We start from the raw sequence: 71,186 nt of genomic DNA on the forward strand, positions 1-71,186 counted from the left end.
GATGGGGGTAAGTTTCAGGGCCAGTCAGGAAGCTGGCCACATGGGGACAGCCCCCACTTCACCTCCTTGTCGACCCCCTATCCCATTACATCCCAACTCATAAGACTGCCTCTGTCCCTGGCCCTGCAGGGCTGGACGGGGGGTCTGTGGTCTGGGGGAGTGGCATCAGTTCTGCTGCGGGGGTGTCGCCGGTGGCTCTGGGATGGTGGTCGGCCTCTCTGTGCGGGACTGGGCTGGGTGGTTGCTTAGACCCTGCTGCTGTGTGGCGGTTGCCCTGCCAGGGGTTTGGGTAGCCCTGGGATGCGCCTGTGGAGGGTTTAGCTTCTGGGCTGGGGGCCTGCTCTCCCCGGTCTCCCTGGGGTTTCGCCCCTGGCTGGAGTGGGGGTGGGGGGGCGCTATCGCCCCCCACCGTCTTCCCCACAGGGTATACGGGTTGGCCCTGGGGCAGTGGGCTGGGTCGTCATGGTGGGCCGTGGCCTGCCCCGTTGGGGCCGAGGGTTGGGGGGGCTCTGGCCTCTCTGGTGCGTGGCGGGTTCCCCGCCAGGGGTCGGGGCAGGTCTCGGGTTGGTGGGGCCCTGTAGCTATGGGCTCAGATCGTGCAGAGGTTGGTGGCCTTGGGCTGGGCCGGGAGGCGCGTGGCTGTCTCTGGGGCATGTGGTGTTGGATCTGTCGTGTTCTGGGGGCTGTTGGGTGCTCTGGTGGCTTGGGTCTTGGCCTGCTTGCCCCTGGGAGTTTGGGGGGTGTTGTTACGGCCCCCCCGTCAACTACAAACCACATCCAATGACACACACACACACACACACAGCACACACACACATACAACAGTTACAAATATGAATGTTATCCATGTCAAGGTTATGTTGGGTAAGTATTGCAGTCTGTTTTTTTTGGGGGGGGTTTTTTGGTGGGGGGGGTTCTTTTGTTTGTTTGTTTATTTATTTATTTTATTTATTATTTACTTTATTCTATTTTATTTTAATTTTTTTCTCTCTCTAATTACTTACTTATTTATTTATTTTTTCTTTTCCTCTTTTTTTACTCATTTTCTGCCTGCTTCCACCATTAATACTGTTGTAAATACTTGCAGCTGTCATTATTGTAGTTAGCATTGTTGTCATCATTTTCATTGTCGTTGTTGTTATTGTTGCTGGTGTTTTTGTTGTCTCTTGTGTCTTCCCCTCCCCTCTGTGTCCCCCAAGCTCTCTCTTTTCTCCCTCCCTATCCACTCTAATGTTGTGCTGTCCGGTAGCCTTGCCAATAAATCTCAGTACGGACTGCAACAGGAAGAAGTATGTCAGACTCCTCCTTTGCAGAGCAAATCTGTTATGGCACCTCAAGGCATCCAGACCTCTCATACTGCATGCCTAAGCTGCCGAACAGGACAGGTTAAAAAGAAAAGAAAAAAAAAGTAAATTACAGTATAGCCCCACAGTCTTCTTTCTTCCATTCCTCCCTGGTTATTCCCTTTGCCAAATGTAGACCTCAGTATACATCAAGAACTGAAGATAAAATCAGAACAACTTCCTGAATGGCACATAGTGCAGAATTATTGTAACCAACATTTCTCAAATTCAGTGTTTATTTTTACAGATGGATCTAAAGACCCAGATATAGGGTGTGCAGGTGCAGCAATATATATCCCGGTGTGTGACGCGTATTAAGAAAAGAGTATCAGACCATCTGTCAGTATACACCACAGAGCTGTTGGCAGTAGTCTTGGCATTACAGTGGTTAGAGGAGAAGGTACTACAAAATACAGTTATTGTATCTGACAGTTTCTCTGCATTATTAAGCATAAGATCAGGCAGATCAGCATCCAGAATGGATATAATCAATAGAATATTCCTATTGATGTATAGGAGTCAGGGCCAGGGCATATTCACTTGACTCATCTGGATCTGGATCATGTGGGTGTGGAAGGAAATTAAGAGGTGGATATTCTAGCTAAGCAAACACTCCAAGTTACACAGATAGACATGCAAGTTCCACTAAGCAAATCTGAAGTTAAATCATCCATTAGGAAATATATACAATCTGCATGGCAGGAATATTGTCCTGTGTGAATATTGTGAATATTGACATCATTGAAACCAGAAGACACCTGTATGAAATACAAAGGCATGTGGGTGCCATCCATCCATCCATTTTCTTCCGCTTATCCGGTGTCGGGTCGCGGGGGCAGCAGCCTAAGCAGGGAAGCCCAGACTTCCCTCTCCCCAGCCACTTCGTCCAGCTCCGCCCCTCTCTTCACCCGTGTGTCCAAGACATATGGCCGCAAGCCCGAGGATACGACTACAAAGTCGATCACTGAACTGCGGCCTAGAGTGTCCTGATGCCAAGTGTGCATATGAACACCCTTATGCATGAAAACGATGTTTGTTATGGACAATCTGTGGCGAGCACAGAAGTCCAGTAACAAAACACCACTCGGGTTCAGATCTGGGGGGCCATTCCTCCCGATCACGCCCCTCCAGGTCTCACTGTCGTTGCCAACATCAGCGTTGCAGTCCCCCAGCAAAACGAGGGAGTCCCCAGAAGGAGCACTCTCCAGCACCCCCTCTAAGGACTCCAAAAAGGGTGGATACTCTGAACTGCTGTTTGGACCATAGGCACAAACAACAGTCAGGATCTGTCCCCCCACCCGAAGGCTGGTAATGGGAGGAAAATAGGCCTCAGACACAGAGAAGAAAATATTATAACATGCTTGAGAATAGGTCATACAGGTCTTAATCACACATTACACAAAATAGGCAAGCACCCAACTGGAAACTGCATACACTGTAACCAGCCAGAGAAAGAATCTTGTTCAGTTACTAAAGAAGGCCAAACACCACAACTTTACATTAACAGGGCTCTTGGGGAAATCAGTAGGTAAAACAAAGCATGACAGTATTAAGTTCCTGAGAGAAACTGAGTTAGATAAAAGAATCTATTTATTTATTTATTTATTTATTTATTTATTTTACTGCCTAATCGCTTGCGCCACACTCCAGTCCAATTGGTGGCGGTATGCACAGGAAAGTAGGTTTGCCAAGCGCCAATAAATCCCGAAGAAGAAGAATAAGGAAGAGGAGGAGGAGGAGGCTGTTTTTTTGTAAGACCTTTACGACATATTGTGTGTTTTCGTATGTAGCGTTTTTAATGGTTTAATAAACCAGTTATTGAGATTTTTGTCTCGTCCCCTACTTTCAAGTGAAACTGAATTAATTTTATTGCGAACGTTTGGGGCAGAAGTGTAGCAGTGGCGCCATCAGCCTGCTCGGCTGCTCGGTTTCAAAGCTGAGGAAAGGATACCGAAACTCACACCGAGCTGTATGCACTAACCGTGAGTATTTTCTGTGCTCATTGAGCCGGCGGTGTAAAGAGTGAACGGCGTGTGTGTGTGGTTGGTTGTCTCTGTGCATTGTGGGACACACGTGACACCATTATTCCAAATCCACAATCAAAGCGTACGAATGTGTTTAATAGTGCAGCCCATATGTGTGCTTCCGGTCAATCACGTGCTTATTCACGGCTGCTGTGATCAATAGTAGACACTGATTGGCTCCTTGTCAGCATTTTACTGCCTCCTAATACAAACCTGTATGTTTCCCCTGGAACAAGTGTTACTTCTTCGTGGCGTCTGTGAAGCATGTGCAAGTGCATCTGTTCACACTTCCACGAACGTAATTAAATGGATCTTTGTTCATATTCTGTTCCTTAACTATGTTCCCACCAGCCTTTTCTCTCAAACACTTTTCCATGCTTAGTGTTTCTGACACTGTCTTTGTCTGTGGTGTGATAACTAGCCATTTCACAGGAAAGTGAGAGTAACTTGTCTGTGTGTGCATGCTGCAGCCATGCTGACTTGTGACAACTGTGGTGAGGACATTATGTTGGAGGAGGACATGAAGTCACACCTCCTTCTCAGCCACCTGGAAAATGGCATGCACTGCCCTCTGTGTTCCCTGTCTGGAGTGTCCTTCGATGAACTCTGCTTCCACATCAGCTCTGCTCATGGAGAGAAACAGCACGGAGCGCAGGATCAGGCTCACCTTACAGTGCCTTCAGGCTGCTTCTCTGCAGCAGACTCAGATGGAACTAAGTGCAAAAAGCCCCAAACACCAGAGTCCTGCTCAGCAACTAGTGAAGCAACACCTACCTCTGCTTCTACTGTCACCACAGACTCAGAGAGACAGAAACAGAACCGTACAGTAGGAAGTGGGGGTCCATCAGCTGCAGAGTCTGCACCCATCACTTCCACTTTGACAGCACAGATCCCTGACACAAGACAGATATCTGTCGGGGACTGTAATGAGGACAGCAGTGAAACTAAACCTGAGCACAGTAAAGCCAAGCAGAAGCGACTGTCTTCACCAGGAAAAGGTAATTCAATTCTCAAGCTTTACTTTGAACTGTGAAGTCACAGTCGACTTTAATGGTGGTGTATTTGTTGCAGAGAGTCTGTTCTCCTGCCCCATGTGTGCACTGGTCTGCAGCAGCTGTTTCATTCTACAGGAGCATGTTGAGCTGCATCTGCAGGATCAGCACTCAGCTGAAGGTAATTTTTCTGCCTTTTAGATTTGCTTCTTTGCTGCCATGTACAAAACACCATGTTTAGTCACCTGTTGTCATCAGCACATAATTAATTTGTAGCATCGAGGCAGATTTCTCCATGGCATGAATACTAATTCAGTCAGCAGAGATTTGAAGATGAAATAGTTTATTGTGTCTTTAAATGAGACACCATAAGCCACAGATGTGTACATTATGTATCTTTGACTGTTTGTTCAGGGTCAGCACTGGAGGCGTGTTCACCAGCCAGGACATCACCATCAGCCAGAAGCCTCTCAGGTGTGTCTCTTGGTGTCCTCTGAAAGAACCTTTACAGTTCATGTGGCACAGTACTTGAGTCATGGCTGCTGGGTAGTAACTAGAACAAGAAGATGATCTGTCTTAGGGCTGGGTATCCTTTAAATCATGGCCAAACCAGCATCAATACCAGTGCCTTATAAGTGATACTGATACCAACAGAGTACTTCATTTAATACCCATCATGCGCTACATGAGCGCGAGGCGTCAGCCTCACCGAGCAGCAGCGTGTGCCATGCACATGGCGTTCACACATACACATCACCACCGCCTGCTGCTATAAGTGCTGTATTTATGTATTTAAAAGCACAAATTCCACTCATTTATTAAGTCATGCAAGGTCATGCACAGCTGACAACATGGTCCTGTGCATGTTTCAAAGTAAAATGCATTGTATCAGAAACTGATGGGATTCTGTCCACAGTGGCTGTCCAAGAGCTTTTTTTTTTTAAAGGGAAGCAGGGAAATTGGAGTAAAACAGCCGTCTTTGTATTTACTCATCTCTGTGACAGAGAAAGACTTTTAAAAAGTGGTATTGAGTCATTATAATCATCAAAACACCATATTCACTGTTGATTTGTGCTGACAAACGCACGTGTTGTGTAAAAAAATCAGCGAACCATCGTTTCTCTAGATGGGCTGCATCTGACACGCAGCTCAGACGGTCCTGACAGGCGCTACTCAGGCGGGCAGTGTGCATGCTCTTATTTGATAACATGGGCGCCGAAATAAAAAAACAACACGCTCAGTGCTGCTCACGCTCTCCTGACGCACGCTGTGTGAAACACGCCTATGGCCCAGTTAAGGCTGGACTATTTTGATGCAGAAAGAAAGTAATTGTTATAATTATTTCTTTTAGAGAAAGGTTATAGGGACACAACTGAAACATCTAGAAATCTACAAACTATATGGCCAAAAAATAATTATTTTTAGAGGTAAAACATTTTTAAATGGATTGCAACAAACGTACAAACTCCCCTGTGACTATCTTGAAAATGATTAGCAAATTTGGGTTTTTCACACTGGACTTACTGTTGTACCTGCTCAGGTATGAGCAAGAGGGCATGAGGCAAGAGGGCGAGAGGCCGTGAGGCGAGAGGACATGAGATGAGAGGCCGTGAGACAAGAGCTTCACGCTGCAGCCTTGTGCAGTGGTGTGGGTCGGTCTCTTGTATGGTCCACTTGTGGAGGAGTGGTGGATAGAGGCCAACTATCATGAGCTAGTCTTCAGTGAGAGTTTTTGTCTTTGGTAAGATTGTTTGTGTTGGCTTAAAAGATCTGTAGGATTCCTTCTGATTATCATGAATGTAGTTTTTACTGCCAAAAAAGACACATGCATGCACACACACAAAAGCAGGTGCTTTCCTTTTGTAGAAGCCCTCTCACACATGTACTGCAAACCTGAACTTATCTGGACATTACCTGGAGGAGCTGTATGTGAGAAATGTGCAACCCTGGTATGAATGTTATTCATACTATTATATAGGCGGTGCATATTTTTAGAACGCTTAACAGACAGTTTTATCTGAACTACTTGATAGGTGTCCATTATCTGATTTTAGGATTCACCCAGACTGTGGCAAAACAGAATTTAACTTGACTTGATTACTTGATTACTGGATAACCCAGACGGGAGCAGAGACCATTATCCTATCTGTCTCTGTCTTATGAAATAAGCCTGCAAACACGGAGTTTCCAATATGTTTTGTAGGAGAGAAAAGATTTGAGTGCCCCATGTGCCCTGTGGTCTGCAGTGACAGCTTCTCTCTGCAGGAACATGTGGAACTGCATTTAGATGACAGAGCAGCTGTGAACTCTGCAGGTGGGCATATACCTCCCTGCACATTCTGTTGCACTATTCAAAGTGATTTTTCCTTCTGTTTAATACCTATCTGTCTGATGTGATGCACTCTAAGCTTCTGCCTCTATAAGCTTTGGATTGACATGGGTCTTTGCAGGGAGCCCTGGGTCAGACCTGAAGCTGGCCAGATGGCTTCAGCAGGAGGAAGAGCAGAGGAGGAGGCAAGAGGAGGACCAGCAGGAGAGAGAGGAGTTCAAGAAGCTGCAGGTCTGGATTCCACACTACAGGGCAACTATTCTGCAGACCATAGTTCCCTTTTCCCACCAAAATTAGTGTGTATGCAGGTTTTATAAACATGTGAAACCTTGCTAATAATAGTCAATACTCTTTTCCCATTGCCAGTAGACCAAACTCGCTGTTTTTGAGCTTTACGTCCAGCCCATTCTTGTGAGCCTGATATTTTTAAAAACCACTTGAGGGAGTTTCTTCAAATTTAGTACAAACATTGACTTGTGCTCAATGGTAAACTGGTAAGATTTTGGTGCTCTTAGGTCAAAGGTCAAGGACACTGTGGCCTCATCTGTCTTATTCTTGTGAACGCAATATCTCAAGAAAACCCTGAGGGAATTTCTTCACGTTTGACACAAACATTCAAGCCGACTTAAGGATAAACTAAAGTGATTTTGGAGGTCAAAGGTCAACGTCATGGTGACCTCATACAACCTTTGTTTTGTTTTAACTCAAGAACCCTCAAGAACCACTTTGAAACTGCTGATTGTATAGACATTTTGTGTGTGAAGCATCCATGTTCTTACAGACATGAATGTAAAATGCAACTTGACTGGAGGCAAACAACCATGTGGCTCAACGATGAGCTGCTTAGAATTTGGTGTTTAAAGATGGAAAGTCAGGTGAAGTTTTATAGTCCACAAAACACTGCCGTAGGTTCACAGGAAAAGGGTGCTACACTCATCTCCCACACAATTGAAGCAAATGGGGACCAGCATTCAAATGTAAAAAATACAAAACAAACATAATTAAATCACCAAATGTCTCCTGATGTGCCAAGTTGTTTTGAAAAACATCACCGGCGTCATGTTTTTGGCCTTCTCCTTGACTCCCAGTGTGGGAGCTCTATTAACGTATGCACACTCGCGCAAGGCCAGTAAGAGCTTGTGGAAGCCTCCCCTACACAGAGAGAGACTTGTGGAGTTGGCAGCAAGCAGTAAGTCCCTTTGTCGGATTTAAAACTACTGTGTGTAGGGGAGGCCTCCGGGTAGCATGTAAACAGTGGTGTGCATATACAGCAGGCTGTTATTGTTCTCTTGCACACCTGCATACATAAGTGCAGCTCCCACCCAGGCAAAAATACAGGGTTTGTATTGAAACAAGCCCATTTATTAGGACATTTCAGTGTTCTTGTACGCATGCTCGTTGTGTCAAGTGTTCATAAAGTTGAAGCAGGTGTAAATGCAGATATTGGATTTGAGTCACAGATTTGAGTAGATGTTAAGCAGTTGGTTAAAAGAAATCAGATATAGGCAAAAAATCAGAATTGGGCATCAAGACCTGTAGTTTTTATTTATGACATCTATTGCACGTCTGTCCATCCTGGAAGAGGGATCCCTCATCATCCTCTGTTGCTCTTCTTGAGTTTCTTTCCTTTTTTCCCCTGTTACAGGGGTTCTTTTTCAGGAGTTTTTCCTTAGATTATGTGAGGGTCTAAGGGCAGAGGGATGTTGTATGTTGCAAAGCCCTCTGAGGCAAAGCATGTTTTGTGAAAATGGGCTTTAAAAATAAAATTGACTTGACTTTAGCTAGTGTCTGAGGTTGTGTTTTTTCTGTGTGCATGGAATGCAGTATAACGTTTGGGGATCTGAGCACTTTCAGTCTTGCACTTTGACAAGACTCCAGCCTGTCAGCCTGAGCTGTGTGGTCTGTTTCTGCAGAGGCAGTTTGGAATGGATGGCAGAGGGGGCTACAGCAGACAGATGGAGAGGACCATGGAGAGAACTGTGGACAGGGGCCTCATGAGCCCAGCGGAGTTTCACTGTGGGAGGGCCGAGATGATGGAATCCCTGGCATCAGGAATCGATGATGGTAGAACCAGAACTCAGGGTATGTTTGGATATGTTCTGCGACCATGACTCAGCAAAATCAACACAGACACACTGCTGGTTTAAATAAATACACAAAAGTTAACTCAGTCATCGATTACAGTCATCCATGTGTCCCTATCTCTCACTCTGACATTTCATGCACTACACAACACCAACACAGTGTTGAGTGAAACGTGACTAAGACCACTGCGGGATTCTTCAATGACTTTCTGAAATTTAACCCTTAGGGCATGCTTTAATATTACACCCACTTGTATTGCTCTGCACACAAAATGCACTTTTCAAAATCAAGCTTTAAACATTATATTATACATTAATATTATTTTCTACTTTCATTGAGTTGATTTTTTTTTTACCAACTTCAGTCCTAATCATGAATATCAGGTATTTATTAGATTTCAGGATTTTAACCCCTAAATGCTAGGTTTTTGTTAAAATATCAGTAAGTTTTTAAAAATAGTTGTATAGTAAAACAATGAATTATTTTCAATATATTTAACGCAAAGTAGATTTTTTTTTTTTTTTTGGTCACAGCCTGGAATATGTCATGATTAGCAGCGATATTGATTATGACAGTGCGCCTAGTGGAAATAGCATTAGTTTTTCTGTATGCCAAATATGGTAAAAAAAAAAAAAATACATCATCAGGGGGAAAATACTAAAAATGACAATTTCTCAGGTAAAAGCACAGAATGAAGCCCAAAGCATTTTCCTAAATCAGACTATAAAAAATTTTATGCATTAATATTATTTTCTACTTTCATTGAGGTAATTGTTTAACCAATATCAGTCCTAATCATAAAAAATAAAATTTTTGTTAATTTTTCAGAATTTTAACCCTTTAAATGTCAGGTTCATGCTTCCACAATGGTTTATTTTTTTAACCAACTTCAGTCCTAATCATGAATATCAAATATTTATTAGTTTTCAGAATTTTAACCCTTTAAATGCCATGTTTATGTCGTGGTGCCACTGTGTTTTTAGATTTAACAACAAAAATCTGACAAAAAATGATTTACTTTCAATATATTTAATGCAAAGTAGATTTTTTTTGAAGATGACCACTTGGGATATGTCAGTGATTAGCAGCAATGTTGGTGTGGAAATAGAATGTGTTAAGCTCTGTGTATTAAGCTCTGTGTGTTAAGCTCTCTGTGTTTAAGCTCTGTGTGTTAAATTATGTGTGTTAAGCTCTGTGTCAGTAACACTGTTGGGATATTCTGAACTGAACTTGTTTCCTCTTTGTATAGGTGTGGTAACAGCATTATCTGAATATTACCAGACTGATGGCAGAGACTGTGTCCATGTGTGGCTGAGTGCTGACACTGACCACTACTGCTCCTCAGCCGGGGATAAAGGCTGGGGCTGTGGATACAGAAACTTCCAGATGCTCCTCTCTGCTCTACACAGAATAGATGCATATGCTCCCTTCCTACAAGGTACACAATCACACTGCACACTATCTGACTTGAATCGGGTTCTTTTCTTGCCAAAACTCTAAATTTACAATTCAAGCCACAAAGGTTTAGAACCCTGTTGAGTTTGTGCTGTGCCAGTTTATTATTATTATTATTATTATTATCATTATTATTATTATTATTATTATTATTATTATTATTATTATCATTATTATTAAGTCTAAACCCTTCACTTCTGGCCTGGATGCCTCCCCACTGGAAGGGGGGCTAAGATAGACCTAGTCACCCATTGCAAGCCACCTCTCAATCGACAGTTTTCATAGTTGATTTTTTTTAAATTAACAATTGGTGAGGATGAACGGGCGTCAATGTCATAGTTTTTTGATCCGATTTACCAATGCATTGGTAAATTAATGGATTTAAATATTGTCTATTATATTTGAATAAATATAGTTTTAATATGCCCTGCATTTTGATTAAAGGTGTGTTTTTACATTTCCTCAGACAATCAGGGCTTCATCATTTGTCCATAGGAATGGTCTGAGTCAGTTTTAAATTTGTTTGGAGAGTACAACAAAAAATCATGTAAGAAAATATTGATGAATACCGGATATTTACTAAAATGTTCGTACACATGGTTTAAGCACAGATTTGTGTGTACACACTGTTTGTGAATGAGGCTCAATGACAGCAAACTCTATTTTCCATGGACGCCTTGATCAGGGGATGTAGACATGTTGCATATTTTGCTGGCTCATTTTTATTTTTTTCAATGGAGATGCCCAGCAGGCCACGCCAACGCCATCGCGATGCACACGTGTTCCACAGCGCCTGATTTTCAGAGTGCAACAGCTGCACCCTGAGATAAACACAGTTCATTTGTTGGAACACATAGCCGCACATCATGTGACTTTGAACAGCCAATCACAGCGGACAGATGTCTCTCCTTTCCTCTATAAATATCAGTCTGTGATATCTGTCTGAGCTATACTTCTCTCCAGGGACTATATTTCAGGCCCCATACACACTTAAAAAACAGCTGGACGAAGATCAGCTCTCCACTCAGAATTTCTGGTAAGAGGGCTATGATACGATGCTGTTCAGGGTTGCTTAGCAACCTCACCTCAGACGCAATCTGCCTCTGCGCTAGTTAAAGTTGGCACAGTGTGGACACAAGCGTAGCACCCAGTGCCCGATCCCATGTTTTCCAGACACGGCATGTGTGCAGCCCCTTACAGTATACATCAAACAATGGAAGCACACAAAAATTACAGTATACATCAACAAATTATAAACAATAGAAGTATGTATCAACAAATTATACAAGTAACCGGACAAGGACATCAGCATCAGCAACATTAATTCACAGAAAAGGTGCATTCGCACTGCTCTGAGTCAGTCAAAAGGGATTTAAATTGATTAAAGGTTTAAGCTTGTCTAATTTAACAAGCTTCTGCAGATTGTTCTACTTGTGTGGTGCATAGCATTTAAGAGTCATTTCTTTCTAACATGATGATCTAGAACCGAATAGTCTTGGGACATAGTACTGTGTTTAATTAGATCTGTAGGTGAAAAGACATGTTAGATACTCAGGTAGTTTGCCTCTAAGTGCTTTATTATAAAACAATATTCAGTGCTGTTCTCTTCCTAATGCCGATATTCTAAAGCCATCCCAGTTATACACCTGAGGGCGAACTGATTGACTGCATGGAAAGGTTTAAGAGTAGAGGCCGGAGAGTCAAGTCAAGTCAAGTCAATTTTATTTATAGAGCCCATTATCACAAAACATGGTTTGCCTCAGAGGGCTTTACAGTGTACGACATCCCTCTGAACTTAGACCCTCACATCGCCCAAGGAAAAAGTCCCGAAAAAGAACCCCTGAACAGGGAAAAAAAAGGAAGAAACCCCAGGAAGAGCGGCAGAGGATGATGAGGGATCCCTCTTCCAGGACAGACAGATGAGCAATAGATGTCGTAAATAACAAATGAAATACAATCATGGCAAAAAGGAAAGAGAAAGAGAGAGGGGGAGAGAGGCACAGCAATAATAGAAACAGATGCATGTCATGTTACAATAACGGTAGTTGTGAAATTATTAATTGCACTCTATGATGATGTTGAGGGTGATGACAACAGTCTCATGCATATGCTGATAGGGAGGTGTCCACAGGCAAGAACATTGGCGCAACCAGGACCAGACCACAATCAGGGCGAGCGGGGGGCACAGTATCAGTACAGCCACAGCACGAGCACAACCAAAGGCACGGTCACAGCACCAGTACAGCTATCACCACGGTCAGGCACAGTCAAGGTTACGGCCAGGATACAGGAAAACTAGGAAACAAGGGAGCAGAAATGCTCCAGAGAGGCAACAGGATTAGCGTAGTGCAAATCAACAGACCCAGGCTCTGTGATCGCGAGCCCCAGGTAGTGAGAGTACCACATGGCTATCACAGATGTAAGGCTAAGCTAAACTACTGAGGCTAAGCTAATCTTGCAAATGGCAATGCAGTTGACAGATATGCATGATTTTCAGATGGCGGCACTGAGAGAAGGAAAAGGAGCTCAGCGTATCAGATGAAGTCCCCCGGCAGGTTAAACATATGTTAGCCAAACTAAGGGCTGGTCCAGGCAGCCTGAGCCAGCCCTAATTATAAGCTTTATCAAAGAGGAAGGTCTTAAGTCTACCCTTAAAAGTTGAAATGGTGTCTGCTTCCTTAACCGAAACTGGAAGATGGTTCCATAGGAAAGGAGCGTGGTAGCTGAAGGCTCTGGTTCCTATCCTACTTTTGGAAACTTTGGGAACCACAAGTAATCCTGCGTTTTCAGAGCGCAGTGATCTTGAGGGTTGGTAAGGAACTATAAGCTGTGACAGATAGGATGGAGCCTGACCATACAGAGCTTTGTAAGTAAGGAGGAGGATTTTAAATTCAATCCTGGATTTCACAGGGAGCCAGTGCAAAGAAGCTAAAACAGGAGAAATATGATCCCTTTTCTTGCTTCCCATTAAAACACGAGCAGCAGCGTTCTGCACCAGTTGGAGAGACCTAAGAGATTTGTTGGGGCAACCAAATAATAGGGAGTTACAGTAATCCAGCCTAGAGGTGACAAATGCATGTACTAATTTTTCAGCATCTGTTTGGGACAGGATATGTCTAATTTTTGAGATGTTAGGCAAGTGAAAGAAAGCCGTCCTTGAAGTTTGTTTTATATGGGAGGCAAAAGATAAATCTTGATCAAATAAAACTCCGAGGTTCCTTACAGTTGTGCTAGAGGCCAAGGTAATGCCATCTAGAGAAATTACTTTGTTGGAAAAGGAGCTTCTGAGGTGTTTGGGGCCAAGAACAATAACTTCAGTTTTGTCTGAATTCAACATCAGGAAATTACAGCTCATCCAGGCTTTTACATCCTTAAGCCATGTTTGAAGTCTAGATAGCTGATCAGTTTCATCTGGTTTCATAGATAGATATAATTGCGTATCATCAGCATAACAATGGAAATTTATAGAGTGTTTTCTAATTATGTTGCCTAGAGGAAGCATATATAAAGTGAAAAGGATTGGTCCAAGCACCGAACCTTGTGGCACTCCAAAGCAGACCTTAGTATGTGTGGAGGGTTGATCATTGATGTGAACAAATTGGGAACAATCTGATAAGTATGACTTAAACCAGGCTAGTGACGTTCCTTTAAGGCCAATTAAGTTTTCAAGTCTGAGCAGTAAGATTTGATGGTCAATGGTGTCAAATGCGGCACTGAGATCTAATAGGATTAAAACAGAGACCAGACCCGTGTCAGAAGCGATAAATAAGTCATTATTAATTTTTGCAAGTGCCGTCTCAATAGTAGAGTGCATATAAATGCTATCACCATAGTCAATAATTCATAAAAAGGTTGAGGCAACTATTTGCTTTCTACAGTCCTGAGTCATACATGCCTTATTTCTACAGAAAAAATGCCACTTAAGGTCTTAAGAAAAGGATACTCTTTCAGTTGGTGAACAGAAGTAATATTCACCACAGTGGAACTGTGTTCAGTTTTGTTTCTCTTATCTAAATATAATAGGTGGTTTGGTAAAGTTGCTTTACAGCACACAACAAGTTGTTAGCTGCCTGCGCCACAGAGGATGCTGTTGCATATAAACTGATATCACCAAGTCATTTCAAAAGAATTTGAATATTAACAGAGAGAGGGCTTGTACCTGAGATTGACAGGTGTGGCTATATCTGTGGGCTCAGCCTTAGGGGCTATTGTTTTTGTATGATTTTTAAATTTTTTTCATCATTGATTGGAAGTTGTCTGCAAACATGGCCCAAGAAATATGACCCCAATTGGCCTGATGGTGACGCTCTGTTTTCGGCCCAAAAATTAAATTTCCAGCTCAATGTGCTACCCTACCCTTACCCTTTTTTTTTTTGAAAAACACATTTTTTTGATCTCCTAAACAGTACGTCTGATTTTTTGCCAAATTTTCTGTGGATTTGTAGTTTTACCAAGCTTATCAAAAGTTATCAGAAGCTTGTTGATATCTCATTAGGTTTTAAAGATAGTGACCAATTAACTTTATAAGGGGAGTAACTCAGCACATAAATAAACCTGTCTTCATAACAGCTGAGCCATCACAAAACTTGTCCACACAAGTACCTGAAACATCCCCTGAAAGTTTCATTCAGATTGACCATTCACAGAGCTCCAAATGGGGAAATGAGTATGGCATGAAACAAATCAGACTATAACTCACAAATTGTTTGTCCAATCATTATAAAACTAAGAGTATATTTTCATAATAATGTTGAACCACATGTGAAATTATTTTAAAGTTGCTTAAAATAATGTTCTAATGCTTTATATCAGAACTGATTCCAATCCACCTGATGTGGCATTATAATTAACAGACGAACAATAAAAGGCCACAGTGGGTGGCGCTACACAGTTCTATTAAATGAGCAACACTGGTCAAAAACATGACTGCAATCAATCAAAATGTCTTTCGCAAAGGGCGGGGCTCAACAGGAATTAGGCCATGTGTCAAGTTGTGTGAGAGCAATCCTGAATCAAGTTTCAGGATTGCTCTCACACAACTTGACACATGTATATGCATACATGCATCAAAGGGAGGGAGAGAGAGAGCCAGGGAAAATCTATTCTTAATTATCATGATTACATATTTAAAATTAGGTTTTAGAATTATATGATTTAATAAGCACTTTCTGCCAAGTCTTGTTTGCCTTGATTATTTTTCTTGAACTTTTCACTAATTTCTTGCTATTTTTTGGGTTATTTCTTCCTTTGTTGCTTATGCTCTTGAAAGATATCAAGCCAAATTGCTCAGGATCCAAAGGGTTAAACATCAAACAACTCTTACCAATGTTTCCTTTGGTAAGTTGCCATAATAAAAACAGGATAATACATTTCACATTCATGAAGCTTGGGGTGTGACTCCAATCATGCTGCTTACTCAGAGAACATCATGTCTTGTCCTTGTTCTGCATTCTGGTCTGGTGACACTATTGTTGATAAGTATCTCTCCCACAGTAGGATTGTTGTCAGCAGGTGCAAAAAGAAAGCAAGATGTTTGTCATGTTCAGATCAAACACCACATTAACTGTACTGGAACTATCTTGGTGTGACATCACATCATTGGCAGTGTGCTAATTAGCCATGTGTAATGATAGAAACTACAAATTTACCAACAGAAAAGAATGGTAATTAAGATCCAAGTGTCAAAATGTTTTAGGCTGACTTTCGCCGGACTGACCACATGATACTCCGAGAGGAATGTGAGCTACGATCGCAGATAACAAACTGAGAATAAGCAAAACAGTAACAACTTCCTGAATGGTTTCGTGTTTTTCAGTTGGTCCCATTTACGTTGACTTGACACTCTCGTCCTCCTCCAGAGAAAGCGGTGCCAAGTATCCCTCGGCTGCAGAGTCTGATTGAGGAGGCTTGGAAAGAAGGGCTGGATCCACAGGGAGCGTCCCACTTCAACCAGCGGCTGCAGGGAACACGAGCCTGGATTGGAGCCACAGAGATCTATGCCCTCCTCACCTCTCTGGGAATCAAGTGAGCACTGCACTCTGTATCATTAGTGTGTTAGAGCACACAGCCTCTGTTTGTCTCATACTGCTTTTTGTCATCCAGCAATCAAAGTTGAGCAAAGCACCTCAAACAAGATATTCTAAAGCCACTCTGTGTGGGTTGCATGTACCAACCATTTTTTATTGATAATTATACATTTAGCTGCACACTTTGTATATATCCTTGAGGTCTAACATGCTGATTGCATCAAGCTAGCAGTCCTCTCCTGCCAGCCCTTTGCTGGCACATTGCTGCTTATATTGCTGCCTTTCTCCTTAAATTATTTGAGCCTGAAACACATTTATTTAATTTACAACCTGAAGCTGCCATTATTTTTTTTAATTCAGCAGTTGTCTCAATTATATCATTGATGTCATTTCTTTAAACAAATATTTGATTATCAGTCCCTACAGGATTTTGCCATGTTGCAATCACAACAATTCTCGCGAATTTAGCCAAGCCCCGTAAATTCTGAACAGCCTTGCAATTATGTCCAATAACCACAACTTTACTGCCACTTTGACTCATTTCATCGTACAGTTGCACACAGCATATCGATCCTCTCAGCCCTTCTCTCTAACTCTGTTTATTATGAGACTGCTGCTGCACCTGGGAGAGACACACACAGTGACAGGTAACTGTCTTATTAACTGTGTCGAGCCATTTTGGTGTCGGTTTGAGCAGCAATGGAACACAAACATGTGAGTCCCCTGCAGCTCACCCCGCGTAGCGCCCTCTCCTGCAACATAGAGCAGGAGACATCTTCCATAGTGGGAACACTTACTACTTCAGATGCACAACAACATTTAACAGACCACTTTAGAGCAGTGGACAGACTATAGAGTAGTATAGAGTGGTGAAGAAATGAGTCCTAAAACACGGAAGTCCATTAGCCTTGTAGCACTTTTGGTTCCCTCGTCTTAAAGTCTATGGGTTGTTTGAATGGGTTTTCGGTAAAATGTCTTAAAATAAGGTCTTTGGTTAACACAGGCTAAAGATATTGAGATGTTTTGTTCTGCAACATAAAATACGTCTGCTTTAACCAGATTTTTAACTTTTAAGGTTTTCATCGTCTTAAAAAAGGCGGTTGCTAACAGGTGGTTAAATGGGACTACAGTGTTTGTCGGGGACGTTAGACAGCATCACACCGGACACAGAAACTCATTAAACCCACTTGTCAAGTCAAGTCAAGTCAGTTTTATTTATATAGCCCATTATCACAAAACAAGGTTTGCCTCAGAGGGCTTTACAGTGTACGACATCCCTCTGCCCTTAGACCCTCACATCACCCAAGGAAAAACTCCCCAAAAAGAACCCCTGTAACGGGGAAAAAAAAGAGGAAGAAACCTCAGGAAGAGCGGTAGAGGATAGTGAGGGATCCCTCTTCCAGGACGGACAGACGAGCAATAGATGTCGTGAATAGCAAGTGAAATACAATCATGGCAAAAAAGGAAAGAGAAAGAGAGGGGGGAGAGGGGGGAGAGGGGGGACAGAACAATAGAAACAGATGCATGTCATATTACAATAATGGTAGGTGTGAAATTAGTAATTGCTCTCTATGATGATGTTGATAGAGATGATAACAGTCTCATGCATATGTGAAAGGGAGTTGTCCAAAGGCAAGATCACAGCATCGGGCGCAACCAGGACCAGACCACGATCAGGGCGGCGGGGGCACAGAATCAGTACAGCCACAGCACGAGCACAACCAAAGGCAGGGTCGCAGCATCAGCACAGCTATCACCACGGTCAGGCACAGTCAAGGTTACGGCCAGGATCCAGGGAAACTAGGAAACAAGGGAGCAGGAACGCTCCCGAGAGGCAACGGGATTAGCGTAGTGCAGTTCAACAGACCCAGGCTCTGTAATTGCGAGCCCCAGGTAGTGAGAGTACCACATGGCTATCACAGAGCTAAGTTAAGCTTGCACATGGCAATGCAGTAAACAGACATGCATGATTTCTGATGGCAGCATTGAGAGAAGGAAAGGAGCTCAGCGTATCAGAGGAAGTCCCCCGGCAGGTTAAACCTATGTCAGCCTAACTATGGGCTGGTCCAGGCAACCTGAGCCAGCCCTAATTATAAGCTTTATCAAAGAGGAAGGTCTTAAGTCTACCCTTAAAAGTTGAAACGGTGTCTGCCTCCCTGACCGAAAATGGAAGATGGTTCCATAGGAGAGGAGCGTGGTAGCTGAAGGCTCTGGTTCCTAACCTACTTTTGGAAATTTTGGGAACCACAAGTAACCCTGCGTTTTTCAGAGCGCAGTGATCTTGAGGGTTGGTAAGGAACTATGAGCTGTGACAGATAGGATGGAGCCTGACCATTTAGAGCTTTATAAGTAAGGAGGAGGATTTTAAATTCAATCCTGGATTTCACAGGGAGCCAGTGCAAAGAAGCTAAAACAGGAGAAATATGATCCCTTTTCTTGCTTCCCGTTAAAACACGAGCAGCAGCGTTCTGCACCAGTTGGAGAGACCTAAGAGATTTGTTTGGGCAACCAAATAATAGGAAATTACAGTAATCCAGCCTAGAGGTGACAAATGCATGTACTAATTTTTCAGCATCTGTTTGGGATAGGATATGTCTAATTTTTGCGATGTTACCCAAGTGAAAGAAAGCCGTCCTTGAAGTTTGTTTTATATGGGAGGCAAAGGATAAATCCTGGTCAAATAAAACTCCGAGGGTCCTTACAGTTGTGCTAGAGGCCAAGGTAATGCCATCTAGAGAAATTAAATTGTTGGAAAAGGAGCTTCTGAGGTGTTTTGGGCCAAGAACAATAACTTCAGTTTTGTTTGAATTCAACATCAGGAAATTACGGCTCATCCAGGCTTTTACATTCTTAAGACATGTTTGAAGTCTAGATAGCTGATCAGTTTCATCTGGTTTCATAGATAGATATAATTGCGTATCATCAGCATAACAATGGAAATTTAAGGAATGTTTTCTAATTATGTTGCCTAGAGGAAGCATATATAAAGTGAAAAGGATTGGTCCGAGCACCGAACCTTGTGGCACTCCAAAGCAGACCTTTGTATGTGCGGAGGGTTGATCATTGATGTGAACAAATTGGGAACGATCTGATAAGTATGACCTAAACCAGGCTAGTGACGTTCCTTTAAGGCCAATTGAGGATTCAAGTCTGTGCAGTAAGATTTGATGGTCAATGGTGTCAAATGCGGCACTGAGATCTAATAGGATCAAAACAGAGACCAGACCTGTGTCAGAAGCGATAAATAAGTCGTTATTAATTTTTACTAGTGCCGTCTCTGTGCTATGATGAACTCTAAAGCCTGACTGAAAGTCCTCGAATAAACTGTTGTCTCGGAGAAAGTCACAGAGCTGATGAGCAACCAGTCTCTCAAGGATTTTAGAAATAAAGGGGAGATTAGATATCGGTCTATAGTTAGCTAAAATCTCAGGATCGAGAGTGGGCTTTAGAAGAGGTTTAATGACAGCTACTTTAAAAGACTGGGGTACATAACCTGTCAATAAAGACGCGTTGATTATATCTAATAAAAAGTTGTCTAATAAAGGTAAAACTTCCTTAAGGAGCTTAGTTGGGATGGGGTCTAGCAGGCATGTTGATGGCTTAGATGCAGAAACCAAAGTATAGAGTTGATGAAGGTCAATGGGGGAGAAATGGTCTAGATAAATTTCAGGTCTTGCTGCCATAATCAGGCTATCTGAGTTCGGGGTCAGGTCAGTTGAGGGTAAGAGGTGATGGATTTTATCTCGAATAGTTATGATTTTATTATTAAAGAAATTCATAAAGTCGTCACTGCTTAGGGCTGAAGGAATACAGGGCTCTATAGAGCTGTGACTCTGAGTCAACCTGGCTACAGTGTTGAAAAGAAACCTGGGATTGTTTTTGTTTTCCTCAATTAGTGATGAATAATAGTTTGCCCTGGCATGGCGGAGGGCCTTCTTATAGACTTTAAGACTGTCCAGCCAGACTAAACGGGACTCTTCCAGTTTGGTCGAACGCCAATGTCTTTCAAATTTTCGCGATGTTTGTTTCAATTTGCGAATCTGGAGGTTAAACCATGGGGCTAATTTTTTTTGTTTCATTATTTTCTTCTTGAAGGGTGCAACAGTGTCGAGAGCTGATCGCAGTGAGCCAGTAGCATTATCGATGAGACAGTCAATTTGGGAATGACTTAAGTTAGTAGTAGTGTGCTCAGGAGTTGTAAGACATGGTAATGATGTCAAAGCAGAGGAATTAGTTTCTTAAATTCAGCCACTGCTGAGTCAGATAGACATCTAGAAGAGTAGCTCTTACTGAGAGGCTTGTAGTCAAGTAATAAAAATTAAAAGTTATCAAATAATGGTCAGACAGAGCAGGAATCTCAGGAAAGACTGATAAATCTGCAATATCAATGCCGTACGCAAGGACTAAATCGAGGGTGTGATTGTAGCGGTGGGTGGGTTTATGTACACACTGACTGAAGCCTATTGAATCCAAAAGTGTGGAGAAAGCAGAACTAAGGCTGTCACTATTAACATCCATGTGAATGTTAAAATCCCCTACGATAATAATTTTGTCTGATTTGAGCACTAAACTTGATATAAGCTCAGAGAACTCAGATAGAAATTCAGAGTATGGGCGAAGCGTACACTATGACAAATAGAATTGGCTGTAAAGTTTTCCAGGATGGGTGAGAAAGACTAAGAAAAAGGCTTTCAAATGAATTATAGTTTAACTTGGCCTTAGTGTGAATTGCTAAGCTTGAATCAAAAATAGCAGCGACTCCCCCTCCTCGGCCAGTGTCCCGCGCAACGTGACTATTTGTATGACCAGGAGGAGTGGATTCATTCAGGCTAACGTACTCTTCAGGACAAAGCCAGGTCTCAGTGAGGCATAATAAATCAATATGGTTATCCGATATTAAATCAGTGACTAAATGAGCCTTGGTTGATAAGGATCTAACGTTCAAGAGTCCGCATTTAATTCTCCTGTTATGATGCTGTATGACAGGAGATGAGTTAATTTTTATGAGATTTTCATGTACAACTCCCCTTTTGTTTATTTTAGTATTAAACAAATGAAGTGGTCGGGGGACAGACACTGTTTTTATAACATTTACATTATGGGTGTGTGACTGTGCTAGAGGAAGCTCAGAGAAGCGTGTAAGACTCCGACTCTGAAACCTGGTCCCAACTCTGGTTTGTCATGGCTTTGGGCCTCTAATAAAATCGGCCAGATTCTTAGAGAGGAGAGCGGCTCCATCCAAAGTGGGATGGATGCCGTCCCTTCGGATAAGACCAGGTTTACCCCAAAAGGAGCACCAATTATTAACGAAGCCCACATCATTTGCTGGACACCACCGCGACAACCAGCGGTTGAGTGCTGACATGCGGCTAAACATGTCATCACTGGTCACATTGGGGAGGGGTCCAGAGAAGATTACGGTGTCCGACATTGTCTTGGCGTACTCACACACCGACTCTATGTTAATTTTAGTGACCTCCGATTGACGTAACCGGGTGTCATTGCCGCCAACGTGAATAACAATCTTACTGTATTTACGTTTAGCCTTTGCAAGCAGCTTTAACTTTGACTCGACAACGCCCACTCTGGCCCCAGGGATACATTTGACTATGGCCGCTGGTGTCACTAACTTCACGTTTCGCAAAATAGAGCTACCAATGACCAGGGTTGTGTCCTCGGTCGGTGTGTGGCTGAGAGGGGCATACTTATTTGAAACGTGAAGGGGGGGTGGGTGGTGTGCCGCGGGCTTCGACTTACTATGCTTCGCTCGGACAGTCACCCAGCCTCCCGGCTGCACGGGGGCTGCCGGGGGACGGCTAGCAGAGGCTATGCTAAGTTGGTCCGCACCGGCTACAGGGGGCTCGCTAGCTATCGCAGCTACAGAGGGATTATCCGCAATGCGGAGCCGCGCTTCCAGATCGCTAAGCCTCGCCTCCAGCGCAGCAAATAAACTACACTTGTTACAGGTACCACTATCACTGAAGGAGGCAGAGGAGTAACTAAACATCTGACACACTGAGCAGGAGAGAGCAGAAGAGGGAGAGGAGCAGAGAGAAGCCATCGCTAACCAGAGCTAATGCTAACGAAGCTAACCGGCTAACAGTGAGAGAGCGGCTGTGAATACACAGAAAAAAAAACCGCTGAGAGGAGGAGACAGCTGTGAGTGATTAAGTAAAACTTATGTGAGTTTTCAGTCACAGATAGATAAGAGCAGCCGAAGTAAGGAACAAGTTAGAAGATTAGCTGAGGATCGCTCGTAGGAGCAGCTCAGAGACGCTACCAGAGACACAGACAAGATACACCGGAAGTGATGTAACACGCTTACCCGCAGTACGTCAGCACGTTGTCTGCCTTTACAGCTTTACAGAGTCGCATTTCAACTTGTAGATTGATCTGTTTATTATATCTTTCAATCGTGGTTTAACGTGTTTGTTGTAGTTGTGACGTTTAAGTCGTGTGACCGCGATGTAGTTCGTGTATAGCCTGACAATAGCTTTTTGCTTCTGGCGATTTCATTTACGCTTCAAAACACACCAAAATGGTGTTCATCTGTGAAGATTATCATGCTAAAAAACAAGCAAGTAGGGCTAGGCGATGAAGCGATGACAATACAAATCGCAGTTTTTCTTCGATTGAAATATGAGATGTAGTCGATAGAATGACGATAGAACACATTCCAGCCATGACTGCTCTGCTCTCATTGTCCGCTGGTGTCTCTGCCAGTGTCTCCGAATGTCCGCTCTTCTCTCATTCTCCGCCGGTGTCTCCGTTGTTGTCCACTCCGCTCTCATTCGTCGCCTATGTCTCTGTCGATTTCTCCGCTGGTGTCTCCGATTGTCTGCTCCACTCTCATCTTCCACCGGTGTCTCTGCCAATGTGTCCGAATGTCCGCTCTTAATCTCCACCAGTGTCTCCAAATGTCCGCTGGTATTCTTAGTCGGTGTCTCCGAATGCCGCTCCGCTCTCATTCTCCGCTGGTGTCTCTGAATGTCCACTCCGCTCTCATTCTTCGCATATGTCTCCACCAGTTTCTCCGTCAGTGTCTCCGAATGTTCCACTCTATAGTTCCACTATAACTCGGAACAGAATATTATTTTTGGCGTTACTTTTGTACAATTCAAGTTGACGTAATAAGATAAGAGGGAAAAAAAAACAAAATATAAATATGAAATACATTGTGTTCTTGAAAATGACTTTCTTTTACAAAATAGCGATTTTCCAGCTTTTTGTCTGTCGTTTATTTTTTTTAATGAAAATGCACAAGTTAAATTTATCTGTACTCACCAGATCACAGCCTTTCATACCCTCAGGTAATGAAAAACAATTAAAAATAAGTTATCGGTATCTTATCGGCCACGAGAAGTTATTACCCGAGAAGAAATTATCGGTTCATCGGTATCGGTTGAAATAATCATTATCGTGCATCACTGGTTATGATATCTTCATATCTCACTTAGTGATATGATGTATATTGTGATTAGTGCTGGGCCGTTAACAGCGTTAACGTGCTGCGTTAATGCGGGATTCTTATCGCACGATAAGGAAATTATCGCGCGATAAACTATTCACTAAGTTGGGTCTATACAGTGAGCAAGGCACCAATTTCACTTTGTTGTTTAAGCGCGGATGTATACCTGGTCGAATTACGCGGAGGGGGCGTGAACAAGGCGGAAGCTGGTCTGCCTGAGTGACAAAGCTGCTGACTGTTAATGGTCTTCTTCATGACCTCTAATGTAGGCCCACAGTTCAGTTAGGGTCATGTTATCAGAGGCTGCGCCCTCTGCTGTTCATTCCAGTTAGCAGGAAAAAGCTTTTTCCACATGGAGACAGAACCTGTGTTCCTAAATGTCTGTGTTTAACAAAATAAAAAAAAGTTAAACACCAAAGTAAATCTTATGGAACATTATTTTTCTTTACCAAATATTATAGTAGAACAGCTTTCTCAAGCATTTTGTGATGCATTTTCATCATTTAGATAGATAGACATTATTTTGAATGTCTTTGGCAAAATTCAAATCTATAATTTTAATCTAGATTAATCTAGATTAACTACAGGATTGCAGTGAGATTAATCTAGATTAAAAAAAATTAATCTATGCCCAGCACTAATTGTGATATATATAGATATCAACTGATAGGAAAAAAAATTATCGTGATAAGATTTTTTTTCCATATCGCCCAACCCCAGTGCAAGTCTCATAAACTTGTGTTCGTCAGAGAGCTTATTTTTGGCAATAATTGCAAATCCCATTCACAAAACCCATAAGGTTTTTGTCGAGGGAACCAGTGCGATGCCAACTTCCTGGTTGGCCAACAAAAATCCGTCATCCCTTCACCACTCTATTGAGGAACTGTTGGAGCTTTGTAACGTTTAACTGTCAGGGGTCAGGGTTCTGCGTGCTCCATCACCTGACGGTGAAGCTGTGAAGCTCATAATGGTTTCGCTCTTAACTGTGAATGCCTCCTCTGTAAAGTAAACTATTATTCCTCTTTACAATCAGGTCAGGCTGTTTTATCCTCGCAGACCTAGCTGTTTTTAACCTGACCCTGACTGGTTCTGACTTCTTTTACAAGGAAAGCTTGTTTGCCTTAAATCAGCCTTTTTTTAAAAAAAAATATTTGTTTTATTTTACACCGAAATCTGCTGAAAATGCATCCTATCATGATGTACTGTATATCCTATGTAATTATAACTTTAAAAAATTACAATTTCCTATGATAGAAAAGACACCTAAAAATATTGCAACATGAGTCACAATTTTTTAGAAAAGCTACTGAGAAATCAGGCATTTCAGGCCACAACAATCACAAAAACAGCCATGGAAATCCTGGAGGGACTGGGCAGCTTCTCAAATGTGAGTATTCAGGGTTTCCCACACATTCATTTATTTATTTGAGGCCACCACAACTAAAACAGCTGCTGCCAAAAATAGACTTTTGGAGCTGGACTGTTGATTAGGATTGCTATCGGACTATAAATTGATTAGGGCAGAGACAGTGCAGCCGAATGTCATGTGTAACCTCAATGATACTTAAGTACAAGTGTCTTTATAAATTAAAGGTTTATTAAACTACTCACTACACAGTAAAACTACTCCTAGACAGACTACAAATGAATGAGTTTAAGACATATGATGAAACAGTGAATACAGCAAAGAGACACAAAGTGAATTAAATGACTAAATGAACAACAAACTCATAAATTAAGCTACGATAAAAATGAGGGGATGAAAACCAGTGAGGAACTGAATTAGGTGTGACATCAGGACTTGAGCAAGTGCACTGAAATAGTGCAAGATGATCAAGCAGATGAAAAGTTAAGATTAAAGAAAAGTTAATGTCAAGTGTTAATCAACAGTGGAGAGGTAACCTATCCCATAAAACATTAAGGGAAAAGATAAAGAAGAGGCCTGATCAGAGAATATCCCATAATTGTATTAATAACCTAGGTCTAACACTTCATATGTGTCCCTATCATTTAAGAGCATCAACCCCATAACAGCACAGGAAAGATCGTTTCACCTCCCTCAGAAGTCTTGATGCCAGGGAAACGGTTCGCTCTGGAAAGTTGCAGTGTGGCTTTTGTGAGGACACTGGACGGACAGCTCGGTTACGCTCTTGTGGTTCCGGTGGCTGGCCTCGGCCGGTTTAGGCATTACAACTTCGCCTTGAGTTTGTTTCCTCCATCTCTCTCTCCATGAACAGCTGGATCATCTTCTGACACCTCATGTGGCTGAGATGAGATCAGGATGAAAGCTTATCAGGCTTTGTCTCATTTGAAGTCTCTCTTTGTCTCACAGTCTCTCTCGTGTCCTTTGGTTCTAAATCGTCATTTAGAACACATGTCGCACGGGCTGTTTCAAAAGTTCTCTCTTTCAAGGTAGATAAACAGCAGCTCACAGCATCTCAGGGCTGCAGCACAAGCAAATGTGTAAAAATAAGTAATGTGTAATACTACGGTGTCGAAACACTCTGATACAATCACAGGTTGTTCAAGATCATATTTGAGTAAAGGTAAACAAGTACTAGCATCAAAATATAACAAAGTATGAAAGTATTTAATATGACCAAAGGTCTATCAACAAAACTTATAACTGGAAAATCACAATTCACAGGATTACAAAACAATATAGCATCTGTACGCATCAGTCCAAAGGAAGGGTAATTAAGCGACTCATAAGAGATGCATATCAAAATGCAACTCTGTATTAAGAGTCTTTCTATTCAGTGTATAGCATGCTGCTGGCAGGGGCTTATGAAAGGTCACACCCCTACACACACACACACACACACACACACACACACACACACACACACACACACACACACACACACACACACACACACACACACACACACACAGAGGCACAGCTTGTGTGTGTGTGAGTTTGGTGTGTAAACAAAGTTCCAGTTCTGTAGGAACAACATTTCAAAGTACATTTTAATTTGAATATGAAAATCAGTCAGTGTGGTCCTCTCTTACAGTCTGGAGATGTGCAGATGTGTGTCACTTGTTGGTTGTGCAACAAAAGCATAAATTAAATAAATCTCCTGATGTCTCCTTGAGTCTTTGCAGGAGCTCAGTTGACAGCTGCTTGCTCCAAATGAGTCGTAAGTTAACTCAAACTGTCAGTTGGGCAGTAAAATCTGTCGTAATTTAGTTCTGCTGGCCAGAGTCATAAGTTCAACAGGGCAAATAGGTCCATTAGCTGACACTGAGGGTCATTTTAAGGAATCTCCAAAACAAGTTTCCGTTTTGTTTATGGATTTGAATATCTTCTTATCAAGAGTTTACCTCATCATCTACTACAGCTCTAACATTTTGCAGTGAGGGGACTTTGTGAAGAGCAAAAGAGGTGGAATGCGTTAGCCGAAATGCAGATAAATAAAAGCCTGCTCAAACATGATAAGTCAGTACTACTGTGTTAACATAAATCAGAATGCTCCTGATAACACTACATGTGTTGTATGTGCTTTTAGTGCCCGCATCATTGACTTCCACCAGCCCACAGGCCCAGGGGACACCCACATTCGGCTGTTTGACTGGGTGAAGCAGTACTTCCAGTCCAGCAGGAGCAGCAGACTGACACCCAGACTGATCCGCACATCCCTGCCCCCGCTCTACCTGCAGCACCAAGGTACACAGAAACATAATCTGTCATATTCCTTCTTCACACTTTATACAGCTGTACAGGATTGGTGAGGTGGTGTCTTGATATACATGCACATAAATACGTTTCTTTAACTTAATTACCTTTTTTGGTGTGTGTCTGCAATCACTGCAGTGGAGCAGCTACATGACTCGCCTACCATACCCACACATTACTCCACAACCAGCCGCTGGAAGCAAAAGCACCAACATAAAGCTAGCAATTACCTAGCTATGAAGTATTAGAAACAAAGAGAGGCAGTTAAGGTCAAGGCAAGGGTCATGGTAAGGGTCACATCTTGTAAATAAATCCCATCTTCCTGTACAACAAATAATAAGATGGATTATAGCTACATTTGGCTCCATATTTTTGGCTGGACTGCAGCATGTGGGACCAGCCCAGTATACATGAAACGTGCATGAGTGAGCGAAAGACTTGATAAAGTTGCACCATTGGACAGTGTGACTGTCTAATGGTGCATGGTGTGTGACGTTGCTGTTTCCTCATAGACTGTGATTCTTTCAAGTTAAATAGACGCGCACACGGTGGACATGCTCACAGACACTGGTAGCCCAGTGTTACTATTAAGTTATTCCTTATTCTCTGTAAGCAGTGTAATATGGCAGTGTAGTGGAAGTAGAAAGCTAGACAGCTTAAGAGCCATCTGCAGTTGTTCTGTCAGTTTTGGACAGAGGACAGAGTCTGTAACACACAAAGCCTTAAACGTCATTAACTAATTCATGTCAAAGTGTCAGAACAGGTGGTGCTGCAGTTATAGAGAGAAGAAATCAGACACTGATTGAAACTGTAAGTGAATATGATCTGATGCAATGTTTGCTCAAAATTTGTCCTAATTGCTAATCTAACACAAACTTCCTGTGGTAGGCATTTGGGTTAATTATACAGTTTATCAGTTGTTCTCTAATGTTTTTCTCATGGCTAATGCTAATGTTGTTTATGTAATATGCAATATAACTAAAATATGTCATCTGTTTACGTAATGAAAGTGGAGAGGTCCCTAAAGAAAAAAGGTTGGGAACCACTGTACACAGTCCAGCCAAATCCTGTTTCACCACAGTGTCACACTGTAGCAGAGTTCAGATAACCGTTGTGATGGAGGGTTTATCTTGTACTAGTGGTTGGCGTGGTTGCAAGGTTAGGGGAGTGTCGTATGCGCTACCAACAGGATGTGTGCAGTTAAAAGCTGTTACACTCCCAAGGCAGGAACAATGCGTCGTTATGCCGCCTTGCCATTCTGTATATAAGGTATGATCATGGAAAAGGAGGGACAGAGTGGTCTTGCCTCTGAGCTGGGACAGGAGATAGTAACAGCATCGTAATGACTGAAAGACATGATCATGGGCTGGGCGCGTGTGGAGTTTCGACAGCGTGTTTATGGGTGCAACACTCCACGGGAGATTTCAAAAGTAGCCGTTAGCTGTTTGCTTTTAGCAGTTAGCAGCTAATTCACAGTGGAAGAACAGCAGTCATAAATGTCCACAAACTGGGAAAACAATGAGATTTGGGAGCTTTTTACCCTTTGAGCAGAGGACGACATTAGCCGCCATATAACACAGACAGTAAATGTGATTGGCATGTTATGTCATTGTTATTGTTGAGACAGCACTGATAATGTGTGTATGTCGCACAAGAGGCCGTTGTGTTAAACGTCACATCCACAACGCTTCTTATAGTCCCACAATCCTGGAACCAATTTAAAATCACACACTGAGAGCAGAATGATGCCTCTGTTGTTTGGCTCTGTGTGAACATGCAAAGGAGGTGTAAAAAAGTCTCTATGGTGCCATCTCTGTGTAGAAGGGTTAACCATTTCGCTTGTAAATAGTGTCTGTGGGCTCTCAGTCAGATCCACCCCTCACTCCTCCACAGCTCCACACTCTTTTTAGGAAATAGTCACTTCTGGCTCCAAAAAAACTTAAAATAGCAACAGAGGAAATGTCAAATTTGAGGCTTAAAACAAAAGTCCACACACCAACTTAAAGCTGGCTCCATCCATTATGGTGTACGGTCTGTGGTTTTTGGGCCTGAGCTAAAGCTTGACAGGACAGTTGTTTTACATCGTCAGTCCTTCTGTTGTAGCTTCGGCCAATAAACCTGTTCCTTTGTGTCATGGTACTTTGGAACATCAGTCCATGGAGGATAACAAAAATCCCATAATGTAACCAAATTAAAAGCATTTTTTGAAGTCTAAACAAAGAAGAACATAAAACTTAACTACCCAGTTAATTTATTTTAAGTCTGTTGTAATGCATGCAGAGTTAATTGTGGGTTTAATATGCGGGTCAGTGACATGACACTCATGCTGGGCTGGTGTGAAAATTTTCAAACCAGTTTGATAAAAAGCCAAGCACTTGACCAGACTGGTTTACTGAATTTTGCCAGGTGTCCCATATGACCTCAGTGGAACATGATGAATCGTGTCCCAACAGAAAATTAGTGTCTCACTATCATGTAGCATCAAAGTTTTTGATTACTTTAAATCAGGAAGGTCTTAAGATCATACAGACAGAATTTCAACTGGATCCAATTCATTGTGTAGGCTATAAAAAAACTAGCTATAAAAAAAACATTATTTCCTGTGACCACTAGGTGGTGCTATCACGACCAATGAATATTGTTATACAGATGTGTTCAGGGTGGGACCCTTATCAAACCTATGAAGTTTCAGGCAGATCGGACAATGTACACCGAAGTTACAACAATTTCCTGTTTTATGACGAGACATCAAAATTGTACGCCACATAATGGGAAAACCGTAAAAGTTTTGCACAGACCTGTGATAACTTTTAATTACCAATGGGTCGAGAATGGACACACTACATTTGAAGTCGATCATGTTTAATCCTATACGACAAGATGGCAAGTAAGAGGCCCGAAATTGCCAAAATTTAGCACAAAATTAAAAATGGCCAACTTCTCGTGGGTTTTGAAACCACCAAAATATGAAATTTTTTTGCTAGGCCGTATGAGTTTAACAAGATTCATGGGTTTTTGGTCATGTTTAGGCCTCCAAAAACACCATTCATTGGGGAGAAAAATAATAATAATTCGTTACATTCCAATAGGGTCCCCTCACCGGTTGGTGCTCGAGCCCTAATTACATTAAATATAACCAACAGATGGTCTTTTACCTCAGCAAAAACTTTCAGCGTCCCAGTGATCTCCCTCCAGCCAGCTCACTCTGTGTTTAGTTTTTTTTTTGTGAAAAAAGGAGATTTCGTTTAATAAATTCCTCATTTCAACCTCATGAATCAGTCGGTCCTCTTTGACTGCAGCGCTTTCAAAGTGAGCATCAGATATATATTTAGTAACACAGTGTCAGACGAAAGTTCAGCTCAAACACCTGCAGCCAGTGAGGACAGCTATTTCCTTGACATTAAATCCAAAACTGTCATATTGGCGTAGTTTTAGTCTTTTTAAAAGACTAACTTTCTCTGCCACGTCTCCCCTCATCAACATCAATAAGTAAACATAGTGTGTGCCGCTCTCCCCCCTCTGCTGACATTCGATCTCTTTCATTTTACCAACACCAGCAACCTTGGCTCAGCAGTAAATTACACACAACCTGTATGACACTAATTGCTCCATTAATAAGTTTACAAACATGGGGCACCTAGTGGCTCAGTGGATAGAGCAGCGCCCCATGTGCAGACGTATCCTCGCCGCAGTGAGTTTGATCTGGCCTCGACGCTTTGCTGCATGTCGCCCCCTGTCTCTCTCCCCCTTTCACGCTTAAACTGTCCTGTCTATTAAAGGCAATAAAAGCCCAAATAAATAATCTTTAAAAAAATAATAATAATAAGTTTCTATAAACAACATACTATAAACATATTAAAACATATTATAGAAACCTTGCTGTCATATTACTCATTACTAATGACATCTGAGTTAGATCTAGTGCTGTGACATAGGCCACTTTTAAAAATGCCAGAACATGACATGATGACAAATTCCGGTCCAGCCAGCTTGCATAAATCAAACCGGTTTAAGCTTGTAGACTGGACCCGACCAGCAAATCCAGAAATCGACTCAATTCTGCTCTATTGTTTTTATTTTTAGGTGAGAGGGTTTTATTTCACTTTCCCAGCAGAGATTATGTGAAAATGTACGCTGTTCTCCCACCACCCCGTTGTAAACAATGTTGCCGCCATGGGGTCAAAATCCCTGCAGGTCACAGCCGCTCTGTAGTGGGCTTGGAGCAGAGGAAGAACGGGAGCCTGTGCCTGCTGCTGCTGGATCCTGGCACCTCAGCATCACACACCAGGAAGCTGCTGAGCGGGAACATCGTCTCAGCCAGTATCCGTCATATCAGGAAGTTTCCTGGCAGCCTGAGGCACAAACAGTACCAGGTGGTGGCTGTGCAGGGCGTGTTGTCTGCTCAGGACAAACAGGTGAGCTGTCATACGACACTGGTGTGTGTGTGTGTGTGTGTGTGCGCGCGTGTGTGTGTGTGTGTGTGTGTGTGTGTGTGTGTGTGTGTGTGTGTGTGTGTGTGTGTGTGTATCAGATTAAGTCTTTATGTAGTGTTGTTCTTTCACTGTGATGTCATCAACTTAGCAATTGCTTGTTGTCTTTGGTTGAACCTGAGCTGCATGTCTTTACACTCAATGCATTTCTTTGTGTGTTTATCAGCACATTTTGTTTTTGTTTGGACAGATGAGCATCTTGAACTCCAGGACATTACGTGCTGAAAAGATCCCATGAACAGGAATGCATATTTTTTATCTCAGCTGTAGGTTTTTACTGTCAACATGCATTGAATTGCTCACTTCAGGAACTATTTCATGTAGTCATTTGTTTTGTTATGTTTGTTTGTTATGTTTTATAATGAAATAAATCTTTTAATAAACTCTGTGCTGTCCAGGCTTGTTTGATGTAAGTGAGGAAATGGAGCAGAACAGCCCTGAGTGTCCTTAAACAACCCTGCAGAGTCCTGATCCCTCTGGCTTTCAGACAGTCACACGGTTAAAATCATGTAAAACATCAAATATTTGTTTTGCATAAGTCATTCACTCCGTGTGTAACACCTAAATCATCATTCAGCAGCCATCTGTTGGTACAAGTCACATGACAAGTTGATCAACGTCATCTATGTGTACGTGGGGATGATGAGTGATATAAAACATATTCCTGACAAGGTGTGTTGTAAAAAGTAGAAGAAATTGGGCGTTCAGTGGCTCAGTGGATAGAGCAGGTGCCCCATGTATGAAGGCAATGTCCTTGCCGCAGCTGCCATGGATTTGTCTCCAGCTCACTGCCCTTTGCTGCATGTTGTCCCCTCTCTTTCCCCCATTCATGCTGTCACTCTGTCCTATCCAATAAAGGCAAAAATGCCCAAGTTTTTTTTTTAAAAAAGTCCAGAAATTTACCTCAAAAGCAGTAAAAAACAAACAACAAAACAAGGCAAACAAGACTGAGAAAAATAGCTTAAAACAATCACAATTCTGTATCATAATCTTAAATTATAATTATGAATGCTTTTTTACTTTCTTTATTCTCTTCCTTTTTTTGAGACATTTTTTCCCTTGCTTTTTGTAAACTTACTATTTTTTTGCATTGTCTGAAACACTTCTTACCAAGTTGCTCATTGCCTTTTTTTTCTCTCATGTTTTGAAAGAAAGTTCAGAGTTCATAGGTTTAAATATAGTGAAAGGTGTCTGAACGCAGCATAAGAAAAGTGACGTTGCTCCAGGTTTCAAAGGGTTTATTTATTGTGTATTCTTCAGGCTGTTATCTGTAGAGTAAACTGTGCATGTGGTGTTCAGAGTCCACTTTTTTACACTTTAGAGGGTCAATAGTTGGTTAATGTGGTAGTGTATTGAAAACAGGCCATCATAACACCGAGGTGTCCTGTCCAAAAAGTCCATAACCCCAAACTAATCAGTCCTCAGTCCCTGAGAAAAGTCAGTCAAACTCAGAGCTGTGAATCAAACTAGAGCAAGTGGTAGAAAAGCCCCCAGCTGTGGCTGGTGGGCGTCCCTGTGAGCTGACAGCAGAGTGGGAGCTTTGTCCTCATGCACTCCACAGTCTGTATTTGAACATGGCATAAATGTTTGTTCTATCACAGCCCCCATACAGCTGTAGAGTAAATGTGGGAAAATGTCCAGATGTGTAGCAGAGGAATACTTATGTTTGTTTTCCAGCTGTACTCACATCTGATTGTAGATGTAAAGTTTCCTGTAGAAGAATTTTAAAGTGTCACAATCCAAACAACTTGCCCTGATATCAAAAGGAGACTGCAGTAATTTTTGCATGTTAAATGTTTCATATACTCAGCCTGTGAAATGGTTTAAATAAATGTCTTGTGATGATGTCATAGTGATGTCAGCAGGATTACTTCAGCCTAGATTTTACAAATGTATAACAAAAGTCTCATTTATAAAATTAGAGTGTGGAGTTGGACAGACTTGATTATTTAGGAGGCATAAAGCCTGCCGGGTTGCAGTGTAGGATTCGGTGCAGTGGTGGAGGAAATATTCAGTTCCTTTGCTAAAGTAAAAGTACTAACACCACACTGTGAAAATAAAACTAAAGTAAGTAAAAGTAAAAAACCAAAAGTATGTGTGTGTGGGGGGGGATTATAAATGTTTATTGCAATAATTGCCAAAGTACTCAGTTAAAAAAAAGTCACACAAAAACTCTTTAAAAAACTGTTTTAAAAAAGAGGAGGGAAAATTTCGTATATGTCTACAAAATAGTTGCCAATTAATTGTCTGTTCATCAGCTAATTGGTGAATCTACTAATCATTTTGGCTGTACTTGCATTGATTGATCATATTTACACTCTTCTTGTGTTTGTTCATGCAAAATCTTAATTTGTAAAATAACTAGAAACTAAAGCTTTCACATAAATGCAGTGAAGTAAAAGTATAAAGTGGGGTGAAAAGAAAAGACTCAAGAAAAATACAAATACCATAAATCTGTACTTAAGTACAGCACTTAAGTAAATGCAATAAGTTATATTCCACCACTGAGCCAGTGTTATTTAAATATATCAGTGCTGGTATGTTTCATATGAAGTGATTGGAGTAATCTTGTAAATGTTGCAAAAAATAAAATGTGAAAAAGTTAAGAAAAAGTCTCTTTACTGCTGACTGTTGAGTTTGTGTATGTTTTGGAAAAGATCCACACACACACACACACGCACACACACACACACACACACACACACACACACACACACACACACACACACACACACACACCTCCTTCCTGTCATCACTGTGTTTGCCGTAGAGTGTGATGTGAACGGAAGCTGTGTGTGTGTCTCACAGAGGAGCAGCCTCTGGGAACAGCGCGCGCTCTTAGTGCATCTCGAGTTTCCCGCAGACGCAGAGAGGCGGAACCGGCCGAGACTATTTGTAGCGCTCAGGTGAGTCTGTCTGAGGTGTTCTGGCAAAAGGACAGAGGACATCACATTACTCACACTGGACGGCGTTCAGTCGCCTAGGACAGAGCGGGACCACAGCAGGTATGGAACATGTTGATCAAACTAAGTCTCGGAGCTTCTCATCGCTTTGTGCCGTTCACAGTGACCCTACATGTCCAGGAGGAACAGCAGCTTGCTGCTTCTCACTGTTGACTCATTGTTCCATTCGTGTCTTTCACATGATCTCTAACCTCTGAAAGCTGAGCAAATTGGTGCGATTTCTTTTGAAAACACAGCTAAAAAAGCAACGAGCAACTTGGCAAGTAATGACCTTAATTTTGCAAGAAATAAGTAAAAGGTGATAATGAAATTGGGGAAATGTCCATGAAACTATAATCATAATATTTTTTATATTTAAAATTAGGTTACAAAATATAATAATTGTATAAAATAAATACATTTTTCAGCACTTGTTTAGGTCATTCTTTCTGTTTGGGGGGGGGGCATGTATTGCGAAGTTAATGTTGCCTTCTACCCATGTTTGAATTTTGAATTGCTGTAGTATCAGTTATGAGGATGACGTGGGTAAAGGAGCGCATGTCCTTTTATTTTGCTTTAGCTATCATGGACTCAAATGATATCAAGACTTATGAACTGGTGCCACACAGAGGATTCAAGCTTATCAGTGGCATTCACGATCCAGATGATGTAGACCAGATATACAACCTGGAGATCAGAGACTCTGATGTGTTTGTCGTCACTTACCCAAAATCAGGTGAGAGCAAACTACAGATGGTTGGAAAGGGGGTGGCACAGTGGGACGGGTGCACTTGAGGTCAGTGTGATTCTTGGAGCTATGGGCCTAGAGGAAGGAACAGGCCTGATTAGTATGTTTACATAAATGTCCAGCCCTTTTTTGTGTTGCAAACTGATTTCAAGTGTGTATTGTAAAAGCAGTCAAAGAGGAAGTAGGATAGACAAAGCTGCACACAGAACAGGAGAGGTGTGCTGACACACAGTTGACCTCATTGTGCACACAGAGTGTGGGGCTGAGGCCTGTCTGTTCTGTTTGACAGGGACCATCTGGATGCAGCAGATCCTGCTGCTCCTTGAAGCAAAGGGAGATCTGACCGCCATTAGTCAGAACGAAAACTACTCCAACGGTGATCTCGTCCCTTGGATTGAGCTGATTGGCAACAGAGAGACATTCATCACGGCGCCGTCACCCAGGCTGAGGGTCACACACCTGCAGCTCCACCTCATGCCTTCTGCTATTAGCCAGAGGAAGGGCAAGGTCAGCTCTGAGCACCTGCATGTCACCTCCACACTGAACATGGCTCAAACTGTTGTCCTGGTCCCTCTGTTTAGTATTTATAAGGAGGAGGCAAACATGTAATACATGACTCATGACACACTATGATGTCACACTGAGGACATATAAGAACATTTTTAGGTCTTTATTATGGTAATTCTTAACAATTCTAACTTCTCCTATAAAGACATATTTGACATGATTACAGCTGTTTTGCTGTATCAGGAGCTCGAGCAGCTCATCCACCGGCTCATATGGGCAGGCACATGTAAATATTTTTGGTAAATTAATTAACCATTTGAAACCTGGCGTGACGTCATTTTTCTTGTGCTGCTTTGAGACTCCTTTCATAAGTACTCAAACATCAGATTGGGGCCTATCAATGCATATTTTGACTGATTGAGACTGGCTACATTTACTTCTTAGAGTGATTCGATCCTTTGTTTTATGTCAGCTGACAGATGTTTTTGCTTTCATGCGGAGAAACTCTGAGCCTTTGTCAACTCTCCTCCACTCAGCGTTACTGTGTCTCTCCTCTCTGCTGAACCTCTTGCTGCAAAACATCACAGACCATAAACAAAAACCGAGTATTTATGTTATTTAGTTATCAGCACTTGGTTCATATCAGCTCAGCGTGAGTCTCGCATTTTGCTTTTAGCTTCAGCGCGTAGTGTTTCTCCGCACTGCTCAGACGAGTTAAGAGAATAGACTGTAAACCACCGCAAAAGAAGTGCAGACAATGAAAATAAACACTCAACAGACTGTTCAAAATAAACGCTCAACAGATCATTTAGGTTACTGAGACAGGCTGCTGGAGCAACAAACACTGGATCCTTAAAGGGGCAGAGACATTATCTCAAGACAGTGATGAGGCCAACAAGATTAAAAGGAGGGTTTGTCAATTTATACTTTATTTAGAAAAAAAAATAGGAATTTAAAAAACAAAACCATCAAGAAACAGCTTGGATGCAGGTATTTTAAAATAATTTTAAAGAAGCCATCTTAAATTGTGCATTGTGTATCTGTATTATCTAGGAAAACAAAAGTGGGACTCAGTATCAGCAGATACTCAATATTAAATGACTCAGATCAGGATCAGGGGCAATGTGAATGGGACATCCCTATATACATTGCAGTATTTTCATGAACAACAACATCAATCATCACTTCTGAGCCTCTCTCAGTGTGTTATATACAGCACAGTTACACACTGATACACTGATAATATAGAGCTGATCCTACATTGCCTGAGCCTTTTATAGCTTTACAATCCAATACGGTGTTTTAAAGTTAGTCAGTCCCCGGTAAACAGTATGGAGTGGTAAACTGTTGATGTCCTGGCTGTTCCTCTTTAGGTGATCTATGTCGCAAGAAATCCCAAAGATGTTCTTGTGTCTTACTTCCACTTCCATAAGCTTGCAAACATGTTGGAAACTCCAAGGGATTTTGATGACTTCTTTGAGAAATTCATGAGCGGAGACGGTAAGTTCTCTTTTGTTATTTACCTAATAGTGGGCCTCATGTAGCAACATTCTCTTAAATTTCTCTTTTTGTCTCTTAATTTTCTGGTAAGAGAAAATATAAGTTACCTCCAGATGCGCCAAAATCTCTGAACCACCGAAATTTGCTGTTACCCATGTGGGCTCTATGATGAATCCCACTTGATCGTAACTTACCTGTTAGCACAGGTAACGTCCCCTAAACACTATATAAGGGCAGATTTTGCGCCGCATGCAACGACTCTGGCCATGGCCGGCTCTACCCAGTTCGGTGCCATAGGCGCCCTAACCCTGACCCGCACCTCCGCACCCAATAACGACACATCACGTGCTCACACATAATTAGGAACATGTCACTGTTTATTTATTTATAATGTTAATATATATATATATGTTTTTCTAGACAGAAAGCACTAAGTGAGGGCGTCAGTGGGCATACAAAATTATTATTTTATGATTATTTTCCCTCGAGGGCAAGGGAGACTGGCGGCGTGGCGGCGCCCCTCCAGCAGATGGCGCCCTAGGCGACCGCCTATATCGCCTATGCCAAGAGCCGGCCCTGACTCAGGCACATGAACAAGACTGGAGAGATGACACCAAAAAAGGCTGTAAGCAGAAGAACTTCTGCAGGAGTGAAACTGATATAATGTTAGATAAACTTACACAAAGTAAATGTGATTTCAGGAGGATGCATTTAAGTACACATGCAAAAAGGTTTAAACAAACTTAATATTAAAAAAATGATTAAAACAGTTTAAAGAAAAAGCAGCAATGCCTCATACATACAGTATGTATGAGATCCGGAACCATTTTTGCATGAAAAATGACTTACATGAAAATTGTTTCAGCTGCACTTCTGTATTTTCATATTTTTTGTGTGGAAAAATACTAATTTGTGAAGTAGTTATCTAATAAAAGTAGTGGAGTAAAAAGTACAATATTCCCTCTGAAGTTTAGTGGGGTAGAAGTGGTAAGTGGCATGAGATTTAGATTATGAAGTAACCTCGGATTGGTACTTAAGTACAGTACTTGAGTAGATGTACTTGATTACAGTTCAGCTCTGGTCAGCAAGGGATGCACAGTAACTGAAATTACAGTAATTGGGATCAACAGACTGAGTATACTTGTATCCCTTTATCCCATAAATGTAATAATCCAGTCATTATAACTCCCGTAAAACATTATCTAAATTTGATTAAATGGTATTAAATTATGTCATTTTTAAAATGCTCCTCAAATATAAAACTTATTTTTCCTTGCGTTGGACAACTATTTATGGCCTTTGAAAGGGGGATGTTCTGTGCTCCAGACCACTCATAAAAAATTCTCTTACCCAAGAGAAAAGCAAAAATAAGAAAACACTGGTGACTCCCAAAAAATCAGTGGCTACTAACAAAATAAGAACAAATCCTGGATACGAGCAAAAATGAGAGAAAATGTGTTCGTATATAGTTTCTTGCATGAGGCCCCATGTTTGTAGATAGAATGTTGCTGTTGGCATTTTCTCAGCTGTGCTGTATGGCACTAACAGTGTGCATTATTCATTGCAGTGTATGGGGGCAGATGGTTTGATCATATTAAGACTTGGTACTCACATAAGGAAGACATGAACATTCTGTTCATCACGTATGAAGAGATGATTCAGGTAGGAGCTGAAATATTTTCCGTATGTCTGTAAGCTGTCATAAGAAGTATCAGTCTGAAAATAGTTTTGAAACTACATCATTAGTGCTTTAATACTGCTGCATTTTTGTCCAGGACCTGCAGTCAGCAGTGGAGAGGATATCCTTGTTCCTGGGGAAAGAGCTGACTGATGAGCAACTGGCTGATGTGGTGAAACACAGCACCTTCAACAGCATGAGAAAGATCCCTCAAGCCAACTACGAGCTGGTACCAAGTGAGCTGCTCAGCCACCACAAGGGAAGATTCATGAGGAAAGGTAAAAGCATTTACTGCTTCAGTTAATCCAGGAACTCAGCACCTAGGCTCAAACTTAACGTATCAATCGATCAAACTTTATTTATATAGCACTTTTCATACAAAAAACATTGTAGCACAAAGTGCTTTACAAACAGACAGATTAACCTGAAATAAAAGAAAAATACAACCCACCACCCCACCATCCACCCCCACTCCCATCCTGCACAAGGTTAAAACATTAATCTGCATCTACATTAATAAACTAGGTAACAACAGGCATTAACAACTGAGGAAACGCTATCTCAGATGAGGAAACACTGGAGGTATGATGGAAGAATAAGAATAACAATAAAAAGAGAGTATAAAGCTAATACAAAATAAATAAAGATAATTAATTTAAAAAATGAGTGAATAAATAACTATATAAATAAATAAAATGTTATACTAGTATAAAGAATAAGAGTAAATAAGTTAACAAGAGGTAAAATATAATTAAAACAATAACTAAATAAGTTAACAGGGAGTAAAATAGGAATAAAACAATAAATAAGTTAACAAGAGGTAAAATATTGTTCTTGTAAACTAACAAGGAACGTCTTGAGATTACTTTTAAAAACATGAACATTATGTGCTGCACTCAGGTCCTCCAGGATTTAATATCTTAAATGCAGTTAAAAAGGGTATCAATCGGTCCTGTGTCATCAGGAGACACGGCAATGTAGAGTTGCGTGTCATCTGCACAGCTATGGAAGTGTATGCCATGCCTCCTGATGACACTTCAAAGGTAGCATATAAATATTAAAAAGTGTAGGACCTAAAATCAAACTCTGGGGGACACCAAATTTCAAATCATAAAGCCTGGAAGAGCAGTGACCCATGTTTACACAAAATGTTCTGTCAGTGTGATATGATTCAAACCAGTTAAAAACAGTACCAGAGATGCCAATCAGGTTATGCAGTCTGTTTAAAAGAATGTTTTGTGATCTACCGTGTCAAAGGCTGCACTCAGGTCCAGTAAAACTGAAACCAAGAGCATTTTCCTGTCCATGTTTGACCTGAGGTAATTTACAATTTTGACTAGAGCTGTCTCTGTACTGTAATTCTTCCTAAAACCAGATTGAAAAGTTTCACTGACATTGTTTGTGTTGATAAAATCATTTAACTGATTAAAAACAATTTATTGTTAAATCTTGCTCACAAATTTAAGGTTGGATACAAGCCTGTAAATATCAGGAGTTGATGTATCCAAATTGTTTCTATTCAGCAGAGGTTTGACAATGGCAGTCTTAAAAGCAGTGGGGAAAACACCTATCTGATGTGAATAATTTATTATGTTAAGAAGATCGTGAGTAAAAAAGCCATATAATTTTTTTTAAAAGAGATGTTGGGATAGGATCTAAAAGGCAGGTTGCTGATCTTAGTTGGGAGAGAACTTTGTCAAGCATTTCAGCATCAACCAGGACAAACTTCTCCAGTGTTTGCGAAAATGATTCCCAAAAGATAAAATTTGTTTGCTGACAGTGGGAGAGGTTTGATCCAATAAAATCTATTTTATTTCTGAAGTGGACTGCAAGATCATCAGGGTTTATATATGATCGATGGCTGAAAAAAGGACTTTTGGATTATTTTGATTTTCGTTGATTAGTTTTGAGAAATGAGCCCTTCTTGCTTTCTTCATCCCATTGTTATACATATTTATTTGCTGTTTAAAGATTTGAAAGTTTATTGCAAATTTGTTCTTCCTCCACGTTCTCTCTGCTTTTCGACAGTTTCTTTTTAAGTTTCTGCTTCCTGCTTCGCTTCAGTGCAGACGCTCTTCTTGCTTGCTCTCTACTACGCTTTTATTTTTCCTAGTTTTTTCCTTTTTTTTCCCTTCTTGTCACAAACTCCAACATATTTAAGGAGGTTTCCTACAACAATTAAGTAATTTGGAGGATAATCTTTGCCGTTTTTGCATTGGGATTATCTACTCTTCATGTTGATTCAGAACAGAACTGCAGCTCTGTCTATGTGTGAGTGAAAGAGGCAGTGAAACACACACTGGACACTATACAAGTTAACTCTGTACACTTGAAGCTGGAAGAGGAGTTTTCCTGCCCCGCTGGTTGCAAACTGGGACCTTTGAGTACCGCTTATTTTAAAGCCGTTCACTCCGAGCTTCAAGATGCCTCCACTATCTGCAGACGACTACGCCAAACTTCTACAGAAAATTGACACCACCTTACCCCTGCCTCAAATCAGTGGACAGGAGCTAGCTAACACACGGCTAACGAGCACAGACAAAGCTACCGCGAAACAGGTAGGCTCTGTTCTGTTTAATAAATCTACAAGTAGTAGTCCTCCCTGGAACCACCTTGGAGCAAAGCCAAAGAACAAATCATTTCCCTGGGTAATGGGAGGACATTTAACAGGCAGAGCACAGCGAGCTGAGGTGTGTGATGAGACCGGCTGGCCTGCACTCCCTCCCAGGCAAAGTGCCTCCTCAACCCCCGCACCTGGAAGGACACAGCTGTGGAAAACTGTAGAAGGGCGGATGAGCAACAAACCTCCGAAACAATCAAGCATTGAGCTGCGGAACAGATACGCTCCACTGATGAAGGACCCTGAATTTCCGTCAGACTGTCCATCCTCAGTCAGCGGGGTAAGGACTGATAGCATTTCGAACAGTAAAAGGCTACAGGGAAAGCTAAAGCCTGGGCCTCAAACTTTGATTGTGGGTGACAATGCTATTAGAGACTTACAGAGGGTGTGCAGTAAAAACACCAAAGTGATCTGCTTCCCCAAGGATGTGGTCTCCAACATGACAGAAAGGATTCTGAGTATTGTGGCTGAACACCCAACTGTGAGGAACATCATAATACACGTAGGGTGGAATGATGTTGCTAAACAACAGTCTGAAGTGTTAAAACAGGACTTCACCGAGCTGTTGAAAACAGTGAGCTCTGTGAAAGCAGATGTGTTTATCAGCGGACCTATACCACCGGTCAGATATGCAGAGGAGAGATTCAGCAGGCTGCGGGCTCTAAGTAAGTGGCTTTCTACTGCATGCACTGCCTATCCAGTAAATTTTATTGAACATTTCCACATCTTTTGTGAGCGAAGACACCTTTTCAAAGGGAATGGACTTTTCTTGAACAAGCCGGGAGTAAAATTGTTGGCCGCTAATCTATTTTACTTCCTGCGTCACCGAGCCAGCCAGGATGAAAGACAAAACAAGGCAGATTAAAAACTCAGAGGGAGAGCAACAGTCACCCCCACCCAAGGAGTGCTCTGAGCCAAAGAGGCGTCAGAGTGAAGAAGAGGAGGGTCTCCACAAGCCTCCATCCCCTTTACAACCACAGCACCTTGACGGTCCACCTGCCTCACCCCTAAGAAACACCACCAGGGCCTCATGTACAAAGACTTGCGTGGATTTCCTACTGAAACATGGCGTACACTCAAATCCAGAAAACGTCGTACGCACAAAAAAATCCTGATGCATGAATCTGTGCGCACGCATGAATCCAAGCACATTCCCTTTGTACATCCCAATCAGCGTGGAATTGAGCGCACATGTTGGAGTACCCGACCACTCCCTGTCCACGCCCCCATTTAAATACGCAAATCATATTTAAATAAGCCCTGCACCTGAGATTCCCCTCTCTGCACGATCAGAAAATAAGAAACAAAAGATGAGTAAGACGGGATTTTAAGCTTCCATTCATTAAGTTTATACACTTACACGGAACACACACTATTGTTGCAAATTAGTGCAGAAGTGCGCCGGGAGAAGGTGAGGCAGATAAAGTCTTACGCACACTACGACGGGTTATTAACATGAGTCGTTGCTACAGTGACAAATAGGGGAAGCTTGTTAGAAAGATCTGAAACTGTAGTTTAACCAGCAAAACACAGCAAGTCACTAACTCTAACCGCTGTAATGATGCAGTGAAGGCGGGATATGATTTGGGGAAGCACATGCTCAATCGCATCACAGGGACTAATATTAGGACAATTACACGACAAATTTATTTACCAAGAAGCCACCCATCGCGCAGTGCCAGCTTGTAGTCTGTTCCCAACCATGCTGTTACTCAGAATGCGTGATGCGCGTTGAACCAGGCCACCTCGCCACAATGTTGGTTAACTGCATTTGCGCATCACATATGATCTGTACATTGATGGAATGAAAGTGTTTCCTGTTCACGTATACAAATTCATCATGTGGACGGCGCTTGTATAGCAATGTGTGTGCAGTCGATAGCTCCGATTACATTAGGAAAACCGGCTCTCGCTGCAAATTGCGCTTTAATGTTGACCTGTTCAGCTGCATGGTATGGGAATTTGATATATCTGGCTGACATGCGGATAATTCCATCCCACACGACTTTGGCATGGCTCGGCTGAGGGTCGACTGGCACAGTCCCGATCGGTCGACCAGCTCCCTCTGAATGCCCGGTTGCCAGGAACCCCAGTGTGGTCAGCACCTGTATGGGCACAGGCAGCGCATGGCTCCTGGCTGTGTTGCGCTCCAAGGCCGGCCGCAGCTCTGCGCACAGTTCCACGAGGATTGCCCTCGGGAACCCTAAAGCGGCTGATGAGCCAGTCGTCATCGTGTGCCAGTACATCGTCTCTGTCTCGAAACACACGCACTCTTCTAATTGCACCATTTGCAATGTCCTCTAATGCTGCTAAAGCAGCCAATGTTTTTTCAGCGGTACTTTTTTGCACCACTTTATGCGCTTTTATATCCACTCATGTAATTGGAGACACGTATGTTTGTGTGTGTGTGTGTTAATTGTTCACTGGTGTTAATTGTTCATGTGTCTCTGATGTGCACATCATTAAGTCATCATTCAGAGGGCGGATTGGTTACCGTGTTTATTTTATGTTTCCCAGGATCACCTCTGAGTGTCGCCAAAGTATCAACGGCTGTAGAAGCGTCGCGACGCCCAGCTATGAGATTGGCGTGAGGCACATACATTTCCACGGTCATTTCACTCTTGATACATCTGAACTTTGCCGTGAGAAAGAGCGTACGCCACGTTTTTGTGCGTACGCACCCTTTGTACATAAGGCCCCAGGTCTCTCTCCTCCTTACCCTCCCTCTCTCCCTCCTCACCCCACCTGGAGTTCACTGACCAGATGAAGGAGCTGGTCAATGCTGGACTAAGATGTACCCCCCGTCCCTCTCCTATCTTCTCTCCTATAAGCACACCACGTCGACCACCACCACCTCAACACAGGCTCCAAAGACTCGTCGCCCAGCCCCCCACCCCCGCCTCCTCGAGGAAACATCCTGTACTGTCCTCAACCCGACAAGGATGTTAAGGCTGTCTGTGTTACTAGCACAATCTGTTGTGTTCTGGGTCCAGGCTGCAGGATTACCAGCAGTCATGAGTCGTCCCCAGGCCAAGCCGGGGCCCTGTATGCTATCAGTTTACAAAATTCCTGTCTTGATTAGTCATAGAAGAACAAAAGGTCAATGTGCTGAGAAACTGGGAGCACAAAAGTAACGGCACTAGATTATTAAACTTAAAAAGCATTCCCTGTGAATCACAGTCTGTCCCAACAATTATAGAGGATGTTCCTACAACACTAAGACTTGCTTTATTGAACATCAGATCGTTGGCTGGAAAAACATTTTTAATCAATGATTTTATCACAGAACACAACCTCGATTTTATGTTTTTAACTGAAACTTGGTTGGATCAAAACAACAGCACAGCTGTTCTCGTTGAGTCAGCCCCTCCCAACTACAGTTTTATTAGTGAGGCCAGAGTGAATCGGAGAGGAGGTGGAGTGGCAGTTTTATTCAAAAACTCTTTCCAATTTAAAAAATTATCTTTCAGTAATTTTTCTACTTTTGAATATGTGGCTCTTCAGCTGAAGTCCTCCCCTCGAGCCATATTAGTAAATGTCTACAGGCCACCCTAAATACTGTGCAGACTTTTAGATTTGATTTTAATGAACTGCTGTCGATAATCTGTATTGAATATGACTGTATAATCATTGTTGGTGATTTTAACATTCATGTTGACAGCCCCCAGGACAGAGGGGCTAAAGAACTGTACTGTACTCTTGACAGCTTTGGGCTGAGTCAACATGTGTCAAAATCCACACATAACAGGGGGCACACTCTGGACCTGCTTATCTCCAAGGGTCTAAACATACACAAGGTTGTTGTGAGTGATGTGGCCCTGTCTGATCACTGTTGTGTTTTCTTTGAGAGCTCTATCTCTGTGCACAGGAGTAATCAGAAAGAAGTTATCAAGAAGCGATGCATTACCGAAAACACCAGTGAAATGTTTAATGTACTTTTTTCTTCTACAGCAACCCTGCCTTGTGGTTCAGTCAATGAGCTAGTGTACAACCTTAATTCTAAAATGTTAAATGTGATAGATGCCATCGCTCCAATTAAGTTGAAGGTTGTCTCTAGCAAGAAAAGATCTCCATGGAGAAATGCCATGGCAGTGAAAAATGACACTTATAATCTACAGCTGAGGAATGCAAGGCAGTCTTTCTTCTCAAACATTATCACCAGAAACAAAAATAATGCTCGAGCACTGTTTTCTACTGTTGAGAGACTAACAAACCCCCCTGTATCAATAGCACCTGAACTTCACTCTGCCAGGGCCTGTAATAACTTTGCTTTTTTCTTTAGAGAGAAAATTAAGAATATTAGACAGGCTGTGAATTCTTCAACTCCAGGTTCAGGATCTGTGCTGTGTCTGTCTAAAAACCATTTAAACACCATGACGCAGTTTAATCCAATCAATGAAAAAAATCTGGAGGACATTCTACACCAACTGAGCTCTTCCCACTGCTGTCTGGATGTCTTACCCACAGATTTTTTCAAAAAAGTTTCACACGTCATGGTATCTGATCTCTTACAGATTGTAAACATGTCTCTAAGTTCAGGAGTCTTCCCACAGACCCTGAAAACAGCTGTTATTAAGCCCCTCTTAAAAAAGAACAATCTAGAAAAGACCTCAATGAACAATTACAGGCCGATATCAAATCTTCCTTTTTTAGGTAAAATCGGCTGTAAAAAAGGCTGTGTTCCAACAGCTAAATTACTTCTTAACAGTCAACAGCTGCTTTAACGTCTTTCAGTCAGGTTTTAGACCACATCACAGCACTGAGACAGCTCTGGTCAAAGTATTTAATGACATTCGCTTAAACACAGATCATGGCAGATCTTCAGTTTTAGTGTTATTGGACTCAGTGCTGCATTCGACACAGTCGACCATGATATATTACTTGATCGACTAGAAAATTGGGTGGGACTATCTGGCACAGCTCTTGATTGGTGTGCATCCTACTTAAAGGGCAGGGATTATTTTGTGTCAATAGGTAACTTTAGATCTAAGCAGACCAAAATTACATGTGGAGTCCCCCAAGGCTCCATCCTGGGGCCTCTTCTGTTCAACATCTACATGCTTCCACTTGCTCAGATCATAGAAAAAAACAAAATAGATTACCATAACTATGCTGATGACACCCAGCTCTACATTTCAATGTCCCCAGGTGACCATAGCCCCATACAAGCACTGGGTAAATGTATGGAGCAAATGTCTGAATGGATGTGCCATAATTTTCTTCAGTTAAACAGAGAAAAAACTGAGGTAGTTGTTTTTGGACCCAAGGAGGAACGTCTTAAAATCAGCATGCAGCTCCAGTCACTTCAGTTAAAAACCTCAGACCAGGCCAGGAATCTGGGTGTTGTCATGGATTCAGACCTGAATTTTAAAAAACACATACAAACAATTACAAAGCCAGCTTACTATCACCTCAAGAATATTTCTAGGATTAAAGGTCTGATGTCGCAGCAGGACCTTGAAAAACTTGTCCATGCATTTATCTTTAGTCGAGTTGACTACTGTAACAGTATCTTCTCTGGTCTGCCTAAAAAGTCAATCAGACAATTGCAGCTGATCCAGAACGCTGCTGCTCGAGTCCTTACTAAGACCAAGAGAGTGGACCACATCACTCCAGTTCTGAGGTCTCTACACTGGCTCCCTGTCTCTCAGAGAATAGACTTTAAAATTCTCTTGCTAGCATATAAAGCACTGAATGGTTTAGGCCCAAAATACATCAAAGACCTTCTAGTCCAGTATGAACCATCAAGACCACTCAGGTCATCTGGTGCAGGTCTGCTCTGTGTTCCAAAAGTCAGAACTAAACATGGAGAATCAGCATTCAGTTTCTATGCTCCGTATATCTGGAACAAACTACCAGAAAATATCAGGTCTGCTGAGAGTCTGAGTTCTTTTAAGTCAAGGTTAAAGACTCACCTGTTCACTGCTGCCTTTGACTAAAAGGCTTTTTACTTCTTAAATTTTATATTTTACTTTGAAACTCTGCACTGCAACTCTTATTTCAATATATGTGTTTTTATATTTTTGGGTTTTATCTGTTGTTTTCCCACTTGCTTTTTTTTAAATCACCTTTTACATGCTTCTTTTCTAATGTTTTAAATGTGTTTCCTTTCCCCCTGTTGTTGTATTTCAATGTTCTGTGTGAAGCACCTTGAATTGCCTTGTTGCTGAAACGTGCTATACAAATAAACTTGCCTTGCCTTGCCTTGCCTTGCCTTGCCTAATCATTTCTGTGTTTCTCCAGGGAGGAGTTGGTTTTGTAAGTTTTTTAAGCTTAAGTTCCACTGTGTCGAGCACTGACCTGTGTCTACTGTTAAAACTGTTGACAATAACATCACAGGAGGAAGGTAAAATGTCAGGAGGAAGAAAACGTACAATATCAATAAAACTTGCAGCCACTTCAGTTGTGGGATAGCATTTCCTGACAGTACATTCTGGAATTACCTGTTATTTATAAAACCTCTACATTAAAAAAAGACACAGAAATGGTAACAGAGGAGGTACTTGCTCAGTTTGATTGATTGTCCAAAATGCGTGGGCAAATAGTCCAAACATTGAAGAGCAATGTTTTTCAAAGCAGAAGTGCAAGGAATTCAGAATTTCACAATTAACAATCCATAATATCATCAAAAGATTCGGAGAGTCCAGAGAAATCTGCACATAAGGGGCAAAGCTGAAAAGCAATATTGAATGGTTGTGACTACAAATACAAGTTCATGCAAAGTGGAAGCCAGATATCAACAACATCCAGAAACCTGGCTAACTTCTCTGAACCCAAGCTCATCTGAGATGAACTGGCACAAAATGAAAAAGTATGCTGTGGTCTTATGAGTCCACATTTCAAATTGTTTTTGGAGATCATGGACATCGTGTCCTAAAAGGAAAAGAACCATCAAGATTGTTACCAGCTCAAAGTTCAAAGCCAGCAGCTGTGATGGTATTGGGGGGTGTTAGGGCCCATGGCATCATGGGTAACTTCTCATCTGTGAAGGCACCGTGGCTGCTGAAAGGTACACACAGGTTTTGGAGCAGTATATGCTGCCATCCAGACAGAGTCTTTTTCAGGGACGTCCCCACATCATTTTGGACTAAAGCAGTTGGAGCTAATATGGCTTAAAGTAAAAAGGGAATAATTTGAAAAACATGTACTTTATTCCAGAAAACTGCTGGATTGCACTGAATGTCCACACTAATGATACATCATGTTCCATCTCCTTTTATGTGCTGTGAACATAAGGCACCGTCGGTGACTGGAAGAATCACTTCACCGTGGCCCAGAACAAGACGTTTGATGAGGTCTTCCACAAAGAGATGGAGGACTTTCCACTGTTTTTTATTTGGGACAGAAGAGATACCGAATGAGCAGTTGACTAAACAAGAAGACAGTTGCAGCTTCATGACCACTACTTTCCACTACTGTCTTTGTACATGTGAGCCTCTGATGCCATTTGTTAACCAATGAACAAATGAAGGGATTATTTTCTTCTTTTCACAGAAACGCCTTTTTATTTGAAACCAAAACAGGATGTGACTTAAAAGTAAATATTTTCCATGAGGCTAGTCTTCATTTGCTGTGTTTTGACACTGTCCAGTGACATATGCTGACCAGCAGGTTCCATCCAGCCATGTTCTCAACTGATGCCACCCATCTGTGTCTCATGCTGCGACACAGCGTGTTATACAGCCACAAAAGGTGGCTTTTTGAGTTGGGATGTTTTGTTGAAATCACTGTAAAAGCAGCGGTATTTGAAGACTTTGGAATGAGGATGGGTTGTGGTTTGAGAAGGACAGCTTACTTTAGTTTATCTGAAGGTAGTAAATGAGATGCGAAAGTAGTATTATGTTCCTCTATGGCTGCTAAATATAATATGACGGTATTAACAGTTACAGAAAAATATGAAAACAATGGTAAAGATACTTCCCTTTTATGTCAATTTTCATAGATACATGAGTTAAACTGGACTTGAGTCCCATGACTTGGAATAGTAGCAGACTTGAGTGACAAAAATAGAAAAAGACCTGCAACGCAGGGTGGGTTTCCATTACAGATTTGCACAAAAATTAAGCAATATTTTAGAGATATTTCCGAAAAAAACAATTGTGAGATGACTGCATTTCCATTGAGTGATGTTTTGTGACTTTTCTCACAATGTTATGCCACTTCTCCTCTGGCAATAACATTCCAAGAAGCATGGTGATGGATATTCAAAACATCAGCAGCTTTACTTCTATTGCAGCTACCACACTAGCCGTCATTATTTCCAATCCAAGGCCACATAGGCGTGTTATGGAGCCATAATGGAAAGGCGAGCCCCTTATACGTGGGATCAGCCACATATGAGGGATTTCTTGGAGGTGATAGTCCACAATTTCAAAGAAGAATTGTGGATTTAAAACTTCGAGATGATCCGCTCAACTTTTGAAGACTTATGTGATGCAATAACACCTCTTGTAGCGCCTGCTGCATCAGGAGGGAGCCAGTCCCTACTGACAAGCACATAGCTATGGCATCATATGGCCTAGAAAAGCCAGAAAAGTGTTTCCATTGCAGTTTTGCGAAATATAGCTTTACCAAATTTCTTTAAATACCACCTCATGGGTGCGTCAAAACTTTTTTGCAACAAATGGGAGTTTTTTTCAAAATTGATGTGTTTCCATTAAGTGTATTTTATATTCTCAATTTCAATTTGAGGTTAATGGACACCCACCTACAGACTGCAACATGACACATAGAGTGGTGAAGGGATGACGTATTTTTGTAGGCCAACTAGGAAGTAAGCATCGCACTGTTTCCAAGGTTAGTCAAAAACCTTATGGGATTTTTGAATGGGGTTTTGGTTGTTGCCAAAAATAAGCTCTGTGGCGAACGCAAGTTTATGAGACTTACACTATTTGTACAGTGTGATAATCTTCACAGATGAACATCACTTTTGTGTGTTTTGAAGAGTAAATGAAATCGCCAGAAGCAATAAGCTATTGTTAGGCAATACATGAACTACATTGCGGTCGCACATATTAAACGTCACCATTACAAACACTGTAAAAACATGTTAAAACACAATCGAAAAGGTCGAGAGCGACTCTGTAAAGCTGTAAAGGCAGATAAGTGGGTTTAATGAATTTCTGTGTCCAGTGTGATGATGTATAATGTCCCCGACAAATACTGTACTCCCATTTAGCCACTTGTTAGCAACCGCCTTTTTTAAGACGAGTAAAACCTTAAAAGTTCAAAAATCGATTTAAGGGGACTTATTTCATGTTGCAGAACAAAACATCTCAAGATCTTAAGTCCGTATTAACCACAGACCTTATTTAAGGCTTTTTACCGAAAACCCATTCAGAAGGGAGAAACCCATTCATTTACGAAGAGGGAACCGGAAGTGCTAAAAGGCTAACAGACTTCTGCGTTTTAGGACTCATTACTTCACCACTCTATTCAGCTCAGAAATAACATATGGTTGCAGCTGTGTCACAGGAGGAACATACTGAAACATCCAGAATTTGAAATATTAGAACTGAGATGAAAGAATTACTGTTAATAAATTTATTTCTGTAATTTTTGCATCTTGTGTTACCTTTTTTTAGAGGAACACTTCACCCACGGGTGCTCGCTGGCGAGTGTCTGGTGGCTGGGCCTTTGCCCATGGGGCTGAGTGTGAAGCGGTCAGGTTGAGGGTCAGCACCTCCGGGTGGAGAGTTGCTGCCCTAAACGAAGAAGTTCAAGTATCTCGGGGTCTTGTGATGGACAGGCAGTTTTGTGCGGGGTCTGCAGTAATGCGAAAGTTGCATCGGACTGTTGTGGTAAAGAAGGAGCTGAGCCAGAAGGCAAAGCTCTTGATTTACTGGTCCATCTATGCCCCAGCCCTCACCTATGGTGATGAGCTCAGGGTAGTGACCGAAAGAATGAGATCGCGGACCTGAAGGCCAGCTGTTTCTCACATCATACAGGTTATTAAAAAATACATACAAAGATGATGTGAGGGTCTAAGGGCAGAGGGATATCATATGCTGTAAAACCCTCTGACTCAAACAATGTTTTGTGATAATGGGCTTTATAAATAAAACTGACTTGACTTGAAATAACACAAACACAACTGGTCATCTTCCATCAAAAAAGTAACGGCTAGTCACGGTAACAACTAACATTGGTAACAAATAATGGCTTGTCTCTGGTAACAACTTGTCACGGCTCCTGAAAAGGGCAAAAGGGCAGGCAGCAACCCTCGCTGTTGACATAATGCTTCTTTGCTGTGGCCATGTCGGCTACCTAACAGCAAATATCTGGTGTTGGATAACCACTAATTTGCTTGTTTACCGTCTGTTTATAGAAACAAAGTGAGTCTGATATAGGCAGGGCTTCAAATCTGTACAGATGCTAATTTAAGCATCCCACTTACCACAAGTCTCTGCGTTACTAAATATTTCAGTAATTCAAACAGTCCAATGTTAATATGCAATAGATTATGTATAGTTAATGATGTGATATGAATAAATTTAGTCTGTGTGATCAGACAAAAACAAAATATCTCTAATTCAACAAAAATGAGGAGTTTATATAAAATGTCATATAAATGAGTCAACATCTGAACCAATCATCCGTTAGATCAGGTGAGAGCCAGGCATTTCCCATCATGCCCTGGGTCTTACAGTCAGTGGAGGGCAACTGCAGCGCCTAGTTCTAAAATCTGTGGCTGTCACAATATTGTGAGGTCATCGTCCACGTGTGCATGAAGTCAGAGCAAGTCAGGACAATTATCACAAATCAGCATGCATCACAAATCAGCAGTGATGGATTCTGCTCCGGCCTGGATCATCTTGAACAAGTCTACTAATGACTGTGCAGATAAGGTTTATACATAAAAATCATATGATCAGTTTTTATGATGTATTGTGTTTATGGAATGTGATGTTCGTGTAAAAAAATAGCGGTATATCAAACAGTTTCACAGGACCTCCCTCTGCATAAACTCCAACATAAAAATGCTCTTTACATCAGTAAACTAGAAATACCAACATGTTTGTTTGCCTCTACACCCCAGTCAAGTTACACTCGCAGTTTACATCCATGTGTGAAAACATGATGCTTTACCCAGCATCACAGAAGATCTCTACGATCAGCACAGTTTAAAGATCAGTGTCTCCAGCTCAGTATCTGACCAAATGTCTCCCCTTCTGTTCCAAGACATCATGTTGAGTAACAGACATAAAGTGGTTTTGCAGAACATTTTGATGTCACAGTTGATCTTTGGATGATAAAATGACAGCACTTGTCACAATTAGCTTAAGAGTACTTGATTTATGTCTAGAAGTGTTTCGTGAGGTCACAGTGACCTTTACCTTTGACCCTCAAAGACCAAACTAATAAGTTCAGTCTCAAGTCTCGAGTGAAGGTTTGTGCCAAATTTGAGGACATTCCCTGGAGGCCATCTTCAGCTATTAAAAATTAGGCAGATGCAGGGCCACAGTGATCTTGACCTCAAACACCAAATCAGCCTAGCATTGAGTCCAAGTGAATGTTTGTGACCAGTTTAAAGAAATTTCCTCATGGTGTTGTTGAGATATCACTTTCACAAATTTTAAGAAATTCCCTCCCTGACTTATCAAGTTCACAAGAATGAGATAGAGGAGGTCACAGAGACCTTTGAAAACCAAAATCAAATCAATTCATCATTGAGTGCGGCGTTTGTGTTAAATTTGAAAAAAACATACTCAAGGTGTTGAGATATCGCATTCATGAAAATGGGTCGGGTGGACATACAGTGTGAAAACATAATGTCTCTGGTCTTGAATATTGCCGGCTTGGAGGCATAAAACCTACAATCTGAGAAGGCTCAGTCTCCATAAAGAGTGCTTTTCATTTTCAAAGCTGATCGTATATGTTGCTGCAAACACTGAGCATTTCACTTTAACTTCAAGAGTTGGAATGCAGTAATTGCAGTGGAGTATATTCACAAACTGAGGTATCGCTACTTTAAAACCTGATATTTTACTGCCTTCCTCTGGCCAAGAGATAAGCCTGAGATGAGATGTCCTGCATGTCAAACAACACCACAGCCAAGCGTCAGGTTTATTTGATCAATTTAATTGTTTGGACACAGAAGTGAAAAGTACTGGGCGTGTATATGTGTGTTGTATTTATAAAGATTTAATCTCTAGCTGTTAGAGTCTTTGAAAAATGTGTTGGTCAGATAATCAGATTCTAGAGAAGGGTGGGTATGGTCTTATCGGTCCTCAACAGTCCTCTGTCCTTAGTCCTGCTTTAGTCTTCATCACTTCCCATCTCTAAAGGGTCAAAGTCTGGGTCATCCTCGTCCAAGTCCAAGTCCAAGTCCTCAATGTCCTGGAACAGTGACTCATCCACTTCAACGTTGTTTCCAGCTGCAGAGGAAGAAAGCAGGAGTGTGTCAGAATAAAGCTGGAACTAAAAACTTATTCATCTCCAATAGATCCACTTGGTTCATTTTCTGCCTTAAAGCAACAAGCAATCCGTCTACACCCCACTGGCTAAAATTTTAGTTCACCCATCAAGTTGTAAGCAAAAACAAAAATATTGAGACTTTTTAAACTGATACAGCAGTCAGTTTTTACTTTATCCACACCAAAGACATGTCTACATCTAAGAGTTGGGACGCTCATGGCGAAGACATTTCAGTAAGAAAACATGCAGGTTTTTGCCTTTTGATATCTTTCAAGTAGTAATTATTGTTAATTAGAAGTTAAACTAAACAATGACTCAGCATTTTCATGCCACGGATAGACACAGAGTGCAGATTCTGATTGGCTAATGAGACCTCCATCAGTTTCTGCCTTTCTTATTGTTGCATCTGGCCATCTTTCCCTTTCTGTCTCTGCCTGTCTCTCTCTCCCCATCTGTCTGTCTGTTCTTATCTCTGTCCTTGTCTGTCTCTCTAGATGTCCCCACTCACACACTCACCGTCTTCAAGGAACTGGATGTCTGATGTGTCCAGGTTATGGTCTGTCTCAAACAGCTGTTTACCTGGTGTGGTGCAGATTACATTTCTTTAGTTCCATGTATCTGACAGACTTTGCAAGTTTTGATCCTCCACAGAGGAGTGTGTTGGAATCACAGCCTCATACTTTACCAGTCAGTTTGGCTTTTCCTCCCTGCTCCTCTTCTTTCTGCTTTTTCCTCCTTAGCTCAGCCATCTCCAGCTCAAACTTGGCTTTCCACAGCAGGAAGGTTTCAATGGTTACCACTGTGCCCTGGAACGCCACCTGTCAAACACACACGCACGCGCGCGCACGCACACACACACACACACACACACACACACACACACACACACACACACACACACACACCATTATATACGATCACTGACCACAGCCAATCCTCAACCTAATACTAAACATAACATCCAACAACCTTTTGGGACGGGGGAGAAATGTTTATCTCCAAGGTTCCCACTAATTTTCATGGACGAAATTTCAAAAGTTCTTCATGACTAAGGACATTTTCAAATATCAGATTCAAACACTATTCATACATAAATGGCATACATAAATGGGGACACGGAATGGAGAGAGAAAATGAAGAAATGCTCATTATAGTGAAGAAAACACTGACACACATCAACACATATTCCAGCTATGTGACGTCATCAGCTTTAGAAAATACATTTGTCGTTATGTTAAATTACTAGCAAGGTTTTCCATGGAAAATTAGTGTAACTATTTCATTATACAGAATTGAATGATTTCTCCAAAACTTTTATTAATTCCATGAATTTTTTTTCAGGTTTTCTGTGACAGTGGGAACCCTGTATCTCATTCCAGCCTCTCTGGGTAACGAGTATTATTATATGATATGTATATATTATTATATACTATCCCAGGCACAATGTTCAGCTCAAAATCCACAAAATCAGCCTGAAAATACAGAAAATCTGAAATGAATGCAGTCGATGAAACATAGCTGTATAGTTGTCAGAGCCTTGACGTAGCTGGCCAATGCTATGCTGTGATTGGCCAGTCTGTGTTGAGGGGTGGGACTTAGCCAATGTCATCTGACAATGTTGACAACTACAGACCAAGTCAGAAATCTTGGTGTGGTGGTGGATTCAGACCTGAATTTAAACAGCCACATTAAGACAGTTACATAGTCAGCCTTCTGTCACCTTCAGGAACATACAGATAAAAGGACTTGTGTCTTGGCAGGATTTGGAAAAACTTGTCCATGATTACATTTTCAGTAGACTAGACTACTGCTATGGTGTCTCACTAAAAGAATAATCAGACACCTACAGCTGATTCAGAGTGCTGCTGCTCAAGTCCTCACCAAGACCAACAATGCTCTGAGGTCTTCACACTGGCTTCCTTTCTCTCAGACAATGGATTTCAAAATACAACGTTTTATAGTGGTTTTTCAAAGGTTTTTAAAGCACTGAATGGTTTGGAACCTAAATACATTTCTGACCCAATCTACAGTCTGAACCATTCAGACCTCTCAGATGTTCTGGACAGGTCTACTTTGTGTCCCTGCAGTTAAGACTAAACATGAGGAAGCAGCGTTTAGTTTCTATGCAACTCTCAGTTCTCTTAAATTAAGGCTAAAGACTTTTCTGTTTGTCGCTGCCTTTTGTTAAATCAAATATTTAGTAATGTCTCACACTTTCATTCAAGTATTTTAAAGCTGTCTTAGCATATTTCAGTTTGTTTTTATTTTTTGTTTTTGAGTTCTTAAAAGGCTTTTTAAATGTATTTCAATGTCCTCTTATAATGTAATTCTTTTTTAAAAAAAAAGAAAATGTATACTCGATGCTTGTGATGTTTCATGTAGACCACTTTAAATTGCCTTGTTACCAAAATGTGCTCTATAAAAACCTGGATATATAAACCTGCCTTTTCTATCTGTTAGGTCCATGTTGAAACTAGAGCTGAGGAACAGGACTGATGGATCATGTGGAAATGTGGTAAATGTACAGTATGTGTAGTGTAGGTTTTTGCTGTTGCTACCTTCTCTGCTTCCTCTGCCTCTGCTTCTTTTCGCCGTTTTTCCTCCTCTCGTCTGCTTTTCATCACATCCACAATTTCGTTGAGTTTCTCCTGAACGGCTGTCACCAGCGTGAAAATCATCACCATGCCCAAGTTCTCTACCGCCTGCAGAGTGAGCACATATACACAGTGTTGATACTGTTATCACAGGTAACACACAGACCAGGAGATGCTGGGCACTGATGTATGGAACCATTACTAATTCTAAATATCATCAGCAGACAGCATATAGTTTGTGTCCTCAGCTTCTGATGCATCTACTGTTATTGCAGAGGATCCAAACTACACTGGTTGTCTATGAAAGGCTGCTAACTCAGTGACTTCAATATTTTGATTAGAAAAGCACTATTATGTATAATCACTTATTTTTATTCCTTTATTTGCCTCATAAATTATTACACTTGATTTTTGTAGGGAGGTTTGATCTGAATAATGATATGATTTATATATATAGCAGTATGCACAAATGTTATAAAAGGCTTTACAAGGCAATAAAATCAGATAAATACAGCAAAAGTATTTAAATAACTATTCAATTCTATTTTATTTATAAAGCCCATTATCACAAATCACAATTTGCCACAAAGGGCTTTACAACATACAACATCCCTCTGACCTTAGACTCTTACAGTGACAAAGGAACCCCCCCAAAAAAACCATAACTCTGCCCTATTACCCCTATTAAAACAGAGCAGCGCATAAACGATTGAAAAATAATATAACTGTCAATTAGTAGTAAAGTGGTACAAGATTATAAAAACAACATACACAACTACACAAATCAAATGTAGATACAGATGTTGATGATGTAATCTCTACAGGAGTTTGGGAGCCCTGACATCAAAAGCCTGATCCCCTCTGGTCACAAAATTGGGCCTGGAAACAGCCAAATGGAGCTGATAAAACTATGTTGAAGTGAGTGATGATGATTTAAATCAGTTCTAAGATGAAGAAGATTAAGGGAAGGTGCATCAATGCTTCCTTTATAATCTCCTTTAGCATAGGATACCAGACTATCCTTTACCAAAGGAAAGGAGAGAATCCGCCCCACAATTCTTTGCAGCGACAACTTTTAAAGTGACGCGCAACATCCGCCGCTATTTGGGGAATCAATGTTTGATGACATCATAGATCCACAGTCTGTATGAGCCTAAATAACTTAAAAACACCATCACTTCACCATGTAGCTGTTTACTGATCTGTGTGCTGCTTCTTAAGCTGTTATATACACTGGCTTATAATCACATCATTGCCCAGAATTTAGGCTACCATCATGTCTGAAACGTTAGAATGATCATATACAACAGTGGATGTAACAGGTCATGCATATTTCATATTAGGCTATTTTCATGAAATCATATAAAGATTCATGACAGTAAATATGAGGGAAAGGAGGGTGAGTGTGACAATGTTACATTTTACTTTTGTGACTGGGAGCCAATATTTCTTTTTATTTTTAATTCTCACCTTGGTAAGGATGTAATATTTTTCACCGGGTTGTCCTCATTTAGCCTTTATAACATGCATTAAACTATGTAGTGAGTACGCACGGAGCAAAGTAATAATGATAACAATAATAATATTAATTATTATAATTATAGACATGTATAGTCATGATCATAATAATAATACTCAATGTTTATAGCACATTTTTTAAGCTCCACATTACAAAAGGGCCTGAAGAAGGCAGCAAATAGTTTGTAAAAGAAAACACAAATAAAACAATTACAAAAAACACTGCATACTGCATAATATCCAATCCGGTGAGGATGTGCTTTTTGTAGTCCATCATGTGAACATTGCAGTTCTATCACAGCAGACCCACGTCAATAACATCCGCCATCGCATCATCACAGAGCGAGGAGAAGTGCAGTCGGATTCTCTGAACACCGCAATCATCTTTTCCTAACTCCTTATGAATTCTCCTTCACATCATTTCTTGACCTTGTTTTCTCTGTAGGTCAAGGAAAATGGTTAGGAAAGGAGATTATTTTAACTTTTCAACTGCAGCCAGAGCTTTTGTCTGTGGAAGGCAGCATTATGCTTGGTGGAACCTCATAAGAAGAAGAAGAGAGACAGAAAACAATGAGCCTGTCCAAGAGCCAGAGCAACATGACGCACTGAGAGAAGCTGAAGAACGAAGCAAAGGAGCGCCACTTAAAGGAATTAAACATTCTCTATCCATATGAACACAAGGAGTGGTTGAGCGATTCTAACGAGCTGCCAAATGTAACTTTTCCTGACATGTTTTCATACCTGGTTTGTAGAATGAGCGCCTACAATTTCCAGCAGCTCACTTCTGGAGGCCCACCTTCAATTTAGAAATGGACGTGTGCAGGACTTGCAGATTTTCAGAGTAAACTACCAGAAAACATGGGTCATCATAATGTTTATAGCCGTTGATAATGCAGCAAACGTTCCTGTGTGTTTTCAAACTGAATCACTGGATAAACTCAACCACTCTACTGATCCCCAGTTTCTTCCTCTTCTTTGAGGTTTATTGGCAGTTGGCAAACAACTTTTTGGGGTATTGCAACACCAACACTAACAGGTACGGTACTCGGTCTCTACAATAGCTTTTGTATCAATGAGTCCCTCAATGCTCTGTACTGCTCACCACCGCTCACAGAATTCTTCTCCTCTGTTCTGCCATTATTTAAATTTCTTTGTTCCTATGGTCATATCTCGCTTAGACCATGCTTCACTGTCTCTACAATCAGTGGTGGTTCTTCTCCGTTTTGTCTGTATTGGTAAGCTCTCAGAAAACATGCACAAATACCGATGAAATGAACACAAACTACTACAAAAAGTGAGTCGAGTCTGGTCGTTTCAGGCTGGACCATACAGTGGAATGAGCTCAAACATAATGTTGTTAGCAGTAGCACTGAGGAGCACACTATTATCTAAACAGACCCAAGTGAGCTGCACCTAAGCACATACATAAAATGCAAACTGGCATGAGCCATGCACTCTGCCCTGGTGAATGTATTCTTTATCAGGAAAAGGTCAAGTCAATTTATTTACATGACATTACATTTCAGATGGACAGCAAGGGATTTAATTTGCATTTTTGGTAGTTAAGATATAAAAAGTATCTGCAAGAGCATCCAGAGAAACACTCCAGAGAACAGTTTGCCAGACAGGTAGTGTTCAGAGGATATGGGGCAGGGACCAGTGTAAATGAAGGTGATCATATCAAGCTGAGATGGACAGACCTGCTGCTGCAGTAAGGTGAGGATTTCCTCCACGTCACTGTCCTCCAAGTTCTCCTGGGAGTGGATCTCCCACAGCGGAGGCTCGTCTGGATATTTCTCTACATATGTGAACTTTAATGTTGCTTCCACAGCTGAAAGAGCAAAAGACAGCTCCTATCATCACAGTTTCCTATAGTCCAACTTTCTTTTTTATGTGATCAGTATTTTATTTACTTTCTTTGCAGCGTATTAATATATATCATATATACATAGCCACAGCTCATCCATATGTGTCCATGTTTTAAAAATTTTGTAAGTATCAAAACTCCAGAAGGAAAATTAATCTATTGTGTAACCCTCCCCACCTGGCTGGCTTAGGATGACCTGTGATGTCAAAGTCATATAATATAAAGATTGTCCAAAAAAGTAAAATGAAATAAACATACAGAAATATGTAAGATGTGAAAATGAATAAGATCATCCTACTCAGATAATAATAGTAATTGAACTATTACTAATACATGTGCGCATTTATTGTATATATGTATACACCTGCCTACCATTATCCATATAAAGCACAGAATCAGATAACAGATATATTAATACATGTATGCATTTATCATTCCTCCCTCAACGTAAAAAACCCCACACCTTCAGCATAGCAAACCAAAGAATAATGAACAACCTGAACCACATCCATGCATTTTGCCTGACCTTCTCCATGTTCTATATTTCAACTTACAGTCTTAGTTTTCAGGGTATTTACAGCTTTCACAACTCAGATCCACTCTACCATGTTTCACTCACAACCACTTTCTCTCACACCATATTTGGAATATTTCCTTTAACATCTCTGACAAAGTTCACAATGAACAAGGTGAGATTTCATAACAATGTCCGTCAACAATAATCTCTCAATGTGTGGGATGGATGACATTTCGTAAACACACACATGTGGCTGTGGCTCAGGTAGCAGAGTGGCTAGTTCTCTACTCAAAAGGTCTGTTGTTCGATCCCAAGCTACTCTTGTCAACATGTTGATCCTTGGGCAAGACACTGAACACCAAATTGCTCCTGATGGCTGTTCCATCAGAGTGTGAGTGTCGATGAATGCTTACTGAATAGCGGGTGGCAGCTTGTACAGCAGCCTGGGCGACCAGCGTGTGAATGTGTGTGTGTGTGTATGGATGAATGTAACTGGTAGTGCTCTGAGTGGCTGAATGACTAGAAAAGTGCTAAAATAATGCAATCAATTTACCAATATACTCACTTTCATCATTTTCCCCTGCATCTGATGTTACAGTGATGGTGAAGCTGGCGGGATCATCTGAAAGCACTACAAACACACACACACACACACACATTGATTAGAATCATCATTATTTCTACATCTCGCTGTTTGAGAATATATATATATATATATATATAAATATATATATATATATATATATATATATATAATAACATGTAGAGGCAGCCACATCTGATCTTCTCCGTTGTGAGACAGTTAGGGCCCCGTGTACAGCTGGTCTGTCTCTGCTGCATGTCTCACAGTTAGCTCGAGTAACATTACAACAGTGAATGTGTAGTAACGAGTGCCAGAGCAAGCTGTTATCTAAGCGTGTTAAATTTATCATTTAGGAGCGTTAGACAGTGTTAGCAGTCAGCCCACTAACCTGCTAGCCTCCGAGCTAGCTGTGTTGAGCGTGTCACAGTAAAATACCAACCTGTGAAGGAGTCCGGGTAGATGGACTCTATCGCTTCCAATTCATTTCTTTGCTCCTCGGCGTAGTCTGTCATGTTGGCGGGGCTGCAGGTTATCTGGAGGGTGGACAGATCATCACCTCTCTGTGGAAGCTAACACACCGGCGAACTGCGTGCTGCTGCCAGGCTCCAGCTCGATAACATCTTCGCTCCGCCTGTCACGTCTGACAGCGTGCAGGAGTCCAGCTGAGGAACGTTTGATGTGGAGGAGATCCTGCTGTGGGAACCACAGAGTGTATATCTTCATATACAGTATGTGGTTGAAACATATGCTCACTGTGTGTGTGTGCTGTGACTACAGGTCTTTCTGCTTAATTCAGTAGTTCTAAACATACTTTCGAGTGAGGGGACGATAAAAGCTTCGGATCCATTTGTTGGGTCTGCAACGCACTGATGAAGAACATGATTTTTTTCCCCATAAACTTTATTGACTAACGCAAGCGCAGCTGACAAACAAAACGACAGCACCATCCACTGGCCATAATAACTCAATACATCCATGATAATAACAGTAACAGAGTTGGAGAGGAAATCATCCAGCCATCCCGGCTGACATGGTGAAAGGCGTAGTGCAATAACAATTTATATCCGGTGTGCTTCACAGTGCTGACCATAGCCTGAATATGTATTTATTTACAGTCTGTGGGGCTGACATACTGCTGTCACGTGAGACAACTCAAAACTCAAAACCTACCTTTTCAGTTTGGCTTTTAATTCAACTTAATTTATCTATTGACTATTTATTTATATACTTTAGTCTGTTTCACAGTTTTACTTCTCCCTATATCATTTCAGTATTTTCAATATTTAGCCTATTTATTATTTTACTTTGTGCTGCTATCCTTTACCTCTATTTTTTTAATTATTGCTATTTTCATTTTTTTTAAAAATTTATTTATTATATATTTTATTATATTATTTTCTTTCTATTTATAGGTTTTGTCCTGCCTTTGGTGGGGGTTTTTCCCACTTATGGTAGCATTTTCTAGTGTTTTGTTTTGTTTTGTTTTGTTTTGTTTTGTTTTGTTTTGTTTTGTTTTGTTTTGTTTTGTTTTGTTTTGTTTTGTTTTGTTTTGTTTTGTTTTGTTTGCGGGATTATGAGTTGGAAGATAAATAACTAAAATAATGAAAAAATTAAATACATTTTTAAAATGAATAAGATCATCATATTAGAAAAGGGAAATTAATATGACTTTCATCAGAAATGTTACTGTTATATTCTAAATCCTGTTGCTGTTTTTGCTAGAGACTAAAGCACTGAATACATTTTATTAAAAAAAAAAAAACAGAATGAAAGCAGCTTTTTACTGAATATTGGATGAATGTATTTACATTCCTTGTCACATTGGTGGACAGTGCAGTGGTTAGCACTGTCAACTCAGAGCAAGAGGGACCAAATCCTGGGTGCAGGGTTGCATGTTCTTCTTGTGTCAATGTGGATTGTCTCCTCCAGCAGTCCAAAAACATACAGGTTAACAGGTGACTCTAAATCAGATGTAGGTGAGTCTGATTAAGGATATGAAATTACCTAAAGGATATAATCCCCAATGGTTGAGGAGTCTATGATTGTACTGGCTGATGATACTGCATCTCCTCTACTGACAAACTGAAGCATAACACTTGTAAATTATAGATAACAATACTCCATTCCAAAGATATTTTCGATAACATGGTTAGAACATTATGCCCTAACATTCTTAATATGTTTTCAGTGGCAGTGGTTTTTTAATGTTCACGGTATGTTATTTTAGAGTAGGCTAATGTGCTGCTAATGCTAAAACATTATACAACTTTGGCACCTGGACTTTCTCCAGGTGCTCTGTTCCAAAACTGCCTCATGGGGAGCATCAGAGGAGCCCCAGCCTCAAACATGAGTACATATGAATTAGTGTGTATAACAAGTAGAATGTAAACACAGCCTGCCCTGTTAGAGTGTGCTTGATTTGAATAATTTTTAATGCTGCCTAGTCTTTCAATATGTTAATTTTATAATGGTGATCTGTTCTGTAAACACATCATCCATTGCACGTCTGTCCATCTTGGAAGAGGGATTACTCCTCAGTTGTTCTTTCTAAGAATTCTGCCATTTTTTCACTGTTAAAGTTGTTTTTTTTTCCGGCTAATTGTGATTAATGTCAATGGGCTTTATAAATAAAATTGTCTTGACTTGAATTGAATATTCTCATCCACAGCATGGGACACAGATGAGGTCCAATGAAAAAGCTGAGGGCGGGGGTAACCTATAGGTCACCTGGTAGAGTGAGTGCCCCATCTACACAAGTCTATGTCTTTATTGTTGTGGCTGCATATTTGATTCCAACCTATAGCCCTTTGCTGCTCTCTCCCTTTCTTGCTGAAACTTCAGTCTTAACAAATAAAAGAAAAAAATGCCAAAATACATATACAACGAATATAATTTTAATGACATACAAGGATACAAATAAAAGCTTTTCATGAAAATTGCACAGTGACAGTGTAATTACACGGCTGGGCATCATGCTCATGTCTGTGCCTGTGGATCAGACACAATGGAATGCTGAAAGACTGCATCAGGATAATTCCACAGCCCAGACAGCCCTGACACACACAGGTCAGTGGAAGTAACACTTCACTCATTGTCAAACATTACCATATTATACACAGGCACGTTTACAGATGTTAGCTTTTACTAAAGTACTGCCTTAGTTGACGTGTTACACACGCGCACACACACACACACACACACACACACACACACAAAACGAGCAAGTTGATGCACTGTTTTTTGCACTGTTTTTTGTTTTTGCATTTCGTACACTTTGTCAGTTTTTTGATTTATTACTCATTAAAATGCGACCAGGGCCATAACCAGGATCTGAAAAACACTTCCCGACCATCACCATCATGTCTAAGTGAATGTGTGAGAAGACATGTCTCTAGATGTGAGCCGTACAGCTTCTGTCTCTCCCTCTGTCACTCCACGAACAATACATCATCATCATACATTGTTACAGCTGGGAGAGGCAGGTTGCTTGGTGTATGTTGCTTAAAACAAAAACAAAAACACTGACACTGAACACTGAGTCAGTTTTTTGTTGTTGTTGTTGTTCTATATTTTGCAAAAAATTCCCAATCCAAGACAAAATGTAAAGACACATTTGCTCCCTTTCACCACAGCTACCTAAAGAGGTGGAGCTTTCCTGCCTCAGTTTTTACAGTGTTACTCTCTCTCCGTCTGTGTGTGGTTCTCATCCTCTAACACATCGTCCTCCACCTGACTGTTACTATCTGACCAGTTGAAAATAGGTTTCTTATGGGTTATGAAAAGATAGTGTGCAACCTGTTTCTCTGTGTTGTTCTGCCGCACCGCCATATTTTCTTTACTGGTCAAACAACCCTCCAGAGTTTTGACAAATATGAAAAAAAACACAGAATATATTATCTGTTCCAAAAACATGAGTGAGTGTTTCATTGTCAGTGTGTGAATGTGATTGACACAACATGAGGTTTATTTTTAACTGTGCAACAATTTCAGACAAAAAATACAGACTTGGTGTGCAAAGGTCTTCAGTGTCAGAGCTGATGTAAGAGGCTTTTATAAAACAACAGTAGTAAAGGAACTACCACTGTCCTTATTGCTGAACTCCCCAAATTCTTAGAAATAATGGCAAGGATCATGACCTCAGTGTTTTCAGTCATGATGGCCCTGAATGCATAGACTTACTGTAAGTTAGTTAAAGGTAAACCATGCAGGATTTGCCTAAAAAAAAAAATCAAAAGGCTCATATAAATGTAATCCCTCTCAATCAGCACTTCTGAGCCACTCACTCTGCATGCACAGTTCGGTGGAGCAATGGTTATAGCTCGGTTATCGGTTGACCTATTACGTCACACACCAAACAAGTTAGCAGGCTGTAAATGTGGTTATTCCTCTCAAATTCACCATATTCATAACTGTGTCTTGCTTTGTTTTCTTTCCCTGTATTTCTTTTGTTTTACCTGGCTTTCTTCTATGAATTTGTGCTGTTCAATATCTGGGTCAGATATAAGCGTGGGGACTATGGAGTACATCAGAATGGCCCGATCCAGTTGAGGCATATTCATGAAAGAGTAAAGAGTAAATCGACCCCCAACCGCATAATCTAGGTGTTTTAGTCCGACTCTGAGAAATTTGATTTAATACCATTTCAGTCGGACTAACATGTTGACATGTCTTTGTAGAAGTCCAGTCTTAGTCAGACTAACACAATAATTCCACTTTTTCTAACATCATGTAAATGTGCTGAGTGTGTGTTGTTGTATTTATCTGCAGAGATTCTGCCTTCTGCCTGGATTTGATTCTTTTCTTTTCATTTTGCTTTAGATATTCCTGGGCACTTAAGCTGGGCTGGTATGGACTTCATAAAAATGGTAATGACCAGGTACCAAACCATAAGCAGCATGCATTCTTAGGGGGAGCTATGATAATCATGGACACAGCGCTGAAAAAAGCAAATATAGTGCAGTAAAATGGCGACAAAAGTCACTCCTAAACAAAAGTGAATCTGGGGTTGGTTTGCACTTTTGTTGGTAAGTCTGTTGACAAACAGAAGGCTGACCAACAATTCCTGCATAGTATACCTATATTATAATATAAAATATGTTAATAACTTACTTTGCAAACCCAAAGTGAGACAAAAAATTTCAAAAGTAATGTCAGTACTAGAAGGCCTCAAATGCATGCAGTGTTTCAGAGGCAGAGGGAATTAGTGGTTACGCCCTTTATGATCTCATGTGCTTAGAGTAGGTTGTACCATTGCTGCTTGGCAACGGTCACATTCTTTAGAGTAAAACAGACAGAAAGGCAGCTTTGTCAGTGAGCAGGCAGCCTGCAACAGCTAGTCCTGAGTTAGACCTGCACGAACAATAGACTAAGAGTTAAATACCAACAGTGCTGAGTACCGAATCTCACAGTCTCACCACAGTGTAGCCTTTCTCAGTGCATCTCCATTCCGTGCTCCAAGTCCAGTACAGGTCTCTTCTCTGGTGTGAAGTCCTTGTCTGTCCTCTCCACGTAGCGCTGCAGGGTGCTGTAATACTGCTCACTCCTGGAAAAGGTGTAGTATGCAGAGATCTCCTCCCATGCCTTGTGGTTAGGAAAGGGAAACAGATCAGGGTCCTTGTTCTCAAAGAAGCTCTGCAGGTTTCTGTCGGCCAGTTTGGAGGCGTATTCCACAGCAAAGGTGTCAAAGCGCTCCTTCTCTTTCTCCATGTAGCGTTTCCAAAATGTCAGCTGTAGGAAGCTGACTTTGGAGCGACAGTTTGTGTAGCAGGTGCCCAAGAGGCCTCCAACGGCAGAGATGATAATAATACACCAGCCCAGGATCTGCAGACATACAGAGTGTTAGGCACTGATACACACTTAACTCTTTGAAATCCCACTAGAATATATATCTGTTCTAATGAATACCGTTCCACTTTGACTTCCCCGACACTGAAGGCTGCTTCAGGGCTGACAGCAATACTTTCACACTCAAGCTGACAACTGTTGTTATTGTCCAATTATCAATTATATTTAGGGCCCGAGCACTGAACGGTTCAAGAACCCTGTTGTAATTATGACTATTTTTTAACCCTAGGTGACAAATATCTATGTTTCGCTACAAATAGAGATTAGTTTGTAACTCCACTGTACATGGTCAAATCTTCCCCAAACTACACATGCTTGATAAGAGTCCCAGCCTTGTGACATCTATGTGCCAATCATAAATGATAGAAATAGCACCACTTACTGGCAACAGGAAATGACATGTTCTTTTTTTTTTGAAAGCCCTCCTAGTGGGTTGAAAACATTTGCCTCAAATGTGGTCATAAGACCTTGATGCTTTACGCTTATGCTCGCTTGCAGCCTTAAGAGATTTGTCATTTTTTAGTGTGTAGTAGAGAGTTCATGAAATTAAGTGTTGGAGATGGTGGATAAGAGAGTTAGCTGATTTCAGTCCCCTGCACAAGCTTAACCTGGTTTCATTGTATGCAAACAGGCTGAGCTGGCCTTTGTCATTAAGATGAGCTCTAGCAAATTAGAGAGTAGCCTATATCATCAATCTATACTGACAGTCATGGTGCTAAATTCCTCCTGTACTGCATTGTACTGTAAGTAGGGCTGTCAGCGTTAACATGTTCATCTCAATGCGGTTAAAGTTCGTACATAACGTGTTCATTTTTTTGAACTGCAGGTGATCCAAGCCAACAAACTTGTCTTTTAGAGGCTGTTTCTTGACTGAGTTGTAAAGCTAAAAAACTAAAACTGCGCCAGTGGCAACGTGTTGGATTTAAAGGTTGGTCTGTCTGTGCAACGTCACACTTGTCTTTACTTTTCTTTACTTGTCTTTCTATATCTCTTCCTGATTCAGTCTCTGTTACAAACTCTGTGCAGACTAATTTGGACTGATTTTTGAGCGCTGCTTAGGTGTAGACAGAAGGTAATTAGTGACAGCGCAGCATTGCATCTCACTGGTTAAGGAGCTGAAATTAGTGTGTTCACCTGGGTGTTGTGTTTCCATCAATGCAAATCAGAGCCAGAAGCAATAAATACCCATGACTAATGCTGTCATTTGACCCCGGTGTGAATGTTGATTGTGCACATTCCCACTGAATTAGAAAACCAGATGTAAGCAGGTGGTAGCAGGTTTTTTGTGCAGTGGGAATGAAACTATGGTCTACAGATTGGACTCATTCTACTACCTGTGTGTGTTTGGGGGGGATGCTGTGGATCGAGAGGCAGCACAATTGGGTGACTGGGCATGTCTTATCCTGCTCCCTGCCCCGCCTATTTTTTTAGACTTTTCTAGGGAGGAGGCACTCAATCAAAAAGTCTGGGGTTTAGCTACTCTATGAGTACAGTTAGGAGGCTTGAGAGACAAAAGAAAATCAGAGGTAAGAAGAACCATCAGAATTAAAGCATCACAGGCAAACATCCTGTTCATCCAACATCCAACTTCAAAGTTGTAGCAGGATCAAAGACAAATGTAATTTAGTTTTTGAAAACTTTTTTTAAAAAATGACCAATAAATCTAACTTGTACCTTCTTCTACCTTTTAGTCATGGATCAAACTCTCAAAACACTGGATCCTACATTTTCCATATTGCACCTGACAGCTTTTATTTGAACCTCCCTGTGTAGAAAACACCCTCATCTTTTGAACTCCTCCAATCTGTAACATTTTGTGTTGGAAATTTCTGAGATTACCCCTGAGATCCACACAGGAGAAAGGTATATGTGTTCGATCAGATTAGTTGAACTCCCTGGGAGGAGTTTAGTCCTCAATGTTAGTTGATCTGCAGCCCTCTAAATGCTCCCTCAGACTAGCTGAGTGTCTCTTACCTGTGACTGAGCCCTGAACTTCAGCAGCAGCTCCATGCGCTCATCACTGGACAGTTTGGAGCGGTCACAGGGCACCCGGGCAAGCTCCTGCCGACATATCAAGGTTTGGTTTTGACAGAGCAGATTCACTACCAGGTTATCATCCAGACCACTGACTGCACACTCATAAAAGGTCCCATTGAGCAGAGCCACAGAGAGCCACATGATAGGGGCAACACAGGCTCCAGTGAAGATGCTAAGGAACACTCTGAGGCAGCCGAAGCAATTCCCCCGGGGGCACAGCTTCATGGGGTCGAGGCAGCAGCCGGTGTAGAGCCTCCACAGCCTGGTGCTGAAGAAGAGTCCTAAAACCAGCAGTACTGCAGCCGGGCCCAATAGAAAAGTCAGCCCGTATGCAAAGTTTTGGTCACGGTTGCACGGGCACTGAAAGGACACCATGGAAAAGACTCGTTCCCCACCTATTGTCAGGAGAGCCATGAAACTGTAGCCAATGGTGGCTTTCTGGTTCATGAAGAAACGCAGGACAGTCTGGAAGTTATCCATGGCATCAGCGGTTTCGCACACACTCCACCGGAAATTAAGCGAGGAGAAAGAAAGAGAGTGAAAAGTGTAAAAGCTGAGTGTCTGAGCAGTCTGCAGTCATTTCCTGTCCTGTGTTTTCAAAACACATCTGCCAAGCCTGTCTGTGCCCCTCCCTGTGCTGGCTCTCTTGTCTTCAGGCCCCTCCTTCAGTTAGTCTCATGCTCCCTCCCACCCCCTGCTTTCCACTCAATATATCCACCTCTTCTCCAGGCTGCACTTCTGAGAGGTACAACCCCGGCTGTAAAACGATACAGCTTCACTCCACTTCCCCCCTCTGTTCACATTCACATCCCTTTTTCTCTGCCTCCCTGTCCAGCTCAAATCATGTTGAGGGGGTTTACAAAAATCCTGCTGGTCTAGTTTTATGACTCTGAGTATATGTACATTTAACACTTTGAAACCTGAAAGGATATCATTTTTTATGCTATGTTCAGACACCTTTGACAAGCTATTTGACCCTTTGAACACCGAGCAAACAGGTTTGATTTCTTTTGAAAACACGGGGGAAAAAGGAAATGACTAGCCGGATAAGAAATGTCTATCAAATTTCAAGAAATTAGTAAAATGTGATACGAAAATTAACAAAAATAAATTAGTTTTAAAATAAAAGGGTTGGATTATTACAAGATTATTTAAATAAGGGGGGAGGTTCCCAAAACTTTCTAATTATAATTTAATTATAATGATAATTTTTGATTAAAATTTAAATTTAAATTTATGTTGCAAAAAAATATTTAACAATCATATAATAAATACATTCTTACATACACATTCTTTTCTAGGTCATTTTTAGTCTGTTTTTACTCTTTTTTTGTTAATTGTCAAGTGATTTTCTTGTAACTATTTTTTTGCTCATTTTTGTGGGGCCATGTATTGTTAAGTTGCTCACTGCCCTCTCCCCATCTTTTTAAAAGATATACAAAAAAACCCCAATTTGCCCAGGTTTCAAAGGGTTAAGGGAATACTTGATCCACAAAACGACCATTTGTATATTAATTAATCATCCTGTTTTATGCTGATTTGTGAAGAAAACTTACTGAAGAAATTTTGTTCTTGCATGCTTCCATGCAAAAATGATAACATATTGATTTATTGATTGACTGTAGTCAATATGCTAAAACCTCAGTGTTGGAGTCTGACTTTGAAGAGAGCAAAAATAAATTTCACTTTCAGTTCAGCTTTTTAGCGAAAAGCCATGTGTTAGCAAAGTTCTGAAGGTACAACTGGATAAAGAGACTTACTGTGCAAGTTTTGTGAGAGCTTGTAAACTGATGGTTTGATATAGTTTTGCTGTTGTTAAACAACATTATGGTGCTTTTCTGCCTTCAAATAGCAGTTTACAGGCCGATCTAATAAACACTAACTTTCAACAGGGTGAATGGTGTCTATCCTTCTCGCATAGAG

The 71,186-nt window shown here is 41.2% G+C and overlaps 5 protein-coding genes across 7 annotated transcripts; 2 read left to right on the top strand and 3 right to left on the bottom strand.

The window, feature by feature from the left end:
* The first annotated feature begins 3,056 nt into the window (after positions 1 to 3,056).
* zup1 (zinc finger containing ubiquitin peptidase 1) lies at positions 3,057 to 32,277 on the top strand. Of its 3 annotated transcripts, none has more exons than XM_088084925.1 (12): positions 3,057 to 3,325; positions 3,838 to 4,365; positions 4,439 to 4,540; positions 4,774 to 4,833; positions 6,563 to 6,673; positions 6,810 to 6,919; positions 8,602 to 8,770; positions 10,023 to 10,211; positions 16,087 to 16,252; positions 27,235 to 27,392; positions 31,596 to 31,816; positions 32,082 to 32,277. In XM_088084925.1, the coding sequence occupies exons 2-12, from the start codon at positions 3,840 to 3,842 to the stop codon at positions 32,127 to 32,129; spliced, it is 1,860 nt and encodes a 619-aa protein (XP_087941051.1). In that variant the 5' UTR covers positions 3,057 to 3,325; positions 3,838 to 3,839; the 3' UTR covers positions 32,130 to 32,277. The 3 variants fall into 3 exon arrangements, with proteins under 3 accessions (XP_087941051.1, XP_087941052.1, XP_042345688.2); XM_042489754.2 differs by lacking the exon at positions 3,057 to 3,325 and adding an exon at positions 3,450 to 3,665; XM_088084926.1 differs by lacking the exons at positions 3,057 to 3,325; positions 6,563 to 6,673 and adding an exon at positions 3,446 to 3,665.
* On the bottom strand, positions 20,893 to 22,590 carry LOC148188177 (uncharacterized). The gene has a single exon (XM_088084927.1). It carries the CDS (start codon positions 22,313 to 22,315, stop codon positions 21,434 to 21,436), a length of 882 nt encoding a protein of 293 aa, XP_087941053.1. The 5' UTR covers positions 22,316 to 22,590; the 3' UTR covers positions 20,893 to 21,433.
* Positions 32,278 to 34,679: 2,402 nt separating the features above from the next.
* On the top strand, positions 34,680 to 51,441 carry LOC121945736 (amine sulfotransferase-like). Its single transcript, XM_042490046.2, has 7 exons — positions 34,680 to 34,896; positions 35,414 to 35,569; positions 35,871 to 36,088; positions 37,462 to 37,588; positions 39,156 to 39,250; positions 39,364 to 39,544; positions 49,123 to 51,441. The coding sequence occupies exons 2-7, from the start codon at positions 35,419 to 35,421 to the stop codon at positions 49,245 to 49,247; spliced, it is 897 nt and encodes a 298-aa protein (XP_042345980.1). The 5' UTR covers positions 34,680 to 34,896; positions 35,414 to 35,418; the 3' UTR covers positions 49,248 to 51,441.
* A 2,505-nt stretch (positions 51,442 to 53,946) lies between these two features.
* On the bottom strand, positions 53,947 to 62,037 carry rwdd1 (RWD domain containing 1). Its single transcript, XM_042489128.2, has 7 exons — positions 61,822 to 62,037; positions 61,365 to 61,430; positions 60,116 to 60,246; positions 56,862 to 57,005; positions 54,989 to 55,121; positions 54,820 to 54,882; positions 53,947 to 54,263 (listed from the first exon to the last, which is right to left on the bottom strand). Exons 1-7 carry the CDS (start codon positions 61,892 to 61,894, stop codon positions 54,145 to 54,147), a joined length of 729 nt encoding a protein of 242 aa, XP_042345062.1. The 5' UTR covers positions 61,895 to 62,037; the 3' UTR covers positions 53,947 to 54,144.
* A 2,217-nt stretch (positions 62,038 to 64,254) lies between these two features.
* Positions 64,255 to 70,296, bottom strand: LOC121945617 (calcium homeostasis modulator protein 5-like). The gene is made up of 2 exons (XM_042489885.2): positions 69,201 to 70,296; positions 64,255 to 67,202 (listed from the first exon to the last, which is right to left on the bottom strand). Exons 1-2 carry the CDS (start codon positions 69,741 to 69,743, stop codon positions 66,813 to 66,815), a joined length of 933 nt encoding a protein of 310 aa, XP_042345819.1. The 5' UTR covers positions 69,744 to 70,296; the 3' UTR covers positions 64,255 to 66,812.
* Between the last annotated feature and the right edge of the window lie 890 nt (positions 70,297 to 71,186).

This window comes from Plectropomus leopardus, chromosome 11, assembly GCF_026936395.1.
Source record: "Plectropomus leopardus strain MGB_pleo_1.0 chromosome 11, ASM2693639v1, whole genome shotgun sequence".
Lineage (NCBI taxonomy): Eukaryota > Metazoa > Chordata > Actinopteri > Perciformes > Serranidae > Plectropomus > Plectropomus leopardus.

Coding starts and splice junctions, on each gene's coding strand:
- LOC121945617 (XM_042489885.2), bottom strand. CDS start 69,743: ATGGATAACTTCCAGACTGTCCTGCGTTTCTTCATGAACCAGAAAGCC. Junction 67,203..69,200: donor AGTTCAGGGCTCAGTCACAG/GTAAGAGACACT, acceptor GTATGTCTGCAG/ATCCTGGGCTGGTGTATTAT.
- rwdd1 (XM_042489128.2), bottom strand. CDS start 61,894: ATGACAGACTACGCCGAGGAGCAAAGAAATGAATTGGAAGCGATAGAG. Junction 61,431..61,821: donor CTACCCGGACTCCTTCACAG/GTTGGTATTTTA, acceptor GTGTGTTTGTAG/TGCTTTCAGATGATCCCGCC. Junction 55,122..56,861: donor AGGCAGAGGAAGCAGAGAAG/GTAGCAACAGCA, acceptor TGTGTTTGACAG/GTGGCGTTCCAGGGCACAGT.
- zup1 (XM_042489754.2), top strand. CDS start 3,632: ATGTGCAAGTGCATCTGTTCACACTTCCACGAAC. Junction 4,541..4,773: donor GGATCAGCACTCAGCTGAAG/GTAATTTTTCTG, acceptor CTGTTTGTTCAG/GGTCAGCACTGGAGGCGTGT. Junction 10,212..16,086: donor ATATGCTCCCTTCCTACAAG/GTACACAATCAC, acceptor GTCCTCCTCCAG/AGAAAGCGGTGCCAAGTATC.
- LOC148188177 (XM_088084927.1), bottom strand. CDS start 22,315: ATGGCTTCTCTCTGCTCCTCTCCCTCTTCTGCTCTCTCCTGCTCAGTG.
- LOC121945736 (XM_042490046.2), top strand. CDS start 35,419: ATGGACTCAAATGATATCAAGACTTATGAACTGGTGCCACACAGAGGA. Junction 37,589..39,155: donor GAAATTCATGAGCGGAGACG/GTAAGTTCTCTT, acceptor TATTCATTGCAG/TGTATGGGGGCAGATGGTTT. Junction 39,545..49,122: donor GGGAAGATTCATGAGGAAAG/GTAAAAGCATTT, acceptor TGTGAACATAAG/GCACCGTCGGTGACTGGAAG.